The sequence below is a fragment of the Aplidium turbinatum genome, chromosome 3 (assembly GCF_918807975.1).
Source record: "Aplidium turbinatum chromosome 3, kaAplTurb1.1, whole genome shotgun sequence".
Classification (NCBI taxonomy): domain Eukaryota; kingdom Metazoa; phylum Chordata; class Ascidiacea; order Aplousobranchia; family Polyclinidae; genus Aplidium; species Aplidium turbinatum.
This window is the reverse complement of record NC_137474.1, coordinates 7,707,873-7,779,961: the sequence shown is the minus strand read 5'-3', so window position 1 is coordinate 7,779,961 and position 72,089 is coordinate 7,707,873. Positions and strand designations below refer to the sequence as shown.

Sequence of the window (72,089 nt, the reverse complement as noted above, 5' to 3'; positions counted from 1 at the left end):
TAATTATTTATCGCTGTACTCAGTTTGTTTATCACTGCCTTTGACTGCCGTGTTCCGCATAGAATTTATTTTCTTTGCCGTAATTTGTCACAACGCTACATTTGCAGGCTTTGCTCATCGCTCTTTCATCATTTCTAGTTTATAAATTTTATTTGATACGTAATTTACTTTACTGCCGGCTTGGTTTAGTTTTCATTCAGCATTTTTTCAATATTTACGCTTTTGCTTTTTCAATTTTTTACGCTCATGTTTTGGCATTATTGCGTCACTGTAATGTTGTTTAAAACATTACTTGTAGGTTTTAACTGCCCTTTATCAGAACTGACGATGCACTAAATAAGTGCGAAATATATTTTCTGTAACATCTACTGACAACTGATCCCTGTTACCTTAGCAATTGAGGTTTTAGCTTGTTATTATTAGGGCACAATGTTGCATTAAAACTTTTGTTTGTTCGTTCTGTAATTTAATAATATTTTTTCACTAACTGTCTGTTCTTATTGCATTTGTCGATGATTCTCTGTTCTTGATGCAGCAAAATTGCTGCTGTGCATGAGCCGTATTTACATAAAAATTGCTACATTTGGAAGATCTTAAAAATGACCCCTACTTCATGCTTGCCAAAACTTCACAACCTATAAATATGAACCATGACTAGAAAAAATTTCACCATCATTTTGTAGCATGGAAATTTGTAAATGTACTGTTACAACTTCTCATAACATTCTTGTCTTTTTATTTGTACATATGTTTCTTTTTGCAGAGCGTTGTATATCTATTTCAACAAAGAACAAATTGTGTAATCGTATCTTAAAATGTCATCTCCTGGATCAAGACGAACTCGAAGTCACCATGGCAATAGTGAACTTGACACAAGCAGTGATCTACCCATGCTACCTCCAACATCTCCAGCCAATCCCTCGGATACTCATTCCATAGCTGCTCCTCAGACACCAGCAAATATAAGTGAAATTGATTTGAGTTCACCATTGTTTTATGGAACTCCAAGCAGCAATGTACGGACTCCTGGAGGCTCAGCTCTGACGCCAGGCCGCACGCCTCGTGGAGCACAAACACCAGTGAGCATAAAATTAGATTGTGCGGATTTCATGTTTGAAAGTGATTTTGCAGGTTCTTGTTATTTTTGTTGCATTTTTAGGTGAGGCAAAGACCTGATCTTGGAAGCAACAGTCGAGTTCGCACTGTTAATTTGAACTCAGATCAGCCTAGTGGTGTACCAACTCCAATCCCTGAAGAGAACGAAGAAGATGTTTCTTCACAAGTTGATGCCGCTAGTCAATTAGTTATTTGGGGAACAGATGTGGTGGTTAGTCATTGCAAGGCAAGATTCACTCAATTTGTCAACAGGTAGGTGTAAGCTGAAGACATCAACATCACAAATGTGTGCTGCTTAAATTGTCTTTAAAATATGTCGGACTGTCGGAGGCATTTTAGTAATTACTTTATAACAAATACAAACAGTATTTTATTTTTTTACCTTCAACTCTTCAAAGGTTTACTCCAACGGATGCTGATGCTATGGAAACTGATGAAGGCATGGATGCTGATGCTCCATACTATTTGAAGAAGATGGAAGAGATTGGCACCACAGAGAATCCCTTTTTTGATGTTGATTGTGCTCACCTCAAATCGTTTGATGCCAATTTATACAGACAATTGATTTGCTACCCTCAGGTAAGTGCATTGTATTTCATTGTAATCTCGATTTACAACTAGTGTAGTTTCTGTTTACAGAGACTTATTTGCAAATACCACTCTTGATATTGAGGATGACAATTTGGAAGCGTTGTTTTCCGATCACTTTATTTTAAGAAATAATTACTGTTTTTTGTCAGATTTACCACACGCATAAAAGTTTAGAGAGGTATTTGTCACTCATTATAGAAGTTGATGTATTTAAATGTAATATTTCACAATGTTTATAAAGTTTTAACATATCAGCAACGTTTTCTTTCAGGAAGTCATACCTACTTTTGACATGGCCATTAACGAAATGTTCTTTGCAAGATACACTGACGTCGCATTGGAGCATCAGATACAAGTGAGTGATAATTTAACTATTTTTAACACTTTTTTGTGTAAGTTCTTGAGACGATAACTCAGAAAACAAGGCTAAGTACTTGTGTTAATCCACTGATGGCGTATGAGCGATCTTTCCAGGCTAGATTGGAGGGCAGGAAATCTTCAGCCACTCAGCAGTCTCGTCGTCCAGGACCCTCAGACCATGCGCACCGTGTGGAGGCCGGTGTGTGAGGCAGTGGTGGATGGCATGGTCTGCGGTCTGTTCCGTGGCACCACACTCGCATTCTGATGAAGGAGCCAGGCCCCACTTGTGCATGTCCGAACGAAAGCGGCCGACGCCAGTTCGCAGGCGGTTTAGCCTGACCCAGGCAAGCCTTGCGAGGGACATCCCTGGTGGACGGGGATCGGTGTCGGGTATGAAGTCACGGAGTGTGGAGGTGTGATTTTGCCACTCCGTGTTCCACATGTGGTTCGTCCAGTGTGCCGCACTTAAACCAAGTTCTTCTGCGTTCTTAAGGAGTTGTTGTGCGGCAGGCACAAAGGGGCGTCTTGATTTCAGCCGCTGCTTTATAGGTGGTGGTCTCTTGAATGTTGCATGGAGGAGATTTTCGGGGTCCAAAGCGCGGCGAGCGAGAGAAATCGTGGCTCCTTTACGGCGTAGTTCAGCGGGTTGGATGCCTGCTAGGATGGGTAGGCAGTCCGTTGGAGTGGGACGCAGGCATCCAGTCACAGTACGCAGTGCGTTGTTGATGGCGGTATCAATCTGGTGGGTGTGAGAACTACGACACCAGACCGGCGCGCAGTACTCAGCAGTGGAATGAACAAAGGCTAGGGTAGCTGTACGAAGAGTTTTAGCACCAGCTCCACAGCCGGAACCCGCCAATCGCCTCAAAAGTGCGACGCGTGTAGATATTTTTTTGCGCAGTGACTTCAAGTGCCGGCGGTACGTGAGTGACCTGTCCAGGGTTATGCCGAGGTATGTAGGTTCGGCACAGTAAGGCAGGCGTTCCCCATCAATCTTGATGTTTATCTCATGTTGTGCCTCCCTGTTGTTAAGGTGGAAGGCCGCCGACACTGTCTTTGACTTGCTGAGCTGTAGCTTCCATTTCTGGAGGTATGCTGATAGTGTTTGCATGTCTTGGCTGAGGTTCCTCTCCACTGACTGCCAGTTTCCTGCTGAGTGCAGGAGTGCCAGGTCGTCTGCGTAAGCATATTTCCTGGAGATGGTGGGGGGCAAGTCGTAGGTGTATATATTGAACAGGAGAGGAGCCAAGACTGAGCCCTGTGGGACGCCGTTTTTAAGCCGGCGTAGTCTGCTTTGACGACTGCTACCGGTTGTGAGGGTAAAACTGCGGTTTTGCACAAGTTCCATCATCATATGGACCATGTGTCTGTCAGGGAGCAGACGGAGTAACTTGCAGGTAAGGCCGCTATGCCATACGGTATCATAGGCAGCCGTGAGACCAACAAACACGGCGCCAGCCTTCTTCTTAGCCGAGAAGCTGTCCTCAATGTCTTGGGTCATAAGTGTGACCTGATCTACGGTTGATCGTCCGTGTCGGAAACCAGCTTGTTCACAGGGGAGCTGCTGATCTATGAATGGTTCGACACGTGCGTAGATGAGTCTCTCGAGGATCTTGAAGGGGATGCAGAGCAGTGAGATTGGACGGTAACTCTTTGGTTAAACCACTGAAACGGGTACTGTGCTTATTTCACTGGTACTTGTCTTAAACCACTGAAACGGGTACTGTGCTTATTTCACTCTATAAAAGCGACTTTGGACTATTCTAAAACGTATTTCACCGTTTCATCTTACAAACTAAATTATTTTTGTAAAAACAAATTTACTTTTTACTCATATAGGTCAAACCTTTCAATGCGGAGCGAACCAAAAACATGAGATCTCTCAATCCAGCCGAGATTGACCAGCTGATTACCATCAGTGGGATGGTGATACGATCCTCATCACTGATCCCAGAGATGAGAGAAGGGTTCTTCCGTTGCAATGTTTGCTATCATGAAGTTACGGTCGAAATTGAACGAGGGAGGATTACAGAGCCTTGTGTCTGTGACCGCTGCAAAACATCTCATTCCATGTCCTTGATTCACAATCAGTCTTTTTTCACTGACAGGTGAACTAGTCAGTGCATGTGATGGCGTTGTATATGCTTTTATTCCAATATGTGATTTTGGATTTTTTGTAAAGTTTACATGAAAGCTGTTTGTTGATGCATCTAAAGTAGCCGTTTACAATTAACAGTAATGTCGGTTTCAAAGTGTATACTTAATCTAAAAAGTTTGAAAATGATGCTGAGTAAAGCCATTTGGAACTGGTACAGTATCAGGTCTTTATCATGTTATCATATCTTTTGTATTGCTAAACAAACCAAACTAACGGCACGTCTCTAATTCTCAGGCAACTTGTGAAACTTCAAGAATCGCCTGACGACATGCCGGCCGGCCAAACCCCACATTCGGTCTCCTTACACGTTTATGGCGACCTTGTTGATACAGTGCAACCAGGGGACAGAGTTGTTGTCACTGGTGTCTACCGTGCCCAGCCTCTCCGTGCCAACCCTCGTATGAGAAACGTGAAGTCTGTCTACCGAACTCATGTGGATGTTCTGCATTTTCAAAAGGAAGACGGGAAAAGGCAGGAAATGAACGAATCAGCGGACGCAGATGAGACTCAGGTGAAAAATGAGTTTCGCAAAGCAACATTGTTTTGAAATTTCTGTAAAAAACGTGATCAGCCATTGGCTAATCTTGTTTATTTTTTACGATGTGTTGCACGACAATGTACGTTAAACGTTTTGCTTTGTCACCGCTAGCTCGGTATAAACGGGATGAAGACCACCAGGGTTCTTTGACACAAAAGGAATGATGATGCTGACAGAATTGATTTTTGAAATTCATCATAACTGGTTTCAGATACGGTTCAGCAAGGAACGAGTGGAAGCCATTCGTAAGCTGTCCACGCGGCCTGACGTCTACGACAGGCTGGCCAACGCCGTAGCACCGAGCGTGTATGAGCATGACGACATCAAGAAAGGAATTTTATTGCAGGTTGATCAAATTTGTGTGAATTTATTTCCCATTTTTTTCATGAAGTCAACACGTCAGAATTCAATTGACTGACCAAAGCACGGTCCAGAGCCCTGTTCCATGAATTAGTAGTTCAATATTGATGGGCCCCCTCATGAACGGAAAACGCGTTTAACCGTGTCAATTCTTGCTTCAATCAACTGTCCTGAAACAGCTAGAAGTATTAAATGCACCTGTGTTCTCTTTTTTTCTTTTTTAATTAAATCACGAAGCTTAAGTCTCAGAATTGTAAAGATCATTTTTTAACTTCAGCTTTTCGGTGGCACACGTAAACAGTTGAAGAAGGTCGGCTCGGATGGTGCCAAGGCAGGCATGAGAGCGGAACTGCATGTGCTGCTTTGTGGTGACCCTGGTACTAGCAAATCTCAGCTGTTGCGATATGTTCACGAGAAACTTGCCCCACGTGGACAATACACAAGCGGAAAGGTAATTAGCAGTATTTTTGATCTTAATATTCTAACGCTAATAATGTTAAGTAACGAACGAGGTATATTTAGCGCTAAAAATGTCATTTATAAGGTTTTCTTGAGACGCGTTTGCGTTGGAATCTTGTAAAACTATCATACTCCAACTTTTCCATTTAGAGTGTGTTTTTTGTAATGCTTTGTCATAATATGATATTATCCTACATCTAAACCTGACTTTTTTACAGGGATCCAGCGCAGTCGGCTTAACAGCTTACATCATTAAAGAGCAGGAAACACGACAGCTGATGATGCAGCCCGGTGCCTTGGTGCTGTCTGATAATGGCGTTTGCTGCATTGATGAGTTCGATAAAATGAACGATAGCACCAGGTACACGTTTCCCCGCGCTTTGCAACTAAACGTGTCTTTTTGTCAGTTAAAGTGAAATTCATGTTTGCATGTAAATTGCAACATAATTTTAGATTTAAATGGTATGCAGCGAAGTTTATGTTCCATTGATGGCCATAATGTGCCGTGTAAGTGCGAACATTGCTAGTATCTCATTTGAATTGTCTTTGAAGGTCCGTTCTTCACGAAGTTATGGAGCAGCAAACATTGTCGATAGCGAAAGCTGGGATCATTTGTCAGCTGAACGCACGTACATCAGTGTTGGCTGCCGCCAATCCATGCGAAAGTCAGTGGAATTCTAAGAAAACCATTATTGAAAACATCATGCTGCCACACACCCTCATGTCCAGATTTGATCTTATTTTTCTCATGCTTGACCCTCAGGTTAGTGGTGACAGATGTACCACCTCTGGTTGGGTTTTTCGGGCCAATTTTGGCTTAAATTAGAAGACTTTATGCTTGGATTTTGTACGTTTTATAGATTAGGGCTAGATTCATGAATATAGGCTTGCTTTTGTCGAATTCAGTTAATTTAACTTTTGGGCTAAAAATAAGTTTTATGCGTTGTTTTTAGTGGCGCGATTCACAGTTTAACTTCTCTACAAAGAGAGCACGATTGCAATGGGTAGCAATCGCTCACACAAAATTTTATCTTTCCCTTCCAAAAAATATGTTTTAATATTATTAAAACGTTTACGTTTTAATGGCATTATATTACATGTCGAATGGCGTTTCATAAATGTATGGCTGCATTCTACAGCTATATTTTTAAACACGTTCTATAATTTCAAGCGTTAGAATATTTTTCCGTCCCTCTCCCTAATTTTATTTCCTTAGCTATGTCACTGTCGCATATGCTAATATCAAATTGAAAGCAAGCTAAGTAAAAATCGCTCAGGAGCTTCAAATTGTATTACTGAGAGCAAGAAATGAGTAAAAATTTACTTTTGGAAAGCTTCATGAGCTTTTGAATATCTTGTAGTATGATATTAGTCTAAATGATCAAGAAAGGCCATGCCGTCTCGCCAACGATTGCGTTCTGTTTTCTCTAGTGTTTTGCAGTGTTGTTGAGGGATATTTTATGTTGTTTACAATCTTCTGTTTGTCTTGATATGAATGAGTGTCTGAAATTTAGAGATAGTGGTGTTGCACTGTTAAAACACACTTCAAGATATCTTATTAACGTGCAATGAGAGAATGTACGTGAAAACGTTTTCAATACTGCGGGTGACTTTGTTACTTGTTAAGCTTTGTTACTGATTTTTCTTTCAAAACATAAAAAACCTCCACTCATGGTAGCATGGGGAATGTTGTACCTGTCTGGATTGTCAGCCCGTGCAAGCGAATATGTACATTACTTACAGTTGCGAACCACAATGCGTCTGATCAACGGAACACCGAAATGTACCCCCCACACAATGGTTACCAACAATGTGCAATATTTCTCCACCACACATCCGAAGACTGGCATCAATTTTGAACTTGCATCAACAAATTCTCAACTCAGCAGAAAATCTTCCAGTAGTTCAATAAATAAACGGAGCACGAAAAACCTCGCGACTAAAATCTTAAAAGACACCCCTTCTACAAAACCGACCTATCCCAAATAAATATTACAACGGAGTGGCAGAACTTCTGGAATAACAAAATCCCTCCTGATGGAAAATTACTCACAGACCCAACAAAAGCTCTCCCAGGCTTTGACACGGCTACCAAAAAATTATGGTCGACTGCAAACCGCACAAGAAGAAAACAAACAAAAACAAATGACAACCTTCACCGATGGGGGATGACAACTCAACCAAACTGTCCAAAATGCAACGCTCCAAATCAGTCTTCAAACCATCTCATATTGGAGTGTCCAGTAACCAACATTCAAGGAGGATACCTCACTGCCCACCAATACAACAACGTCCTCATGGATTGGCTGAACGAAAACTGAAAACTGCCTGGACTTATAGCGTCATACGAAACAACAACAACATGAGGGATAAAAAAAATTCCAAAATTTTTTTTGCATACCGTACTGAGTAGCCTAGTTTTTAAATAATTGATCAATTCTTTTTAACGTTCATTATGTAAGCTGTCAAATCAACTGACCGGTCACGTATTTCCAGGACGAAGTATATGATCGTCGCTTGGCTAATCACTTGGTGTCGCTGTACCATCGTGCACAGCTCCAGACAGAATCTGATCTTCTTGACTCGGAATTGCTCAAAGATTACTTGGCGTATGCGAGAGCCTTTGTAAAACCAAAGCTATCTGAAGACGCTGGACAGGAACTAGTCTTGGTAATAATGCAAATTTATGTAGCATTCCATTTTGTAGTAAATTTTGTTAAGATGAATCATGATTTTCGTCTTATTTCTTCCCTGTTTTTAGTGTTAATTTTATAATTAAAGCAATTAATTTTGTACCATCAGCTCTTTAAATGTTATACTGGCAACAACAGTCCATTGTTTAAGTTACCGGTACGTATTAGCGTTTTTTTTTGTTTCTTTCTGACAGGTTCAAACAGTCGTAATGACTAAACTGGTTCGGCTTTACACCTTTCTTCTTTATGTATAGTTGTATACGGTCAGAACCAGGGATCCCTGGGTCAGAACATTGCACATCATGACCGTATACAACTATACGTATTACATATAGTACAAAGGTGTAAATCCGCACCAGTTTAGTCATTACGACTGTTTGAACCTGTCAGAGAGAATAAAAAAAAATACAAATTATCCGACTGAACATTGCACATCATTATCACATTTCTAAGCAAGCGCTTGGAGACCGCCATGTAAAAATGTACAATTAATGTACTTTTTCGATGTTGATGCAGTCAATGTGCACTTTGTTATCTGTGATCTCAGCGTTAGACGAAACTGACGTTACGGGCGTTTCAATATTTTCTTCATCTTCAAATGTAATGTATACTTTTCAAAATTCGCTTTCAGGCTTACGTTGAAATGCGAAAGGGTGGGGGAAGTGGAAATAAAGGCAGTGTTACCGCCTACCCCCGTCAACTGGAATCCCTTATTCGTCTGTCGGAAGCCCATGCCAAGGTTCGATTGGCGACAAGTGTAGAGCGTTCTGACGTCAGAGAAGCGCTGAGACTTTACAGGGAAGCGCTCAAACAGTCTGCTACTGACCCGAGAACAGGAATTGTCGATATTTCTATCCTAACAACTGGTAAGTGCTTTGTCGTAGCAATCAAAACGTTGCTTTTTCTCGCAATCTACTTTTAGGTGAAAATCTTCGTGTATTCCAGCCTTGGCTATAGTTCAAAATTTCGCCAAATAGGCCTACCGTGAAATTTACAAACATGTCGATATTCATTCCATTCTGCAAGTTTCATTTGCGAAAGTATTTATTCATCTAATTCTTACTTAAAAAGTAGGTTTCATTTTTATTAGATATTTGGCGTGCTAACACAAAACTTAATCGCAGGCATGAGTGCCACTGCACGTAAGCGTCAAGAAGAACTGAAGAATGCCTTGAAGCAGCTGATCGAGCAAGACAAAGGTCGTGGCCATTCTAGTAGTAAATCTGGGCCAACTCTTCGTTGTCGACCTTTGCTAGAAAGGTGGAATGCTCAAACAGAGCACCGTATCACCCAAGCAATGTTCGACGAAGCGGTGAAAGCTTTACAGGAAGATGAGTTTATTGTGCGTACTGGTGACGTCATTAGATTGTGCTGAAGCGCGCGAACATTTTGCATCGACTGCATGGTTGGCTTGGGTTGATCACGTGGATTGTTCTCTGAAGGACACTGTTTCGGTGATCATGCACATAGAAGTAGCTTTTAACTGAAGTCTTCTCTCTTCTGTATTTCAACTTTTGTGAATTCATCTTTTTGTCGTAAAGATCGAAAAAAAAGCTTAATAACCTCAACATCTAGGTTAGAAAGTCGCCATTGCTGTATTGAATGTTATTGTTTCTTTGTTCATCATGTTTTCCTATGTTAGTGGGTTGAAGGCATAACTACCGCACCCTTGTAATAATTGGTTGTTCACACGGCTCACAGTGATCACTCCGCCCTGGTCAAACTTTAGGCTGCTGTAACTTTTTGTTGATGTTCGACTTCTTTAATAAACCTATACTGCTGCTGAATTAGTCTGCATGGTTGCAGCAATATTTGTATGAATTTTTAATCTGTCTGATTTTCCGTTTCTTGTCTGCAAAGACTGAGCTTTGTTAGCAAAAAAAGGTTTCGGGGTGTGCATTTCGGAGACATCGCTCTCCTTCAGTTTCACAACTAGATGATGGAGTTAGTCTGTGAAGACTCTGTGTACAGCAACATATCGTTGATTTTGTCTTGTAACCCAATATTTTTCCACCTTATAGACCGGGGCTACTTAACTGGCGGACCGAGGTCCGAATCGGGACCTTCTGGTTGTTGATGGTGAACCTTGAGCTTTTAAAAGAAAAAAAAATCTAAAATCACACTCCCCTCAACACTGAACTGTTGACGTTGACCAGTATAATCGGTAAAGTAAATCATTACGCATGACCATACAATTAACAAGGAAGAAACAGAAGCATGAGCTGTAAGGGAAAAATAGTGTCTGTCTGGAAAAGAATCAGCGTTGCTAGATAGCCTATGAAAAGTATTTCCTAATAAAAAAATACTTTTGAAAAACAATGCAATCGATACCAAAAAAATTAATTTTCATTTGGTTGGTTTTGAATCTTTATTCTCGGACTGAAAAAGCCTTGATAGGTTATTCCTGGTAGTTTCGCAAACTTGTAGAGGTCAAGTCAATTTATTTTGCTTTAACAGGCTCTTGATGCAGGGCTGGTTACCGAGATTGGCATAATGAAGCTTTCCATTATTGTTGAAGTGTTGTTGCCGGGAAGCGCACACCCCGAGAGTCGAACCAGCGCCGCGTGATGTCGAGCAGGGCGCGTAACAACTGAGCTAACGGGTTGCTTGTTTATCTTAAAGACAGAGGAATGTGTTTCTCGGCAGTCGAGTGTAGCAGAAACTCAGCGATAGACACGTGTTTCGCCCATGAGGCTGGGCTCATCAGTACCGCACCACTAGTGTTCAACTGTTTTATTTGCATCAACAGCGCACGGGCACAAAGGATTGACACGGCGAGAGAGCACAAACAAACATAGCCAGGTCGAAGACTTTAGGAAACCGGCCTGCCACACCCCGCGGTGGCGTGGGGCGGCGTGATTTAGGGGTGACGATGCACCCGGAGGGGTAAGTCCATCAGCTTAGGTCGCGGGGGCCAGAATGGGGAGTCGAGGTACCTGTGGAGGGAGAGTGTGGATCGAAAACGTTACATGACCCGTCCGCAAATTTAGAATGGCGGAGCGGGCCAGGGAGACAGGCTCTTTCTGCATAGCCCAGAAGAATAGCCTGCGACGGGCCGGGCGACCCGTCGCGTGTGGACGCTGGAACCGGCAGTAATTGACCGCCAGGCGGCGCCCACGTCTCCTTCACGCGGTAGCCACTTTAACAAGTCCAAATTCTGATTTTGCAGAAGTTGCAAAATCATTTCAAAACTACTTTTCTAAACAAACATAATAGGGCCTATCCAGCATGGATACGTCAAACATTTGCTTATGATACTCAGTGTTGGGCGCGATAATTCATTTTTCAGTTAAGCGATAAACGAAAAATGCCTAAAGCGATAACGATAAACAATAAATCAAAAAAAAGTTAAGCGATAACGATAAACGATAAAATTATCGCCGATAATGTCCGATAACGACAATTTTTTTTCCTGATTAGCGCTGCCCCATCCCATGCAGCACGAACTGTTCTCATCAACATGACGAAAAATCGAACATATACTGTGAAGGAACAAAACTTTTTGTAAGTTATGCATGAATAGAATCGCAACAGCGGCAGTGAATATCGAATCTTCAACCTCTTGATCCAGAATCAAACCACTGAGGTAACCGCCGTGCTTATAATTATACCTTCAGATACCAGTTGGATGCTTTTATCAATTGAGTTACACTGCCGCTTACGTGCAGTAGGCAAAATAATTAAATCAAATGAAAATACAATAAAACATTCCAAACTTTGTATTTTGCTTTCTACGGGCTGTTTACAGCAAAGTCAGCAATAATTGAAAAAATTCCAAAAAACGCAAAATGCTTGAAAATTTATCAGTAATGTTACGCGTTATTGGTAGTAAAAATGTGCATACTGTGAAATCCATCAAGCTTGTCAAATTAGTCGAGTTTGTTTTAGAACAATAACATAATTATCGTAATTTACTGATAATTTCAGATAAATTTTTTTTTTTTCTTTGTGAACACTATCATTAAAGCAATGGCAGAACGGTGAGTTGTTGAGATAATAATTACAATATAGACACTTTATTGGTGCATGGGAATAAAAATATTTGATTGAGGTAGGCTATGTCGCATAGGTAAATGAGAAAGGTTATACTGTATTTAGATTCAATCTGTATTCAATTTTAGTTTCATTAACTAGGTGGTTAGTAAAAATATTACTTTTTATGGTTTTTCCACTTGTGTGTTGATCCGAAATAAAATTTATCGGCGATTATCAAATGTTGTCTTTGGCGATAACGATAAACGATAACTGAAAAAATAATTGAGCGATAACGATAAGTGATAAAAAATTATCGCCGATAATTATCGCTAGTAAATTATCGCCGATAATGCCCATCACTGATGATACTACAACAGCAGATATAAACAGTTCGTACTTAGGTGATATTATCAAGGTTCAAGAAAGCGAGGTGCAAAAAAGAAACTTCAATACAACAAATCTTCAAACGTTTTGGTGCCAAGAAATGGAAATTTATCCTCTGATTACAAAAGTTGCCCTTAAAGTTCTCATGCCATTTGTAACCACTTGTTTATGCGAGCATGTTTTTTCTATTCTGGTGGATGTTAAAGCAAAAAAAACGAAACCGGCTTACATGCAAAAATGACATGAGAATTGTTGTTTCCGAGACAAAGCCTCGAATCTCACTATTGGTCTCAGTCAGAAAAACAACAGCAGAAGTCTTATTGATAGGCCTAGAGTAAGATATTATTACGTGGTAGATTTTTGAACATTTTTTAATGTAGCCTATCTCCGAAACGAGGTACGTTTTAGACCGTAGCTTGAGAAGTGGTTGATACACATTTCCGCGATTGGTTTTCTTGATTACTTACCATTATTCTATTATTACCATATGGGTTAGGAATAAGTTGTCGCAATTTTTGGCATAAAAACGATGTTAAACAGTGTATTATTGTTATTGATTGTTTAAAGCCGATGTCGGCCTAAAACCGCGATTTACTTACTTTGGATACTTGATGATAGGCTACTTTAATCTTGCAAAAATAAGTCATCGTATTAATTAGTCAATTATTATTATCATTCTATATAATACCTCATGAAGGCAAGTTGGCCATGGTGGCCAACGTACCCACCCACGATATGAGCCAACTTCCCTGCATGGCAACCATATTGTAAAAATTGTGTCAAACTATCGAGCTTTTAACAACGGTTTTACCGTCAAAGTGAGCCTTAATAACCACTCTAGCGCTTAGGGATTGTAGATCATAGGGATGCAAAACTTCATCCGCTTTTGGCTTGTCCGCAACACTAGAAGGGTTACGTTTTTTTCTAATTTACAAAATACTTTACTTTTTATGGGTTATATAAGAAGAGTTAAGTTGGTTTTAAAGTAATTTAAGGTTTTTAGTTGAAAGCAAGCCTGCAGTAAAGCGTAAAAAAATGTCAAATGACCCTTCTAATGTTGAAGGAACAACGGAGTTGCGCGTCCCGCAATGTACCGTCCCTATCTAGCGCTGCACTCACTAAATAATAATCTTTCTTATATAGTAAGAGAAAACTCACTCGACATCTAAAAAATTCTAAATTCCAAAAATTTTAAAAATCATAATTTTTCATACAAAAATCGAGCTCACAAGTTCATACTGCTTGCTAGAGCCTCCCAACCTGGTGATAAGATAGTTTCAACAGCACTTTCTCAGTATGCGTACGAAACGTAGGCCTAACAATAACTATTGTAGTTAAGAAATTATTTAGAGTGGGCCAACTTGCCTATTGGGCCAACTTACCTGAGTCTCCCCTACTGCTCACGATATGAGTGATCACCATTTGGCGAACTTCTTCCGCTCGTATTTCAGGGAGCCATTCCAACCAACGCGAAAGCCGGTAATTCAGATGAGTCGCGCTGGCCAGTGGCCAGAATAGGCTACATTGTGAGACTCTCATTGTGAAACGAGATTTTCCATGAAAACAAAAAATTGACGCATAGCGCTTGACGCTTAAAATCGGCAAAATAGTTGACGGCGCTATCACTTCCGTCAACTAAAAAATAAACTGACGGTGCTAGCCTTAGCGTCAACAAAAAGTTGACGCCATTAAATGACGCCGTCAAATTGACGGCGTTAACGTACAACACTGCGTAGCAGTGGCGTAGCCAAGGGGGGGGAGGGGGGTTTGGGGGTTACAACTCCACCTTTGACACGCGTGTGACGTCACGATATTGAGAATGATGCTTTCAGTTTAAAAAATTTTAAACAAAATTGCGTTAAAAGAGCAAGTTTTGCCAATACCAAACATCTCAGTCAGGAATTAGCAACAAGAAAACATAGAGACTTAGCTGTATTTTCCGAAAAATGCAGAAGAAAACATGATCTTATCCTTTTGCTATGCCACCAGACACTACCATTTTACAGGAATATTCGTAACCACATTTTTGTTGAAAATGCTCTCAGAATGCACCAAATTCAAAGTAATTATTCAAAATTTTCTGGTGGAGGCCCCCCAGACCCCCAGCCGCTAGGTCGTCCAACCCCCCCGTTTCAAAATTTCTGGCTACGCTACTGCTGCGTAAGGGTTTGGCAGGTTGGTAAAGGTTAAGAACCACTACTCTACAACCTAGTAAGTAGTAACATCATCTTCTTCCCGCCGGTTATTACTTATAGGCCTAATGCGTTTGTATAGCGAGTGTTCTCTCTTGCTTCGGCTCAGTGGACCAAGGAAAGGAACAGAATTATTGAAACGAGAGTCAAATTCTTGATACAAGTAGCCTAAAGGCATGTGATATCAAAATATGGCATGTGATATCTCATGTGGGTCGTATAAATGCAAAGATTTGTTCAAACATGTTTGTTTCATTTCGTGTAAAAGTTTAATTTTTCAGTTGTCCTTATTCGGGTCCATGTCGATGGCAACCTTGTTTATGACCCTCAAGTTGGGTAGCCACTTTAACAAGTCGAAATTCTGCCACTAAACTTGACTAGTAGAATGAAACCGCCAACCAATTATAGCCTACGGTTTAAGTGACGTAAAAAATGGCGAAAAGAAGATGACAGAAAGCAAATTAAGTGATGGATTTTTTGTCAGCTGGTTGGCTTAGGGGTTAGGGCTAGAAAGTAGTCATTTCATTGACGCGGGTTCGATTCCCACCACTGCTATTGCTCTTTTTCTTCTGTAATTACCAAATAAAGTTCAAAACAAGTATTAACTCTCTGGATGAGTGCTAGAAGGGTCACAATTGGACGGTAGCCTCTTATAACATGTTCTGATTGGTTGACGGTTGCATTGTAGTCATTCGCAGTGGCAGAATTTCGACTTGTTAAAGTGGCTACCCTCAAGTTGTCCACCTTACTTTTGAGTGAGCAATCCCCTACTTCCACCATCCCTAGTTTATCTTTAGTTGAAAATTAAATTAACAAAATTTTTCTGCAAAAAAACAACATCTTATACAAATAAAGAAATATTTTTTAAACAAAAGCACGTTTTCAACCAAAGAACATCAACCTCTTGTTAAAACAATGAAAACTATTAATACTACAAAAAGTGCTCAATGCCAAGCAAAAAGGCAAAGCAGAACGAATTAAATCAACTATAGTAACTTATTACTATCTAATATTTGGTTCAACCTCTTGTTAGATGTTTGACTAGTAGGAATCTGGCAACACTGAATTCAGATGAAACACGGAAGAAAGCACAAAGCAAGTGCAATGGTTTTGCCTTGTCCTTTTGCATGTTTGTGTAGTTTTGGTTAATATTCACTGTATATATATATTATGTTAGGAAAAGGGAGGAAACAAAGATTTCGAAGGAGAAATAACTTTTTAGCACCCAAAATTTCTGTCTATCATGTAGAATGGGTGCAACCTAGTTCGTACCTTGAACCATTCGTACAGTCAGTTCGTACCCTGAAAAGATCGAGAAAAAATTTAAAAAAAGCCAAAGTCGCTGATCGCAATTTAATAGCACAAAGCCGAAGTCGCTGATCGGAGTTTCCCCAAACAATTTGAAACAAACTTGGGTTAGAGCATAGATTACTCTATGGTTAGAGTTAGGTTAAGCGGAAACAGCGGTTAGCGGAAACTGCGGAAAAATGTTTGCGGAAACTGCAATCAGCGAGGGTTAGAGCATTGCAATTGCATACTCTATGGTTAGGGTAAAGGTTAGCGGAAACTGCGGAAAAACGTTTGCGAAAACTGCGATCAGCGAGGGTTAGAGCAGAGATTACTCTATGGTTAGGGTAAAGGTTAGCGGAAGCTGCGGAAAAACTTTGCGAAAAAATGTTTGCGGAAACTGCGATCAGCGAGGGTTAGGGTTAGAGCATAGATTACTCTATGGTTAGAATTAGGGTAAGGGTTAACGGAAACTGCGGAAAAAATTTTGCGAAAACTGCGGTCAGCGAGGGTTAGGGTTAGAGCATAGATTACTCTATGGTTAGAGATAGCGGAAACTGCGGAAAAATGTTTGCGGAAACTGCGATCAGCAGACTTCGGTTTTGAGCTATTTTTTCTCTCGATCTTTTCAGGGGGAAATTTTAAAATGATTGCGGAAACTGCGATCAGCGACTTCGGCTTTTTTAAAAATTTTTTCTTGATCTTTTCAAGGTACGAACTGACGGTACGAACTGTTCATGGTACGAACTGGGTTGCATCCATGTAGAATAACTTATGCAAAGTATAGTACTCATCGAAAAACTTGATACTTCCCAACAGGTTTTTTTTAAGGTTTGGTTTGGGTGACCGTTCAGTAGTTTTAAGAGACCGCAAGTGTTTCATTTAAATACCAAAAAATAGCCATATTTGCTTAAGACATAGCGAGAAACAACCATTCCTTTTCTACTGTAGTTGCATGTCCAAATTTTGGGAAACCGCTGGAGAAATTTGGGGGACCGTTGCGGTCCCCAAAACACCTAAAAAAACACTGCTTCCCAATACACCCAATCTTAGCTTATGGGCTGGTTTAGGATGATGCAAGTTAAGCTACAACCTGTTTTACTTAATATCTACGTATTAGAAGTTTAGTCTTAGGCCATACAGTACGGTAGCCCACTTTGTTTATGATAGAAAAATTAAATACATTCACTTGCAAGTTGCAACATGTTAGTGTATGGGTGAAGGTAATGCAATTTGCTGTGATTTTAAACTCATTCATGTTATTTTTAGAGCAAAATAGCTTTGGTTTTATTATAATAATAATCAATTGCTTGGTAACTATGAGGATGTCACGATCTGTGCAGCTTCTTGCACCACTTTGCATCTTGGGTGCTGGTCTTATTTTCTGTGGCATTTTCGATGATGTCTACATGTCTGATGCAGAAATCCCTTCCAAAAAATTGGATGAAAATACAAGTTACACCTGGACTTATGTATTATGGTTTTTATTGGGCACTTGCGTTTATCGAATGATTGATGGTTGGCGATTACAAAATCAAAGAAAAATAACTACAATAGACTTGTATTTCATATCAGTGTGGAGCGGACTTGCACTATTGCAGCTGGTGTCTCACTATTTAATTTTTTCATCATGTGTGGATCTAAAAACAAATGATGTCTTCATACGAAGGTTGACTGCTTTGACTGATTGGAGTGTGCTTCCATTTTTTGGATGGGCTGTAGCATGGAGTCGACATGTCAGAAGAGGATGGTATGTCAGGCTAGTAGATTTACAGTGCCAGCAAAAAGTTTAGAAAGTTTTGGAAAAAACTTAAAAATCCGATTAATGTGTTTTTTTTCATATTTTTATAATTAAAACTTTGACAAACTTTATCATTTATCAAACACCTTCAATATACACCAAACTGTATCATATGTACTAATATTTAGTGTGATAAACTTTGTTTTTGAGAACATTTTGAATAGGGCGGGGCATTGAATTTGGGAGGTTTTTGCACACATTTTCGTCAATATCCATGCACCAAACCTCTGTAACAGTGTAACAGTTTGTTTTATTTCCTAGAGACACGAATTTTTGGATGAGTCAACCTTTTTGCAGTTTGCCTTCTATAAACCTTACGTCCGAAGACCTCTTTGCTCTTCACCAGTGAACCCTCGATACATCCAAGCAATTGTCAAGCACCCTCCGTCTGTCATGACTTGGGGGTGCTTTTTCAGTCAGGGCCGAGGGAGCCTTTATTTCTTGCATAAAGGTCAAATGATGAACGCCATACGCTAAATCAGTGTCCTAGATGCTCATCTTCTGACTTTTATGAACATTCAAGGATATACGACTTTCCAACAAGACTCTGCACCATGTCATAAAGCTAAGGGGAGCAAGTCTTATAGGCGTAGACAGTTAGGCGCCGGTCAAATAGGCGCGCACACTGTGGTGTCTGGATATTTAGGTGCGGAGCACTGGTCCACGGCATTAAGGCGCGAACAAAACGGCGCAGAAAAAACGGCGCAGAGGCAAAACGGCGCAGAGACAAAATGGCGTAGACAAAACGGCGCCAAAGTCAACGTAACAATTTTTTTTCTTTTGAAAATACTTAACTCAAGCGCTATAGTTGATCAATAATAGTTTTTATTCAAACGCGTTGCTCACTTCAAGTTCATTTGGGAAGCACGAAATAACATTATTGTAAAGAGAAACTACCGTGCAATAATATCTAATTTGTGATAATTAAATGAGTTCAATAACACTCAATGACATTCTTAATTCAAATGCGTTGCTCCTTATATTCGAAGTCAAGTTCATTCGGGAAGTAAAGACCACATTTGGTCGGGGCGCAATTTGAAACAGCGTAAATTTGTTTGCAATAAGTTCAAAGATTATGTCGCATCATTTTCAAGACAAAATACGGCGCGATTAATATTCCCGCATCACACTTTGCGTTCTGTCTCTCACACCATAGGCGTAGCCAGGGGGGGCGAAAGGGGCCATGGCCCCCCCAAATTTTCAAAGTTTGGATTCCGAAGTTGAACCCTTTGTTGAAAATATAATATAATTTGTATAAATTTATATTGTTTTCCAAGACATCTGGCTATTAACACCCCCCAGGACTTGTTTTAGACACACAGAAAGACATCAATAAATTTTGCAAATCGTAAATCGCGCAAAGTTTACGCGATTTACGCTTCTTTTAACTAATCTGTGGAAGCAATTTCAGAATCGCTTACTCTGTAGGGTTTTTGTGTAGCTGAGTTTTTTGTGTTCTCTAATTTTAGCCGCAGTTTTTGCCCGTTTGTGTGTAGATAAGAGCTACCTTTAATAAGTTAATAGCTGTTTATCTGCTAATAAGTTTCATACAAATATAACCCTGAAAGTGTTTCCAGAAAGCGTTATAATCCATTATTTAAGTGTAATTTTGCAAAAATTTTCCGGGGGAGCATGCCCCCGGACCCCCCTAGAATACGCGTGCCTTTGGCACGCTCTAACCCCCACCAGCTTTATTGCTTCCCTTGCTTAACCCACCAGGATGCGCCACTGCACATCAGGTGGCGATGTCTTAAATCAAACATTTTGTCGTTCTCTTCAATTCATCAAATATTTGGCCCCCCCCAAAATTTTTTTCTGGCTACGCCACTGTCTCACACTAACAACCGTGACGGCTTATCAATTGCTAAGAAACTATTTATTCTGTAATTATCCAGCTGGCAAAAGTGCGACCACGTGCTTAGACGTGAAAATTGTTTGTTTTGAAAGGTGCGAAGATCGGAAACAACTGTTTGCTTGAGATGTAGGCAGATTTGGCTACAAGCCGCAAAAAATATATTCTTACACAGCTAACAATTCCACTGTTTTTGCATTGATGTTGATTCAACGTCTGGCAACGTTGAATCAAAGTTATAATGGCGGCTATTGTTACCTGGATAATTGCTTTGTAGTACAGAATTAGCGCACGTGACAGTTCAGAGAGGTGGGATGCAAATCAATATCACAGTTGGACGGAATTTATGGCAAACCAGACGGGTTTTATTTTTACTTTTAGAGCTGGGTACAAATTGCAACGGTTTGCCCATGTTTAGAACGATTCAATTAGCGAAATCAGGAATTGTTTATTTACCACGTTTCTGCAGAAACAGATGCAAAACAAAACGTAGTGCAAAAATATATAGTTACAGACTTTTCGCAGTTTATACTCACGAATTACGTCATTTTACATTGATTCAACCATGATGATAATAAATTAAAGCTAAAACAACAATGTTCTGGTACGAGCTAAAAATAGCACGCTTGAATCAAAAACTTCAACGTCAAAGTTCGCGTTGTGACGTCACAGAGATCGGTGAGATTAAACGAAGTCCGATTGCAGCAGTTTGCAGAAAAATGCTTTGATCATACAATAAGCTCTCCCAATCAGCAAAGCTGGTCTTTTTTACATTGATTCAACGCCTGCAGACAATAAATCAATGTAAAAGGACCAGTTTTGCTGGCTGGAACATACTGTAGTGTTCTGTAACACAGAACTAGTAAACTCTTTAAAGTCTTATCGAAACTTTTCCTCTGCAAAATAAACAAACAAGATGAGGATAATCTCTCTCTTGTAGTCTCATGCCCGATTACGATAATAGCAAACCGAATAAAACAAAATCTATCAAGCTGTCTAGCTCTCAGTAAATGACATATGCTGGTCCGTATTTATACCATTAGCCAAACTGGATCGAACAGAAAAAATAAAACCCGTCTGGTTTGACACCTGTCTGGTTTGACACCCATCCGTCTGAACTGTCACGTGCGCTAATTCTGTAGCCAAATCTGCCTACATCTCAAGCAAACAGTTGTTTCCGAATTTTCACGTCTAAGCACTGTGGTCGCACTTCTGCCAGCTCGATAATTACTCATTTAATTATCACAAATTAGATATTATTGCAGGGTAGTTTCTCTTTACAATAATGTTATTTCGTGCTTCCCGATGACTTTGGCGCCGTTTTGTCTGCGCCGTTTTTTCTGCACCGTTTTGTTCGCGCCTTAATGTCCTGCTTCGGCGGAGCACTGTGGCGCCCGTTCATTTAGGTGCTATTCCTAGTAAAGTCTGCAGATTGTATCAGCTTGGCAGGTAGGGCAATGCTTTTCACACAAAATGTGGGTCTGCTACTATTCGGTGAGTCCAATTCGGTGAGTTCCTAACCTCTAACCCCTAACCCTAAAACAGCAATGATAATTAGGCTACGGTAGGCTACCCGTTAATTAAAAAAAAAAATTGAAAAAATCCCTCGTTAAGGAATCGGACTCACCGAAACGGGCCATTCCGCAAAATGTTGTATTGAACAGAATATGTCATGGCTTCCGTAAGTGAAGCTGCTTAAACCGCAATGCTTTCACACAAAATGTTGGCATTTATTTGTTGTTTGTCCAGGTTAGCGTCGGCGAAAGCTTTATCAATAAATTATTCAAGTTTCCGAACATGACTGAGTTCACTTTTAGTGAGTCAAATAATAACTACACTAAACATCAGTAAAAAATATACCGTAGACTATATTCAAGCGGGTGGTCGGCTTGAGTGAAGAGTAACTTAGTTTTCCGTCCAAACCCCGACTAGGTATAATAACAAGCGAAATTGCACCATTATGTTTGCAACTTGTAGCCAGGATTCGTATGCCCTATAGAAATGTATTCATGTACCGTACTGTAGTAGAGCGTTGTCTCATATTTACTCGCCACACGACCAATCCATCCCGAGTAAAAGTAATTGCGAAAGATAACAGATTAAGTAAAGTTCCATCTGGCTGCACCTGCAACCTGTGTTCAGGATGCATAGCAAATGTCCTGTGGAGATGTGCTAATATCAAGAGTAGTAGAGCGTGGTCTCGCACCTCATCTCCACAGAGTCCACACGCGCATTAACAAAACAACATATTTTTCTGTTCAATATAACATTTTGTATGAAAAGCGTTGCCGGTTTAAGCAGCTTCACTCACGAAAGCCATGACATATTTTTCATTTCAATATAACATTTTGTGTGAAAAGCATTGCCCTACCTGCCAAGCTGATACAATCATTCTACAGACTTTACTAGGAATAGCACCTAAACGAACGGGTGCCACACTGCTCCGCACCTAAATATCCAGACGCCACAGTGTGCACGCCTATTTGACCGGCGCCTAAAAGACTTGCTCCCCCAAGCTAAGGCGGCTATGAAGTGGTTTCAGACCAAAGGTGTAAATGTGCTGAAATGGCCAGGAAATTCTTCTGACCTGCATCCAATCGAGAATTTATAGACTGTGATAAAACAGAAAGTCTCTAGATCAAATCCAAGCCATTTGGAGCAATGAAAACGATTTGTTACAGAGGTTTGGTGCAGGGATATTGACGAAAATGTGTGCAAAAACCCCCAAATTCTAAGCCCCGCCTTATTCAAAATGTTAGCAAAAACAAAGGTTATCACACTAAATATTAGTACGTATGATACAATTTGGTGTGTATTGAAGGTGTTCGATATATGATAAAGTTTGTCGAAGTTTTAATAATAAAAATATGAAGAAAAAAAAATATTAATCTGATTTTTAAGTTTTTTCCAAAACTTTCTCAACTTTTTGCCGGCACTGTAGTTTGTAGATTAATATGTTTGAATTTTCATTTACATTGTCACAGTTCTTTAAAAATTTCTCTTGAATCTTGATTTCTTCATGCACCTTAATTATATACCACTCTATTGCACACGATTACACATTTTTGTTTTATTGGAGTGGAAGCTGACTTAGTGACTTCAGAAGGTCTTTACGCTAAGTACTGCAATTGCAAATGTTAAAGTTTTATTATTATAGGCTATCTACAAAGTATACGCACAGTCGCACATACATTTTGATTTTAGTTCCTTAAAGTTTTTGCAAGCATAAAACGTTTTAGGCTTAAAACTAATTACTTACTTTACGACTATGAGACTAATTCAGAAATGTAGTATTGGATTGTGTAGAAGTACTCCTTGCAGTTATTCAAAAAGCTTTTCAAATACACAAATGCAGTAATTTTATTTTTGTAATATATATAGTATGCAGGAAATTTGATTACAAAATGCAGTTCCCCAAAGCAAAACTTTATAAACTGCAGATTTTTAAATACAGTCAATTCAAAGAAAGTTTTGTCAGTATTAAATAAAAGTACAACAATTAATTACCTTTCGGTCTTTCAAATGCATTTGCCACAAATATTGTTTACAAATACTGCAACTATTGTTTTCACAGGTGGGCAGTAGTGCGCTACTTTTGTATCGCCTCTACTTTCATGGTAGCGGTGCTACATTTCTTTCAGTTGCACTCCAGCTACCTGCTACTTTTCAATTTAAAGTAAAAAAAATGACTCGTTTTTTGGAGATGTTTTTTTATGAAACAATGCATGAAAAAAATCAAAGCAGAAACCATTTGACTATTGCGGGTAAACATCAAGCCACGTTGATACCGACAAGAGTGACACCAACATTCCAACACCAGTCATGACTCCAATTTCAATTTTTTTTAGATCTGCTACTAGAATGCAGAAGTAGCATGAGTCGCTTTTAATTTACCAGTCTTTGTAACAGCAAATGACAGTTGGGTAAACCAGATTGTAATTAAGAAAAAAGGAGCCCCTGTAGGCATATGTTCTCTAATCTTGTGATAATTACAATCACCATGCTCATTAAACTTTTGAAAAACATGGGTCAAGATCACTGGTTCGAATTTTTGGCGCTTTCAGTCAGGCGTTATGAGATTTTTGTTCACTTTATTGCTGCGATACATTGTGAAATAAAACGGATAGTTTAAAAATGTTTTTGTTTCAACAGCCCTATTTGTTGAAACTAAAGTTATTAAATTTTCTCTATTTATCGTATTTTAATCCTTTAATGCTAATTTATTGTGTTGCAGGACATCTCGCCATAATTGGTTGGCCTTCCTAGTGCCATCTCTCAGTTACTTCTTATGCTTACTTCACCGGTCTTCTTTTTATTTTCTTCTCGGCATTGCTGTTGTTCTTAGTTGCATAGCAGCTTACGAAACATACAAGATCCATTTCTATCGACCTCAAATTAGCCCACTGTTTTTTTCTCTTGTAGTTTTACATACCATATTTCTTGTGACTCGATGTTTGGATTTTGTCTATCCAGACTTTGCGTGGATGCTTACGTACTGGCATGTAATTTCATTTTCTCTCATCACATCTTTGTCTAATCGAATGTATCTCCGAATTCTGATTGAAGTAAATGAGAACAAGCATTAATGACATCTCATTTTAGTAAATAAATAAGATGTTTTTCTACTCGGGCCAAAATTAAACGTAGTTTTCATAACGGAATGACCCGATTTGGCATGACCGATTCAGATACTCCGTTTCGGCGCGGCGTTTTTGAAGAATCCGTTTCGGTGCTGGTTCTATTTATGTAGATAAATTGCAGGGGTCTTTTAGATAGGCAGTGCACATGTGCATTAATTGCTCGATAATATGACACTGAAAAAAAGAGAGAAAATGAAAAAACACAACTTATTGTTAATGTGACACTTGGATATTGCTTTTTGGATATGAAGGAGAAGTTTGATAGGAGGCAAGCTCAAAGCCAATTTATGCTAAATACAGGCTGGCAGAGAGCCGGCTATCTTTATTGTGTCATAGATTTATACTACCTATGTTGGAATAGCCTGCTGCCGGTATGTTGGAAAGCGTTGCCGAAGATTATGCTGACCCATTCGTCACGATTCACGAGCAACTGAATTAGCTCCAGTCAATGCTTATTCTACCATGCTGTCTCGACAAAGAAGTCAGTAAGTGTCATGCGGTTTCAATTCAAAAGAAAAAACGTGTTGTGAAGCCTAGTAGCGAAAAGAAACAATAAGAAACAACAGTTTTAGCTTCCATTTAAAATTGAGGCTAGTAAACCTACCACGCCGTAACTCCTGCATGGACTAAGAGCATGGTCGTTTTCGAAAAATCGAACATTTTATTGGATACGTTGAATGAGCCCTATAATTTCCCTTAATACGCAGAAGCAACACCAAAACGGAATTTGCAAGAGCGTTTGCACTGATAGGTTGTGGTCGTTTCCGACGGTTAGTGCAAATCCAAACCCTTGTGGTCTCCCCCCTCCCTTTTAAAGCACTGGAAAGTCACTCTATTTACTGTGTATTTGCAAGATCGGATTAATGTAGATTGTAGACGTTATACATCATTGTGTTTTGTTAAAATCCTCCTCTCCCAGTCTACTTGCTGGATCCGCCCTTACCGACGGTTTTTAGGGATGAAGTCTTAGGCGCAGACAGTTAGGCGCTGGTAAAATAGGCGCGCACACTGTGGCGTCTGGATATTTAGGTGCGGAGCACTGTAGCAGTAGCGTTCATTTAGGTGCTATTCGTAGTAAAGTCTGCAGATTGTATCAGCTGGGCAGATAGGGCAATGTTTTTCACACAAAATGTTATACAGTATTGAATAGAATATTGTTTTGGTAATGGGCGTGCATTTATTTGTTGTTAGTCATGGCTTCAGTGAGTGGAGCTGCTTTATCTGGCAATGCTTTTCACACAAAATGTTGTATTGAACAGAAAATTATGTCATGCTTCGGTGAGTGAAGCTGCTTAAACCGGCAATGCTTTTCACAAAATCTTATATTGAACAGAAAAATATAGTGTTTTTTTAATGGGCGTGTTCGGCATTTATTTGTTGTTGGTGCAGGTTTGCGTTGGCGAGAGCTTTATCAATAAATTATTCAAGTTTTCGAACGTGACTGAGTTCACTGTTAGTTATAAGTCAAATAATAACTACACTAAACATTAGTAAAAAGTATGCCGTAGCCTATATTCAAGCGGGTGGTAGGCTTGAGTGAAGAGTAACTTAGTTTTCCATCAAAACCCCGACTAGGTTTTGCCACAGCTGAGCTGATACAATGTGCGGACTTTACTAGCAATAGCACCTAAATGAACTGGCGCCACAGTGCTTCGCACCTAAATATCCTGACGCCACAGTGTGCGCGCCTAACTGTTTGCGCCTAATAAACGTGGACCCGGTTTTTATTCATCGAGACACGTCAGTGTTAAGCATTGGCAGAAGCTTTACAGTTGCTTATTTTAATCTGTAATTGATTTTTGTGTGTTTCATTATGATCGTTCGTCATCAACCTTTAATTATTTGATACCAATTTTGTTGTTTGATATCCGTCTAATAGATAGGAATATTATCAATGGGTGTCACTTATATAGCAACATGTAAACTACATAGCCTACTAATAGCGCAAATAAACAATTTTGTTGTAAAGCTGTTGGGTCATTTTTAGATTTGTCATGAAATCGTATATAATGCAATCAAAGCTTTTGAAAAACGTCTCTACCAACTGCAGTACTATTGTTTCGCTTCATAATGTGTCATTAATTAAAATATAGATCACTTTTGCCTACACTGCTTCGTCTGAGAGTAGGCTATCGATGAAAGCAGGCATCGTTTGAGTTGAATATAGCACCTTGAACGAATAGATATGGGAAGCGTTGAAAGAAAAAAAAAACGATACAAAAAAGCAGTGATTGAGCATGCCCGAAAGAGCCACTGCCCGAAAGACACTTAGTGGCACGTCTCAAGGTACGAACGAAGATATTTGCTTTCCCATTCACTTCATCTAAGTTTTTAACTAACTCAGTGGGCCGCAAGCCTGGGCACGACAAAACGACGCTTTTTTATTTTCAAGTGGACATAGACTTATATCAATCAATTGCACCACTTTATATCGTAAGCTACAGTTTGAGAGTTTTTCAACATTGTTGTAGACTTCAATTTTGTGCATGGAAGTTGAAAATTGTTAGCCTAGGGCCTGGGCTATGTGTGGGTTGACAATGTTTTGCGTCTAAATTAAGTAAAACGACGTTCTTTCGGTGTTGTAGCTCACAGACGCCCCCTACTCTTATTTTAGTTTTGTATCCTCGGACTGACAAAGCCTTTGTAGAAGCCTTTTTCGAATAGCCTACTGTAGAAGCTTTTGACGCAGGGCCGGTTACCGAGGTTAATAGAGTGAAGTTTCCGATTAATTAATTGTTGAAGTGTTGATTCCTAGTGAATGATATCGACGACGCTTTCATTCACTAGATGCCGCTGAACTGTTTTGTTTAGGTTTGCATTTTTTGGAGGGAAGAGAGTGTAGCAGTCTACAGACAGATTTTTATCGGAAAGAGGGTAAGCTACATTTTCTGTCCACAATGATAAAAGCTAGGATCCTCTCTGGTTCAGCGTCAGATTCAAGATCAAGCAGCGCTGGTTCGGCTCTCGAGATGTGGGCTTAAGCAACACATTTTAAGACTGCTCTCTATTCAGACATGGATTTGTCTATTCACCACAGCATTTCTTTCAGGGGTTTTCTTTGCCTACCTTGCTTTACGTGATGAGCTAACGCATCAAGAGTGTTTCCCTCAAGACCATCAACACTTTTGATGACCCACCAAGGTCAATCAATATAGCTACCGGTAGGCTATTGCCTTTTTGTCTTGTTTTTTTTTTTCTTTTGACTCATATAAATTGTTAAAAAAAAATTTGCCTACTAGTCTTTTTTTCTCTCTTTTCTTAAAATTTATAAAAAAATTATTAAGGTGTTGTGACCATGCCATATTTTAAACTGATTGTTCTGCTTAAGTGTCATGCACGTTATAACGTCCGCGTTTTGTCGCTTCTACCTTTTTCTAGACCTCTGCTGCCATGTTTGTCATAACTTATATTGTTTTTTTCGTTGTGATGGTCAGAAGTAAAAACAAACTGAACTGAACCTAAGTTACAACTTTAACTGTTAAAACTTTGTTTAAGTGGCTACCAAGAACTGTGGTGGTGCAGGCAGAAAGCCAGAGCTGGCTTGACGCAGGCACCTTAATTTCGTTCTTTATGAAAGATGACTTTCTTTCCAAATAGGCTATGAGAAGGAGCTATAAGCGGTGCTTGCCAAAAGCCTGCGGCAGCACATATTTCTTGCAACATTCTCTTGCTCTGAAGATGAAATTAAGTCCTTGCTCTTAGAATTTAAGTCCTAGCTGGCGCTAGACCATCAGTCGCCGGTAAGTAGGCTACATCCATAAGGACATAACGTACGTGATCAAAGTATGGCGCACCATGCGACATGATTACTTATTCAGCGTCAAGCGAGTGGTAATAAGGTTTAATAAATGAATTTGCTTGTCAAGCAAAATGGGGTGATGTCTACCAAAGGTAGACATAAGCAGCACCACACCATCTGCAACGAGTTTCTGCATTTATACTTTCAGAACACTCACCTCGACAACATTCCAGAAAAAGTGCAGATGTTTGGTGAATGGATATCCATAACCAAGACTGGGCAGGAACATTTGCAACTCTGCTATAGCCTATAGATGTGCAAAGTCCGGGGCCACCAGACATCAAAGTCCCCAACCAAAAAACGACAAACCCAGGCCGATCCACCTCGAGAACGGGCGCCTAAGACGACCAGAGAGTCGAACATCTTTGAAAAATTTTAGACAGCAAAGGGTGTAACACCCATCTTTAGTCCGTCCCTCTTACTCATCTGAGACGGCCTGATACCAGAAAAGTGATTGTAGCCGGGAAATCTTTAACCGTCCCTCTCCCTTGTCCCACTCAACCTGGGATGACAGGATTGCAGCGGCTCAAAGAAGACTCGGGGGTCTGTGAAAGCTACTCTCCCTCCGGCCGCCCACTGTGGCATCTCCGCCAATTGAAATGTCAGATTGCAGTGGCCCTTTTTCACACACCGGTGCTTTTCTTCAAACGAGCACCAAGAAGAAACCCACACACACACAAATCATCAAAAAATAAATACTTTATCAAAACGAGCTAGTTCTCGAGCAGTTTGTTGTTTCATATTCTTTGTCAATCTTGTCTCTTCATTGTCTCATTTTTGGCCTTCCTCGTTTGTTTTCGTTTGCTCCGGTGTCCAAGTTGCTAATTTTTTAGTCCATCTGTTGTCCTGATGTCTTGTCCTGTGTGTTTCACTTTTTTCTAAAATCTTTTTATTGCCTTACAGAAGCAGTAAAATGAGGAAAAGTAGCCTGAGTTAAAAAAAAATTAATCAAACTGTGAAAAAAAAGAGCGCTCTTCCCGGCTATCAGCACAAGGCTGGGCACTCACTAGTAGGCTATAGCGAGCAATTGTGATTCGCTAACCATAAAGGTGTAGCATCCACCCTAGCCATTTAAACCATCCAATTAATTATATGTTTCCCGGCAGCCGATTGTAGCAAGAATTTGACAGCAAAAGACACCGTGTTTCTCCCATGAGGCTGGGCTCGTCAGTATCGCACTACTAATTCTTGCCACAAGGGTATTCGACCGCCGCTTTAACTGACTGGTAAAATGGTGAAAGCACCAGTAAGTGCCAACTTAGACCCACTACTAGGCTACCCTACTTTTAAAGATACGTCCTGCTTAGCTTGTCAAAACCTTTATGGAATGCTTTTGATTTATTAAATTTCCACAAGACAAATTCCATATATTTCTTCGGTTTTTGCTTAGGGGGCACCCGACCAAGTGCTCCCCTGTGTCTGCTACTATCTACCATACATCTTTTTTTTGCGCAAGACACTGCAGACCGAGTCTTAACACAGTTTCTGGTTTTGTCGCAATAAACTCATTGAGGATGCCAACTGATTCAAGTCACTGCAAAATACGCTTTTGGAATAAATTGGGAGTTGTTTGTTTCGAAATACGCTTTTGGCAACCTAAGTGACAGTAATGCACTTCAATCCTGTCAAAAGAAAATATTACCGTTGTGGATATAACAAAAGAACCATTAAGTCAGGTTTTTATCAATTAACGTTAAGAACGCAGCGTAGGGGAGACCCAGGAGAGTTCAGCCGATTTTTCTACTTTAGTAAATATCTATCGAACTTTTTAGGTTACACAAATAATTTGTTTGGTAAACTGAAGGGTAACCATTCACCTTCATACACAAAAAAGGAAATTAAGCCAACATCATTGCATAGGCTATATGTGTATTTTGTCGATGAAATAAAAAAGTCAGTTGGCTCAACTCTCCCGCCGATGGAGGAGAGTTGATCATAGTCTCAAGGTGAGTTGAGCCATTGCCTACCAAAACCATATAAACACAAAAGATCTAATTCAAAAAAAAATTATCCAATATTATTCAGTACACAGTGTTACAATGTCACTTGTTAGATTTATTTTTTTCACTATTTAATTCAAAATGGTGGTGTTGCGGTAACATTATCCGCCATCAATGACGGGCCCCAATAATTTTTTGGTCTAAAAAGTAATTTAACCCATTTCAAATTGCAACCCAAGCGATTTTCCATCCGTTTGCGGTCACTTCAAGCGATAGGCTATAGTGTAGAAGAGGAAGTGCCCTTTTGGAAATTGTTTGACAGCAAAATAATTGAATCAATAATCATAATAAATACTGTTAGCCTATTAGGCGGGTCAATATATGAAAAATATGGGGGCAACCCCAAAAAAATTTATACAAAAGGTTTTTTTGTTCCAAGTGTATGATTAGGTTGTAGGCTACTATACCCCAGAAAAAAAGTCTACAAAAATCTGACCCCGGGAAAGTGGTCAATTTACATAATTTGGAAATGGTGACCCCCCAAATTTTTCAATGTACACACATTTTTTTTTTAGTTCAATTAACACACTATAAATGTATTAAACACCTATAAACATGGTATCTATGCACCAAATGAACATACCAGAAACCGTCTGTGATGTCATGGAAGACATAGGCGTCGATTTTTTAACATTTAAGAAAAAATCTGAGGGGGCAAGATGATAAAAAGTGTGAAATATGTACCCAAATTTGAACAGTTCCATAAAATTACAGTGTCAAAGCTACAAAAAAGAACAGAAAAGCAGGGTGGCTACCCCCCAAACAATTTCTACTGGGGGGGCGCGCCCCCCTGCCTCCTGGGAATCGACGCCTATGATGGAAGAGTATTATATGCACTAAACGTCAGAGAATGTCAGAGATGAAGTACCATTTTTCAAGTTATGATTGTTACATACTAGTAGTCGTCACAATTATCATCGGTACTGTCTGTGTCGTCTTGATCCAATAGAAGGACATTGTTTGGGTTTTCACAGGACACAAGTTGGCATTGTCCACAAGGGTCAGGTCTGATGGACATTCTCAAAACTCTTTATGGGGACAATGCAGTAAAGCATATGATGGGTAGCAAAGCTGTGCAGAGAGCTTTGCGAGACCACCTCTTGATAGAAAAATGCTTGAATGGGATGCTGGTCTCTGAAATGATGGATAGTGATCCCGAGTTAGCTGGTTCAGTGAAGTCGTGTGAGGACATGTACACCTTGTTGATAGAAGGAAAGACCACATTGGAAACAGTAGCTACTTTGGAGACAAATGCTAAACTTCAGCAGCAGCAAGCACTTGACAAGAAGAAACTTGGCTTGTCTGGTAAATCCAGGACAAGTAAGCTTTGGATTTCTTACATGAACATGGTCAAATGTACACGAATGCTGCTGATGGCAGATCGAATTGGTTCCTGGGATAGACATCTTAGTGCTGTTGCCGAGTGCTTACAAATATTTGCTGCTGCAGGGCACCACAACTACTTAAAATCAGCATACTTGTACTTGCAAAACATCAAAATGAAGGACCCTGCTGTCTTCAAGAAATTTCAGGATGGATTACATGTCATCAGGCGAACCGACAAAGTCTGGGCTGGCCTTGGTTCGGACCATGCAATTGAACAGACATTGATGAGATCGCTAAAGACAACCGGTGGCTTGACAAGGGGTGGTGGAATGAGCGAGGAGCAGCGAGCCTTGTGGGTGTTATCCTCACCAGCTTGTTCAAAGTAGCCTACAATCATGCGATAGAGGACTTCAACAAGCATGCATTTACAACGAGTGCACAGCATAAGGAAATGAGTGGGGCAAGGATGAAGAGAGATCAGGCCGACCTCGCAAAAATCAAAGAAAAACTCCAATCATTCAGTCTATTTTGTGCGTATCCAACGCTGAGGAACATCATCACTGGAGTGATTGCGAAAAATGGCGTAAATGTTGATGACTATCGAGCAGTCGGAAGGAAAATCTTAGAAAAAATGGAGGGTCAGCCAGTTTTTACATATGCAAGTAAACGGAAGGACAAAGTGAAAACTTTACGTGATTCATGTTGCATCAAAGTTTCCCAAGATAGATCCATCGATCCCGCCCTACTTTTTCAGAGACTTTTGGTCATATCGAATGCAGGTGACTTTTCTCTAAAGGAGGTTTTAGAATACGAACTGAGCCCATTCCCACCTGCCCTGTTTGAGACAAGCAACATTATGAGGAAGCCAGAGAAAACACAGCTTGCTAAAGCAATCGATGAGTACGCAAGCAGCCTATCTGATGAGGCTGTTACCAACGAAGTACCACAGACCGAGAAGTATGTCCTTGATGGTGGTTTTCTCATGCATCGCGTACAATGGACGAAGGGAAGCACATACGGTGCCATTGCGGATGGCTATGTCGACTTTACCCTACGCAATTACGAGATGGCGACAGTGGTTTTTGACGGTTATCGTGATCAACCATCAGTGAAGGACTGCATCCACCAACGCCGTCAGCAGAAAAATCATCCTAAAGTGAGCTTCACTCCAGCAACAGTCTTCACTGGAAACAAGGATGAATTCCTGTCACAGGGCTGCAATAAGCAAGGGCTGATCAATATGATAAGCAACAAACTGCAAGAGAAAGGTCCCACAGTTATAAACGCTGAAGGAGATGCCGACTATGATATTGTTCAGGCAGCTATTGCAGCTTCTGAATACCACACTACAACCCTGGTTGGAGAAGACACAGATCTCTTGATCCTTCTCCTCTATCATATGGACAGTCGGAAGAAGACAATGTATTTTCATTCGGACAAAAGGTCAAAAGATCAGAGGGTGTACAATATTATTACCCTAAAGGAATGTCTCGGACAACAGCTATGTTCTCAGTTACTCTTCATCCATGCGTTTACAGGATGCGATACCACCTCACGAATCTTCGGAATAGGAAAGAGAACACTCTTTCAGAAAGCCACCAAAGGCGACAATAAGCTAGAATCCTTGGCACTTGCACTTACAAAACCTGGCCAGAGGGTGGATGCAATTGAAGAGTATGGCAAACAGTTAATGGTTCTACTGTATGCTGGAAAGCAAAGCGATTCGCTGGCATCTTTGCGACATTCTGTGTTGAAAAAGAAAGTAGTTTCAGTGTCATCCTTCGTTGCGCCAGCCCGACTCCCACCAACTGCATCTTCTACAATATTCCATTTCCTGCGTGCTTACTATCAAATAATGATATGGATACGACTATAGAAAGCAATTTGGACCCTACTGGCTGGGGTTGGAAGATTGAGGACAAACAATTCGCACCAGTAATGACTCTGAAAAACCCTGCACCGGACAATCTGTTAAAGATTGTGCATTGTAATTGCACGATCGCTTGCACAACACGGCGATGTACATGTAGGAGGTACGGATTTCCGTGTACTTCTACTTGTGGACAATGCCAACTTGTGTCCTGTGAAAACCCAAACAATGTCCTTCCATTGGATCAAGACGACACAGACAGTACCGATGATAATTGTGACGACTACTAGTATGTAACAATCATAACTTGAAAAATGGTACTTCATCTCTGACATTCTCTGACGTTTAGTGCATATACTCTTCCATCATAGGCGTCGATTCCCGGGAGGCAGGGGGGCGCGCCCCCCCAGTAGAAATTGTTTGGGGGGGCAGCCACCCTGCTTTTCTGTTCTTTTTTGTAGCTTTGACACTGTAATTTTATGGAACTGTTCAAATTTGGGTACATATTTCACACTTTTTATCATCTTGCCCCCTCAGATTTTTTCTTAAATGTTAAAAAATTGACGCCTATGTCTTCCATGAGATCATAATGACATCACAGACGGTTTCTGGTATGTTCATTTGGTGCATAGATACCATGTTTATATGTGTTTAATACATTTATAGTGTGTTAATTGAACTAAAAAAAAATTTGTGTACATTGAAAAATTTGGGGGTCACCATTTCCAAATTATGTAAATTGACCACTTTCCCGGGGTCAGATTTTTGTAGACTTTTTTTCTGGGGTATAGTACAACCTAATCATACACTTGGAACAAAAAAACCTTTTGTATAAATTTTTTTGGGGTCAAACCTTATATTGACCCGCCTATATCATTAATATCCAATTATCATGACGTCACACACGTTTCAAAAGGGAAATTTTGAGTTCACAATTGCTCTCTGGCCCCCTGCTGTGAGCAAGACTTTTATCATTCACGTTATTCTGGTCAATTGCAAGCTTTTAATAAAATAAATCTAATACCAAAAAACTGATTTTGATAATAAGTAAACCAATAGTAGGCCTATTGAGGCCATGGCTTTTACATAGTTTAGGTAGGCAATGGCTCAACTCTCCTAGACACCAATGGCTCAACTCTCCTTATGTCACCTTGTTCGGTAAAACTTGAGTGTTTTATTAAAACAGCGCTGCAAAGTTGATAATACTTATCATGATAAAAAGCCTTCACATTGATAATATACCGGTACAGTATTACACATCTTACAAAGAAACTATCTGCTACTACTTTGTGGCTATAAGATGAAAGACTTGTAGGCTAACTCAGCAATCCACCTTTAGATTTGATTTTCACATTGTACTACTTCAACAAGCTATAGGCTACTAAATATGACTACAAAATTGATTGAGTCAAAATGGCAGTAATGTTGCATATGTCACGCAGAGGAACCCAAATATTATATTCAATACTATAAATTGCATTTTTTGGAGGTGGATCAACCCTCCTTGTGGCTCAACTCTCCCGGGTCTCCCCTATAGTTGCTTGATCAAACAATAAAAGTAATTATTTAGCCTATTGGGAAAATTTTGAAACAAAGTCATTTTGAACTTCGGTAGGCTACATTAGCTGACTGAAATTTTAATATCTTGATCAATATGGTTTCTAGCTACCTGCAGTGATGTACGCGCATAACTTACAAAAAATTTTGACTCCGTCAGCGTAAACGCAAACGTTCGAAAAACCGTACGCCGTATGCGTCAATGTAACTTGTAAAAAAAGTTGGCGGCGTCAGCGTTAGCACATACACTAGCGTAAACTCATTTTGTTTACTAGGTGCCAAACATTCACACGGTATAAACCACTCGAAACAAACAAGTTTTATTTTGAATTTCCACGAAGAAACACAAGCATCTGAAAGTGCTCATCTAACATTTTGCTGCGTTTTGGTTTCAATATGTCTTTGCCTATTGAAAACATTCTTTCAACTGCAGCGCTGGAAGGTATTGGCGTGTTGTAGCGAAAAAAAAACTTTAAAAAGTATGCGTTGACGCTATGCGCTAAAAAACCGCGAGAACTTTACGGCGTAGCCTCAAGCGACAACTATCCAAAAAAATGTGGCCCTAAGCGTTAGCGCAAACAAAAAGTGTAGGCTACGCCGCAAGTCTACGACGTAGAATTTGCGGTGTATACGTACATCTCTGGCTACCTGTCAGGGTGCTATAGGCCAACGGTTCTCAACCTGTGGTCCGCGAACCACTAGTGGTCCTCGGGCATTTGCCTGGTGGTCCGCGAGCAAAGTCTGAAATCGTTGTTTTTTAACCCTTTGCATAAAAGTTGTTAATTTTATCAAGGCTCATCTACTAAATTGTGATCTCTTTGCTTCATTATGTTTGAATAAAGATCTTGATCTTGAATAGCTACTGGTGCATACTCAAGTTCGCTGGTTATCAAGGGGGAAAGTGTTTAACAGACTGCTTGAGTTAAGTGATGTTGCGAGAGTGTTTCTTGGAAAAAAAAATCCAAGCTTGTTGCTCATTTCAACGATAGCGTTTGCGTTGCTGTTCTGGCTTACTTGGCTGACATTTTTGAACAACTGAATAAGCTTAATTCATTGCTGCAAGGAAAGCAGATAAATTTAATTACGGTACCCTCAGTGATAAAGTGTCTGCTTTTACGAAAAAAAAATCTTTGGAAGACCAGATTATTGCAGGGCAACTGAACCGACCAGTGACACTACTTTGAATATGTTGCATCCATCAGAGAGTAAGCTTATTAAAATTTTAGATACAAGCTTCACATGAGTATCCACAACTGTCTCAGAAAGCTTTGAAAATAATTTTACCTTTTGCGACATCTTATCTTTGTGAATGTGGATATTCTGCATTGGTTACAATAAAAACAAAGTAGGCTATTGTTCTTGACTTGAAGTCGAAGATGAACTCCGATTGAGTCTTTCAAGTATTACACCTCGTTTGGACATAGCCTACTGTGCTCAAATGTGCAAGATCAAGGCTCACACTAAGTGTAGCAATCTTTCTAAAACCAACCACTGTTTATAACTTAGCAAGCAACAAGTAACATTTGTTCGTTACAAAAGGAGGAGGAAGGGGAGGGAAGTAAGTGATCCGTGACTGAGACACAATTTTTTAAAGTGGTCTTTGAATCTCAAAAGGTTGAGAACCTCTGCTATAACCTACTCATTTAAAATATATGTCGCATGTTTCCAAGTGAAAAATTTTAATAGGCGATTTGTTTTGAAATCATTTTCTTTCCGAAATATTAAAACACGATCAAATTTTCAAGCATAGGCCTACTCCTCATACACAGCATAAGTGATAAACGCATAGTGATCTTTGACTAGCCAACATATTATGTTTAATATTAACTGTTATTATATGGTTGGTTTTTGAAATTACGTTTTTGTGTTAAACATTAAACAAGTTTTTTAATACTTTCTTAATTTGTATAAGCTTAAAAGTCACAACGCTCCTTATGGTCATTTTATTAGTAGGCTACATAGGTAGGCTATAGCTGATGTCTTTTCAAACATTTTCTTTGCAAAAATGAATTATTTCATTTTGTAAAACTGCAACCCAAAAAGTGATTCACTGGTGTAAGCAAGTATATCAATGTACCGGCACCCAAGAATTTTTACGTTTTGGAAAATCCAGCACAGCTACTTTGCCCTCCGGTGAATAATTTGCAAATTATTTTGAAAAGCAGTTACGAATCTTGACATTTTGATTTCCATAGAGCAACGCTTTTACTTAAAAGATTAAAAATATAGGTAATATTTGAGCGACGAAATGTTTTTTAAAGCACCATAAAAACAACACAATCGTTCGAAGTCCTGAAAGGTCACTTCAAACATAACTACTCGTCATACGTAACGCCCGACCTTATCAAGACGTGTTTGCACGAGAAACAGGATTTTCTACCCGATCCAATCCGATAAGCAAATAAACTGGAGTTTAGCTTATTTTTCTGCATTAGTGGAATGTTGTAGCCTATATCTTGCGTACTTGTGTTCATTAGAACAAAGCTTGATTGCTTGGTCGCATGAACAAAAACTGTCAAATCGGCAAGACTTTAAAAAGTTGTTTGCAATCAGCCGGAAAGTGTCGGTATTTTTTTAGCACTGCACCTTAGCGTGACGGAAGATTTTCAACAAGCATTCACATGAAACATCTTTAACCGGCCAAAAAATTTTTCTCTGAAAATATTCAAAATGGTGGGCAAAAGGTCAATGATAAATTGCAAAACAACTTAGGTTTACAAGTTTCTAAATCAAGCTGTTTGCTCAGGGCGCTTTCTTAAAGGTCAAATTAAATTTATCGAATGATTGCGAAAAGTCTTTTCCTTTGGCTCAAAGTTTCTGAGTAGGGTTTTTTCAAAACGTCATGCCTCGATTTTTGATGTCATTATTACATCGGCCTCAGTTGTATATAAAGCGTCGGGCAGTGCATTCAAACATCATTCTCAACACGCTTTGAGATTACTCTCCACAAAACATGGAAACGTTTCGGAAGTCAACGATTTGTGTTTCTTTTCTGTTTGGATTGTTGTCATGTTTGCATCTTTCTCAAGGTAATATGGCGTTTGTAAGTGCTTGGAGAGATCTTCATGATTTCGATAAAGTATTCCATGCAAGTTGCAGACGCTTTTTGTCTTCTTTGCAGTTATTAATTTGTAGCCTACTGGTGTTTGGTTTGGTTTTGAATCTTCATCCTTGGACTGACAAAGCCTTGATAGGTTATCCCTGGTAGTTTCGCATACTTGCAGAGGCTCTTGACGCAGGGCCGGTTACCGAGATTGGCAGAGTGAAGTTTTCCGATTGTTGAAGTGTTGTTGGCGGGGCATAATTCCATTTACATGGTACCGCTGAATGGAGAGCAGTCCTGAAATGCGTTGCTCAAGCGCACACCCGAGAGTTGAACCAGCGCCGCGTGATCTTGATCCGGGCGTGTATCCACTGAGCTAACGGGGCGGACTGTTATTGCTTAGAGGTGTTCCGGCCGTGCCAATTTATAACTGGGAATTCTATTTCGGTCCCAACCCGTTATAACGTTCGCAATTATTCGCTTAGGTCTATATCTTTTACTACACCTCTGCTATGCTTGGCATTTACAGTATTGTCAGAAATAAAAATAAACTGAACTGAGCTGTAGGCCTATTACATAAAAAATAAATCTGATTTCTGAGATCGACTGCTGTGATGCAGTGGTGAGACCGTCTGACCTGCGTTGGATGAGACCATGGTTCTACACCGTTCAAAAGCTCGTAGCTGTGTTTTGGAATGCTACGTAATGCCATGCTTGAGTGCGGATACAGATTCACTTCCAGGGCCGTTGAGAAGATAATTTAGGCCCAATGAGATGTTTAGGTCTCAAATCAAGATGTTTATAAGAAAAATCACTGCATCCAAAGAATACGCTGTGGTTTTGTCACGTTTCCAGGCCCCTTGAAAAGACTCCCGGCCCCTAAAATTATCCCGGGCCCGGGTCCAAAAGTACTTCCCAGACCCTCTGTCAACGCTACTGTTCACTTTTCATACGTTCTAATCTTCTCCCCTTCTTCAACTTTGAGTGATCGGAAAAATATTTACACGTAAATTGTTTGTGAGTGCTACACTTCAGTTAATAACACTTTTCACATAGCCTATTGGTAAATTTAAAAACGATTTTAGTCTTTGCAGAGTTACCGATGTTTAAACTTCGACCAGATAACTTCTTACCAATGCTATACAACCTGCGTTCATTACAAAAGCGTTTATGATTAGGAGTGACTTTTAAATAACCTAAAAAATGAAAAGTACATTTTGGCTAAGTGATATTTCGCTACAGCGGCATCTGTAGCAAAGTCCCATTTTTAAACTACAGGTAGAATTTGGCTAGGGTGACGCTTCACTGCGGTAACACTTTTTGGAAAGTCTCTTTAGGTGTCACAATTCAATTTTATTTTTTATAGGCGAGTTAGCCTATAATACTTTATTTAAAACCAACATTAAATCAAAATTTTAAAGGCTATAAGTATTTGCTTATATTCCAGCAAGTAGGCTATTGATTTTAGAAAAATTGAAATATTGTAAATTTTGTTGGAATTTGTATTTTCTGTTTAGCTGAATATTTTGTTTTTTTCAGGCGAAACTGAATCTCTGATCCCGGGCGCCACCACTCAGACAGTGCGGTCTCCAGGCTATCCAAACAACTATGCCAACAACTTGGATTGCACTTGGGATATTCAGGCTCTTTCTGGAACAAAAGTTTTAATCATTGTCACTGAGTTGGATACAGAAGAATGCTGTGATTACGTTGAAGTAAGGCTCCTTTTACTATCCTATAATTAATCTACTTACTGTGGATATCGATGTTTGCTATTCTCGTTTTTCCTTATTGCAGTAGAACCTGCAATAAAGAAATTATTATAATGAACAATAAAACCTGTGTATTTTATAAAATAAATTTTTTAGTTTAAAAGACACATTTAGTTTGAAGAATTATTAGGGTGAGAAACCATTTTGACAAACAATTTGTTAAATGTAAAAACAACGAAAAGCATTGAAAAAGCGTTCAAGTTTAGAATAGATTACAGTGCAATGAACTTTCAATCAGTAAAAATTCACTGAACGTTGCGCAAATGTATAATGTAGGCTACAAAAAACATTTTAAATAGAACTTTAGGATCCATCGTTAAGAGCTACAATAATTGAAGACCTTCACTTTGTGCTACGTTTAGGCGTAATTAGTTTTTTTTTAATTTTACTTTTCAATCACAAAATTATCTCTTTGTAAACACACGTTCGGCTTGTCGAACAGATTCATGAAAACGGGGTTTCTGTAGCAAAATTTCAAGGTTCAAGTCAAGTTGGTATTCCTTTTATATCGTCGACATCGCACGTTACTTTGAAATTCAAAAGCGATCATTCTCAGTCAGCAAAAGGATTTGCGGCCACCTACAAACAAGGTTGGAATTATATTTTATTTGCTTACCAAAGTTTTTTTTTAAATTATTGTGCTTTGGCTAACAAAATTATCAAAATCCCTTCTGTTCTATCTGGTTTCAAATAGATTTAGCTTATACGTTGCGCACACACATAAGTTTCAATTGTGTGAATGAATGGTAATTGATTTTTGATTCAGATGCGAAAAAAATTGCTGTAACTTACACAAGAAAAAATAACAAAAACATGCAGTGTGCATCCAATGAGAGAATGCCAAAGACTATAGCCCAGTGTAGGCGCGGAAGGTCGTCGAGTGCACTCTCTCAAGGGTGAAATGTATCCCATTAAAAACAAAACTGTTTGCTTGCAAATATCTTGAGAAGGATATCTGTCTATAAATAATTATCTATAATGTAATAAAGATTTCCATTTTGCTACCGGTACAGAGAAAAAGCTTGAAGCTTAGTTTATTACCACATATGAACAAACAACTTTGAAAAGGCTTTGAATTTGCTTAGTTTTTAGAGTAGGAACAGCCAAGCTTATTGGTGCCGGACTATGAAAAAAGGACACTTTTGTTGCTGAAAGGCCAATTTTTTTAATAGTTTTAAGTCAAGATATAGCGTGAATGCCGAGCAGTTCGTTAATCGTTTTCCCTCTATTAGCCATATAAGTCGAAATGTGAGACAGATGCAGATAAATGAATGAAATATAATAAAATAGCTTGAACAACAAGAAACGAAAGACAAACCTCACATTTATAGCATCCCAATCTGCTGCAAAGTATAAAATGTGTCCACGGGATAATTTGTGTACTAAAATTACGCTAAAAGCGAATAGCAGAAATCGTTATATTGCAAAATGTGCAGTAGCTTACATGACCTTAAAAGGGCACCATTGCCCCCATCCAGAAAAAATTTTAGGGCAGGGGGCATCCACCCCCTTCCTCCCACTTCCGGCGCCCCTGAGACGGACACAAGTGCATTGTTTTAGAGCTAACTAACAATCTATAGGCTACCTGATATTACAAAACCATTTGTAGCATTTGTCATACAATTAAATAAACTGCATTTTCTTTGCCAGAAGAACGGATTAAAGTTTATGGAAACTTGATAGTAGCCTACGCTTAAAAAATAAAATAGTTGTCGTCTATTGGTTGCGTAATTCCTGACTACTAAAATGCTTAAATTATTTACAGTACAAAGTTGCGGTGCAAAACTGACTGCAGTCCCTCAGTCTCGAACCTTCTCTTCGCCCAATCATCCTGCGGCGTATCCAGCGAACTCAGATTGTTACTGGGAAATAACAACAACAACTTCAACGAAGCATGTGGAACTAAAGATAGAACAAGGAGCAACGTTTGGTGCAAATGATTATGTTTCGGTGAGAAAGTTATTTTACGTGAGAAAAGCTTAACAGTAGGCTAGGCTACTGTGCAGTATTTTGGTATTGAAGCTCAGTATTGCATTGAAGCTGATGGAACTCGATATTTCATCAGATATAATTAACTTTCTTGCCATTTATGTTCTTTGGTGTCGTTGACAAATTTAGGCTACTCTGAGACTATTTTGTTGTAAGTTACATCATTTTTAAACTAAGAATTATTCTGGGAAATGTAAGCTGGTAGTCAAAGTCAAAATGACTCAAATGTAGCCTTTTATAGCCTATGTAAGTATTAGATATGTAGCAAACCCAAATTTTTTATCCGCACACCGCACCGCAACTGAATCACCTATCCGCACACCGCTCCGCACACCGCAATTTATCTGGACCTTTGTCACTGCACCGCACACCGCAAATTACAAAATTACGCAAATTACAAATTACAAAATGTTGCGGCTTCAAACGCGTTATTTTTTAGAAAGTCAATTGTGGCAAAAAAACACTCATGGCGTATAACTGGTAACCTACCAGTACAGTTGTGCACTAATTAACTAGGTTAACCAGATCATATTGTCTTTTCAACAATGCATCTAAGTTCAAAGAAATCATGCTTTTTCAAATAGAATGTTCCTGGATCCAGTATCAGGACTTTTAAACACTTTTTTAAAGCAATAATGTAATTTTAATGTCAGTGGTTGTATGAACTACACAGACAGACAAGACGTCAAGAGTAAAACTTATAGCTTGAACTCACTGGGCTAACTGTTATAGTAGCTAATGCGGTAGTTGCCAGAGGCCTATAGCCTGCTGGTAACTGGGAGCTGAGCTTATCAGCTAGGTTATTAACCAAAAACACTCGTACAGCTTCCCTCACAAGCCAGCCCCCAAAACCCTGTCAACTGCAAGCCATTTGCATAGCTTTCCAGCTTAGAGTTTCCGTTAAAAGGGAAAGAAACTAATCAGTGTTTCCAATTTAATTTGGAAGTTTCATAACTGATATTTCTTGAAAGTATACGCGACAAGCGTCGCGGCGCGGCACGCGGCGAAAAAGTCAAAAGCGGCCACGTACGCGGCGCGGCGCGGTTTGCATCACTAGTAAGTATATCGTGCTGAACTGTATCTTTTTAAAAAAAAAGTTAACGCTAGGTTAAGCTAGTGAAGAAAGAGAAAAGGGCGCCCAAACACGAGATGACTCGACACAGTTCAATTCAATTTATTTTTTTGTGTCGGAAAGCAACAGCAATGATAAAGTTACCAACAGTTTACGGGAATAAAACCAACAAAAGGAAACGGCGGCAGCACAATTGATGACAGCGGAAGATTCATGGCTGAGTTCAAGGCGGTTTCGTGGGATCGAGAATTGTGAAAAAGAATGAATCATGGAGTGAGCAAGAGTAGAATCGGATTGAACGGATGGAGACAGAGATATCGAATTAATACTGATCTTTTTTGCTTCAGATTTATGAAGGCCAACAAAGAGTCGCTTATGTTGAAGGTGGATTGAATGTTTTACAAACGTTCTCATCCAGTGACCAGAAATTAATAGCATATTTCCATTCTGATGCTGCAGCTAATTCTGGAGGATTTAGAGCCACCTATAAAGAGAGTGAGTTAAATTTATATCTTTACCTAAATAACATAGGCCGTACACTTGCAAACCTTTAAAATGGCTTTTTTTCATTTACTAATGTCAATGTTATATTGCATTATCAGTTTATCACTTAATTGTCTGCTTAATCGTGATTTTTTATCAAAAGCGTGATAGAAAGAGTTGTAAAAAAGCAGCAAAGTATCAAATACTTATCAGGAATAAAACATAGTTATACCATAGGCTACTTTTTTGACACAATTGATTGGTTGACAACATGCTTTAACATGACGACATGCACTCCAGTTTCTGTTTCCCGAATGTCACATCAAGTTTTTTGTTTTCTGTGGTGTTCCAACTTTCAAAAGCATCAATCTACTTTGAATGTCTAGTTTCTTGCGGGGGAACGTTTCCGATCACGAATTTTATGCCAGCCATTGTGACGTCACCTGGCTATCCATTCTTTTCGTCGGACAATCTACAATGCACTTACGTCATACAAGCTGAAACTGGCAACACTGTGGAAGTTGTTCTCGACATTGACACGGAGGCTTGCTGTGATTACGTTGAGGTAAAATAATTATCACCCTTTGGAGGTAGCGCTGCGGCGTCGGGCAAAACATATACGACTCCGACTCCTCGGTTTATAACTGATCTACTCCGGACACGCCAAAATTCCACCACTCCGACTCCACAGTTCTGATTGGAGCAACAGTTATGCTTTGGCTACTTTAGCATGATTCCAATGTCTGATGGTTGGATTTTAATATAGCGATTGGTTGAGCAAAAAAAACAATTTTTAATTTCACGTGACATGTTAAAACACACTTTGGTTAGGTGTGTCGCAATATATGTCATGAAAAAAAATCATTTTTTTAGTTTAAACTCTATGGCCCTTGTATTGTCAAGGAATCAAAGACTGGGTTTCTAAACGATTGTGGAGTCAAAGCACGATGTGTTCCATGCGAAATTCACAATACGTGTAGCATAGGCTATAGCACAGCACAAGTGCCATGAATAAGATAACCAAATTTAAACATGAACGCTACATAAAACAAGTTATGGTTAGCAGACTCTAATGCAAACCACAGTAGGCCTCCTGCATTGTCTTCATTTTATTCTTGAAAATGTGAGAGAGTTTATTCTTTGATAAAATTTGTAAACCCAATCCATTCACCCAAATCTTTCTGCATAATTTAATTGTTTAAGGTCTTTGATGGGCAAACAAGTCTTGGAACAATCAGAGGAAATAGCACTGACAGAATCTTTCGATCAACTGGACAAACTCTCAGATTGCGCTACGTAACCGATGAAAGTTTTACCGAACCAGGATTCCGAGCAAGATACCGGCAGATTGGTAAGCTACGGAAACGCTTAAACGTTTAGTTTACGAGTTTTAAACGCTCTTTTTCGTCTTTTCTTTTTCCGTGTTTGGCGGCACATGAAAAAACAGAAACTGCTCGTCATGTAGAACTATGCAACCTATTACATGTTATTTGACCAAACGAATTACTTTCCAGGAAAACCGGTGGTTATAAACCCAACTGGTGTCAGTACTTGCTCTGCCACTGGTGACCCTCACTACACAACATTCGATGGAGCAACTTTTGATTTCCACGGCATTTGTTCCTACACTTTGATTGACTATAAACCGAAGGGTAAAAAGCCAACTGGTAAAAACTCCCAATCCTTCAGCGTAGAGGTATGTTAAGTAGATACCACCTGTTCTTACTATAATGACGATGTGTCGTAGGCTATTTATAGTTCTTTGGAGGTCATACTAAGTTGAGATATTTTTAACAAACATGAACGTGAAGCCATTCTTCCCTTCATTATATTGCGTAATTTATAACTTGCAGCATTGTTTTTGACAAGACATGAAAAAAGTTAGACATTCTCTATAGCCTACTCTCAAGTACTTACAGGCTTTGCAACAAACGACCAACAATGCCTAACCTCTCTCTAAGTTAAATTGATACATAGGTTGATGCAACAATAGTCTGCTGCCTATGGGCCACGTTTCTACGGTTGGCCTATTTGCATTTTTTGTAGATTGCGGCCTACTATTTAATATACAGTAGCTACTGCCATTTACATGATCAACAATGTCTTACCTCTTTCCAAGTTAAATTGATACCTAAGTTAATGCAACAATATAGGCTAGTCTGCTGCCTGTGGGCCACGTATCCACCAGTGGCCTATTTGCATTTTTTTGTAGATTGCGGCCTACTTAATATACAATAGCTACTGCCATTTCAGTTTGATGAAATAATTTAAGCAAAAAGATAATAATAGCAATCTATGTTGTATTATTCAAAACACTTCTTGTGGGAAGCTCAACCTTGAAGGTTTCGCACGTTTGTAGTGGCTTTCAACAGCTAATGTTTTTGTGAAGAAAGGAGCATTCTTCCCGGCTATCAGCACAAGGCTTAGCACTCACTAGTACAGCAGGCAGTTGCGATTCGTTAACCATAACGGTGTAGCTTCCACGCTAGCCATTTAGAGTTAGACCATCCAATCAACTAAATGTTTCTCGGTAGCCGATTGTAGCAAGAATTGACAGCGATAAACACCGTGTTTCGCCCACGAGGCTGGGCTCGTCAGTATCGCACCGTATTCTTGCCACAAGGGTATTCGACCGCCGCTTTAACAGTCAGCATTTAATCGATTGGATGGTCTAAATGGCTAGCGTGGAAGCTACACCGTTATGGTTAGCGAATCGCAACTGCCTGCTGTGCTAGTGAGTGCTCAGCCTTGTGCTGACAGCCGGGAAGAACGCTCTTTTTTTCACAATGTCCTCCCCTGGCGCTTGCTGGTTTTGTTGGCTCTTTTCTTTCCACAAAGATAGGAGTTAAACTGACTACTAGTAAAGCGGCGGTTGAATGCCCTTGTGACAAGAATACGGTGCGATACTGACGAGTCCAGCCTTATAGGCAAAACACGGTGTTTATCGCTGATTTCATTGTACAATCCGCTGCCGAGAAACAGCTAATGTTTTTACTCAAGAATTAATTGATTTATCGTATTGGCTTTAACTGCAGTGTGCATTCGGCAGCTATTTAGTTTGAATCACGATGCAAGGAAGTGTCCGGCAGTGCTTCAAATAGATTAATATACATTATTAGTAATGCACAGATTTTTAGGTTGTGTTTGTCTATATTTTTACTGGATGACTTATTATGTCTGTCAGCAGGATTCAATAAGGTTGCATCATCTTCATGCAGCAAAATCTTTATTGCATTTTTATCTCTAGGTATTTCAAGAGCATCGCACTGGTCCTACTGTTGCATATATTCACAAAGTGCAAATAACTGTCGGGAAAATCACCTTGCAGCTTTGTAAGAATAAAATGCTAAAGGTAAAAGAAATAACTTAATAGGCATAGCAATTGTTCCTTGCGCCGTGCTAATGTGTTACCACCAGCTCAATGAATGAGTTGTGAGCATGGTAGGCTACGTGACGTAATGTATGTACGAATATAGGCTATATGTGAATATATGTAAATATACAGCAAATTGTATGTAGAGTATGTGCCTATACAACATGCTTAAGCTTAGGTTTATTTTGTATACCTACAACTTATTTTTTGCAGTATGTGGCGTGTAGCGTTTATATTTATTCTTGATGTTTACAATGGATTTATTTTCATTTATTGTAAGTTACTTTTTCGCTAGATTGTAGTGTAAACCTTACTTATACAAAATTGCTATTAAATTCATCACCAAGTATGTAAATAAATTAATACTGTTTTAGTGGAGCCTTAGCTATGCACAAAATCAACGTTTTCTGAACGAAAAAATAATACGAAAAAGTTTATAAATCTACTGCAAACGTGCTATGCAAGTCCTTTAGTAACAATTATACGGTAAAGACCAATAATAAATCACTTTCAACAGGCTCGATATAGTGCGACTGCTCCCTTTGTAACTAAAGCTACACCGTTCAGTTATGGTAACGGCGCTATGAAAGTTTGGACGAGTGGAAGTGCCATCAAATTTAAAAGCAACTTCGGGCTTGAAGTACAATACGACACCCCCTCAAATGTGTGGGCAATATTATCTAATTCATACTCTGGAAAAATAACAGGTTGTTATGTTTTTGTTTAACTAGTTTTCAGATGGCAGACTATAAAAGTTCAGTTCAGTTGTTTTTATTTCTGACCATCATAGCAAAAACGATAGACGTCAGCATAGCACAAATCGAGAAAAAGGTAGAAGCGACAAAACGCGAACGTTAAAACGTGCTTGTGACCGAAGTAAGTTATTGAGTTGAAAGAAATTTGGCACGGTCGTAACACCTTCAGAAAAATTTAAGATATAAAGGGAAAAGAAAAAAAAAAAAATGTTGCAAAAAACAACAACATACCGTACCCTATATTTAGGCTATAGCTTTATTAGCCCACATAGCTTTAGCTGGTACTTTTAAGATTTGTATGGGCAGTTGCTATAAAGATCGGCCATGGTGGTTTGTATCAAGAGTGCTGATGGTCGTGAGGGAAACACATCTTGATGCGTTTAGCTCATAGCAAAAAAGAGCAAGGCAGACAAAGAAAATCCCACAAAGAAAGCCTACAACCGACAAAGCCATATCAAGCGCAACGCACCAGGCCTTGCACGACTCACGAAATAGTTAAGCTATATCTTGACGACACGAAAACAATCACAAAACAAATAAAACAACTGCAAACTTGCAAATATCAAGCGTGCTTTGATAGGCTGAAGTTGTGTCCATAAAGTGATAATTATAAGACCCCAGCCAGCTAAACTCGTCACCTCCACACCGATTCAACGTCAGCAAATGTTAAATAAATGCAAAATGACAGGCCCCACTAGCTGGGATGTAGTAGTGGCATGTCACAGTAATATGAGAAATTTGGGTTACCGTATCTTTTACACGTTAAAGTTAAACCATAATAAAAATAAAAAATCCAATTCGGTATATTACGTTGAAAAAATTAGTTGATAAACAAACAGACAATGGCATGACGATCCAGTCCAAGATAACGATATAAAACAACTGGTTGGAGCACAAGTTTATTTAAACCCAAAAAATACCAAGCTTATTCAAACCCATGGTTATTATTGTCCAAGTCAATGCAATAACAATAATCATGTAGGCCTACTTACAGCTCAATAACAAATTTAAAACATGTTTGCAATTTCGATCCATTTCTTTGTGTCGTATATTTATTAGATGTAGCCTACAGTTGTTGGTGTAACTAGATATTTGTACAAAGGGTCTAGAGTAGCAGCTAGGGTCAAACTGGCCTCAATTATTGTAATGTAAACTATACCTACCTATTCAGTTGGGAGCAGTTTCGACATGTACTTGGGAGTAGTTTTCCTCTCTACTTTCTGCCATTGTTATTTGCCTACTTGTACACAAATCTGTTCAGTATGTACAGTAAAAAACTGATTTCCATCATACATCAGGATTGTGTGGCGATTTGAACGGAGTGAGCAATGATGACTTTCCACTCAACCCTTATGTTCAAAGCAAGAGAAGATATTTCTTGGCCAAAACCTATGCAGATGCCTTGAAGACAGAAAGCAAAAAACCGTGAGTTATATTGTCTTGAAGGTTCTGTTCATGAATATTCCAAATACTGCAAGTGTTAACTCTTTTACTCTGCGATTCGCATTGTTTCATATCTACTTAAAATTTTATATGGGTAATGAAAAATCTAATTCACGCGATTGTAGAAAAGAACGAGCCAGCACATGCAGCAATTGTTAGAATAAAATTAACTTAATAATCAAACATGAAAGTTTTGTATCAACGTAATTAAGCAAAATTTCGTCTTATTGTGTATTTTTTACATCATGAATTCTTGTTGATACGTTGATAGTAGATACGTTGATAGTAGATACGTTGATAGTAGATACGTTGATACAACGAAAATTGTTATAACTTAATGAATTTTGTTTTCAAGAAACATGAATTGCAACCACATAGTGGACACTGGAGAATGTTCCACTCAAGATAAAGCCAAATACTCGGTGGAGTGTTCGCTTCTAACAAACACAAACGACCCAATCTTTTCTGATTGTAACCAAGGTCCGAACCCTGCTGTGGATCCAACCCAATACTTTGAGGTGGGTAAAGTTTGATGTTAATATTGCTATTCTATTGTTTAATTGCAATCAAAATTACTTTTCATCATTTGACACTGAGAGTGGTCCATTACAGCATTGCGGTGACGTTAATTTATTTGCCACATCTTCATTGTAAAACTAAGATAATAATTAGTTTGGTTTTGGTTTTTGAATCTTTATCCTTGGACTGACAAAGCCTTTGATAAGTTATTCCGGGTAGTTTCGCATAGGCTTACTTGTAGAGGCTCTTGACGCAGAGCCGGTTACCGAGATTGGCAGAGTGAAGTATTCCGATTGTTGAAGTGTTTTTGCCGGGGAATAATTCCATTCACTAGCTGCCGCTGAATGGAGAGCAGTCCAGAAATGCGGTGCTCAAGCGCACACCCCGAGAGTCGAACCACCACCGCGCGATGGCAGAAGTTAAGTTGATATAAAGCCATATAGCTTACAGTGCAATAAATTATTTTTCTTGCCGCTTGTGTCAAGTTATACAAAATGTCATTACGTCTTAACAAGTTCAAGTAACTTTTGCCCCAGGATTGTGTGTTCGACGCTTGTGCCAGTGCCAACGCTTACCAAGCCATTGCTGACAACTTTTACGAATACACAAAGAAATGCAAGGCCAAGCCAGGGATCACAATAGGAAACTGGAAGAAACGATTAAATTTAGGTAAAAGATACTTAGATACTTTCTGTGTTTGCTTTGTTTGAGTATAAAACTTTCTGTCATTGCAGTAAGATTGATCAGAAGTTAAAGAAAAGGGTTACAAACATTCTACAAGCATTATCTTGTACTTTGTAACAAGGTCTAAGATTTTTTTTTTTTTTTTACAGAACCTGTCTGCAAAGCAAATTCCCACTTTGAACTCTGTGGACCAAGTTGCCCCGCTACTTGCACGGAACAAAATCCCAATCCTTGCCCCGGTACTGATGAAGGATGTTTTTGTGACGATGGATTTGTTTTATCAAACGACAACTGTGTCAAGGTCGCAGATTGTGGGTGTGAGCTTGATGGAGAATATTACACGGTAAATATTTGTTATCGATTTTAAAGTGATGAAGTTGAACTCAGTTACTCACATACAATAGAATCAAAGTAATTGCTAGTTAATTTTTCTGTATTATGCTTCAGAACAATCAAGTTTTCTACACCACCATGACCTGCACAACCAAATGCACTTGCAGTCAAGGCACATTAACATGCGTATCAGCACCTTGTTCTGCAGAGGAAATGTGCGGGATTTCTGCTCAAACTGGAGAGATTGCTTGTGTGCCAACTTGTAAGTAAAGTTTTGGAGAATTTTTTTCGTAGATTTCTAATGTTATTGTGTCTTGCTGTATGACGATGCCAGTTAAAAAGCTTCTAACAGAAATATTTGAGTTAAACAGTTTTACAATAATATTATAATAATATAATAATAATAATCGTGTTTTTATTTGCGCCCATTGCGATAACATACTGTACAGTAGCCTACACTGCGATCACACATGCGATACAACAGACGACAGAAGGCAGCGAAGTGACATATAGTCTTCGAATCAGCTACTGTTCTTATTTTTGGCTTGCCATTAAGTGTCTTTGCCGAGACACAGCCGCGTGCTCTAGAACGGTGTCGAACCCACGTCCTTTCGAACGTCGCGCAGACGTTCTCACCACTCGGCTACGCAGCCGACAAATTACAGTATACTTGTGAGTAGGTTGTCGGACTACATAGCATGCCACAATTCAGCAAGTGCTTCAAGTGCTCAGCAACTGCATTTCAGCTACTGTTTAAGTCAGCAAATAAGATTTTCAGCTAGCATCGAACTTGCTTGGTCATCGCTTGCTAAACTGGATTTGCTGACTTGTGTTATGCCAATTTTCGGCTTGCTCGGTTTCATTATTTGCAAACTTCAGCCACTTGCTGAAATGTTGCTAGCTCAGTTGTCACTTGTTCAACTGCCATTTTCTCAGTTCACAACTGCTGACTTGTAGGAGACTCTGTGAGTTTACTGCTGAAAACGCCGAAGTCTTTATTGTTTTTAGCATTTTCTTTGTGCACGACTGGCTGCTCGTGCCGTTAACCATGGAAATATCACATAAGTGATTTTTAACCTTTTTCCATCTTTGCACTACGTTCCTTGAAATCACCTAATTTTCGCATCCTCTGCTAAAATGGCTGAAAAGTAATAATCGTCTGCAATTCAAAATGTTTGATTATAAGCCTAGCTTCTTCTGATATTTTATAACTGACCCTAATGATCCAGCATTCACGCACCTCTTGGGAATAGGTCTCATAGCACTTGGTAGTGCGTGCACCCCTGGCTTAAAACCCCTGTATTACACTAAACATATAATTACTTTTTCATTTTTTGTACCTGCAAATTGTTCGTTATATGACAATGTTCCTTTAAAAAGTCCATAACTAGCCAGCAATCCTTCACAGCATCAAGTACAGCAACCGGGTCAGGAGATCCTCACTACACATCTTTCGACAAGCGAAGATTTGATTTCATGGGAGTTGGTACTTTCACTATGGTTCAGACAGACTCTATTCCCAACACAAACGATAGATGGCTGGTGATTGAGGCAGAAAACGAGAGAAGATATGGAAGTACAAGAGTTTCTTACATCAAAGCTGTAACTGTGAAACTTCTAAACGGACAGTTTCTTGTACAAATGGAAAAAAATAACGTTGTAAAGGTACAAAACATTTATTGTGATGTTTTTACTGGTTTATAATAATGTAGTCTGTACACAACATTGTCAATTATTTCAACAGATTATTCCAATAACTTGTTAAATAGTAGGCTAATCAATGAGACTTGCAGAAAAAGTTTATGACTAATAATAATTGACTTGAAAATTTTTTGAAGATTCCTGCAAAAGCTTAATCCAAACAGTTCAAACTGCTATCAAAGAAAAGCAAGCCATACTTTTAAATATTAAGCCATGCAAAAATATCATCATAAACATTTACGTAGTTCAATTTTAAAATGTGCTTATCTCATTTTTTCGCACTTTATTGCTATAAAAGCGTAAACCTAATACCACGTTAAAATATTATCATTACAAAATCACGTTGTAAACAAGCTTATATTTTTTAGGTAAATGGAGCTGTTGTTGAAGAATATGAATCGGATTTATTCAAAGTTCGTACAGCTGGAAGAACCACTGTCCTTACAACAAAATACTTTGTCACTGTTAAATACGCCTACGACCATTTTATATCCGTGACTCTTCCAAGCAGCTATTCATCAAAGGTGATTTTTCATCAGTAGCCTATAATAGGCTCCATAAGTGACTGCTTGGCGTTTGGAAAGCTTACTGAGTTACGTGGCAGATTGATAGCTCACGCAGGAGTCATGTTGAATCAACAAATGTGTTTGGTTGATTCAAATCATCCAAGATTCCAATCACTCATCAATGCATGACTGACGTTTAATCAACAATCGTTTCGATGACCTGTTTTTCGACTAACAGTCTAGTCGCAGTGCTGACGACGAGACGATTTCAGTTTCATACTAACTATGCTAATGGATAGTTAGAACATCTCGGGAAAGCTTTTCGTAACTTTATTAGTGTTCTTACTCACTCACTTTCACTCACTCTCTCAATCCGTTCATCACTCAACCTCTCACTCCGCTCTAACTCTTTCACTTATTTGTGTTGCTTGAGAAAACAACTTATCTTTATCATCTGTCTCATTTAATGCTCTAGATAAGCGGATTGTTCGGCAACTACAATGGAAACCCAGCAGATGATATTCCTTCACAATTTGTTAGAAATATTAATAATTTTGGAAGAAGATTTCAAGTCGGGGAACGGGCAGAATATCCATCAGCGCAGGCTGTTGCAAGATGCTCTCCTGCAAACGATCGTCGATGGTAAGCATTAATTCACACGTTGTTGATTTTAATATAGGCTACAGTTAACTTAAATCGCTATGCAAATGATAGTTTGCTTGTCTACTAAACAGAAATAATCTTGACAATAGTGTCTGAAATTACTTCTTCCTTTGTTTTTGCTTCATGCCAAGGGTTGAGCAAAAGCAGTGACAAGTAACATGAAAAATCTCTGGATTGCAGGAGAGGCGCAAGCTACTGTGGTCGTTTACTAGGAAGTGCTTTTACTCAATGTCGCCAAATGGTTAGCGTTGGAAATTACCTCAACGATTGCGTGTTTGATGTCTGCGAGAACAATGGAAACAGGGCTATTCTAGAAAAAGTAAGTAAAATAAATAAAACAGAAAAACTTTGAGTTTGACCATCAACAAAAACTTGATCATTTAGTTGTCGGTGAAGCAATTTACCTGGTGAACTTTCATTCTATATTTGTTCTCAAAGTGCCTTTGTAAATTAAAAATACCGTCGCTTTTCCTGACGCAATTGACGTTATTTGACAAGTTTTTTCGTTTTAGCTATTGTATATCTTTGCCTCATGTGCAGTTTCGTAATTTAATGCCTATATGGAAAATACTGGATACTTATAATATGATGAACCACATTTTGAGAAGAGTTAAAGATAGGGTGTTCTTTGTTTGATCAATTTTTTGCACTAACGAGAACATAGAGGCGTTAGCTTTTTTTGTTTAATTTCTGAGACGTGCTTGTCAAATCAAATTACTGCGAACAAGTGGCAAAATTTTATCAATTGCCTACTGCCATAACATCATTGTTTTAACGCTGGATTTTCATTTGCACAACCAAGCTTCTGTTTATTCAACTCTTCTTTGAAATCGCAGTCTTTAGAAGATTACGCTTTGGCATGCCAAGCTGAAGGCGTAAAGTTATGCAACTGGAGACACAGTACAGGCTTCCGTGCCTTCACCTGCCCGGCAAACAGTCACTATGAAGGATGTGCTACTCCATGTCCTGACACTTGCTTGGATCCTTATGCCTCGGACGAGTAAGTTCTCTTTGTATAAAAAGGATACTATTTGTGGTACACCTAATCTTGAAAACACAGAAGACTTACCAACAATACAGCATAACTTATACCACAGAATTAGTTTCAACCTAAGCTCGGCATTGAGTTTCAGCAAATTTTAAGAAAGGCGTGTACAGTTGTGTGCTATAAAAACAATGTTCTCTTTTGCAGTTGCGATATCCAAGGGACAGTGGAGGCTTGTGTATGCAATGCTGGTTTTGTAAAGGAAGGAAACAATTGTGTTCGTCTATCAGAGTGTAAGAAAACTACCGCTGAAGGTCTACCACCACCTCCGCCTGAAGAAGAAGAAGAAGAAGGTAGCCAAATCTATTATTGTTAAAAATATAATAAGTGTTTTCCTTAACGCAGGATTAATACTGACACTAATCAGGGTTGCCAGGTAATCCTAAAAGATTTCGGACAGTATTAATCTGAAATTTTAACATTTCAGAACACTAAAAAATTGTTTTATTTGTGGTCCAGCGCTTCATTGATGTCATATAGGAACTTAAACGTTAGCACAAATAAATGTCCGAATGATTTCCTAGCCGTTGGACACAGGGTATGAAGTTAGGCCAATTTATTGGTTTCTTGTCCAAATTTTAGACCTCCTGGCAACCTTGACAAATAACATTAAATTTGTATGCCGTTACACCCATAATAAAATCACGCTCTGAAGTGGTATATTTTCTTCAAGCGCGTAACTATAAAACCAACTTAAATTTTTTTTATTGGTATTGTGTAGTCTAATCTAGGGACGGTACATTACGGGACGCGCAACTCCGTTGTTCCTTCAACATTAGAAGGGTCAATTGCCAATTTGACATTTTTTTTACGCTTTACTGCAGGCTTGCTTTCAACTAAAAACTTTAAATTACTTTAAAACCAACTTAACTCTTCTTATATAACCCACAAAAAGTAAAATATTTTGTAAATTAGAAAAAAACGTAACCCTTCTAGTGTTGCAGATAAGCCAAAAGCAGATGAAATTTCGCATCCCTATGATCTACAATCCCTAAGTCTAATCACGCAGAAGAGTTAACAGTGAAATTTGTTACAGATTTGCAACATGGGGCTTTAAGTTTAAAGGATCACTTTTGTAATTTTATAAGCCATTTACTTAAAAAACGTTTGTCCCACTCCCTAAAATCCGCCTACTCCCTGAAAATCTAAGTTATACTGTATGTATGCAACATATTGTGCTAGTAATGACTTTACATGTGCACATCGTCTTATTCATGATAAAATCCACGCTCCAAAGAGATGTAGGCTACATAACAATGACAAATTGTATTTTTTTGATCAACTTTCTATGTGCTGCACAGTGCTGCACTGCACACTTTAAATTTCCAATGCATTTAATTGAGTGAAGCAGAACATACATCTATTTGTAATATTATTCTTTTTGCATTATGCAGGTGATTCGTGCATATACACCGTGGACAATGTTGGCGCTCGTCTGTCAACGTTTACCCATAACATACTAGGTCTTCGCCTTGTGTCTGGTGCCTTGCAAGTTGAGCTTAAGCAAATTGCAGAAGGAAGGGGTTTCGGGCCAATCCGTGTCAGACGGCCAATCACTGGACCATCCCGGACACGATTAAATCGAGAGTTGCTAATTGCCTTACCGCGACAACAACGCAGGAAGAGAAATACAGCGCTGGAACCACGTCGAATTGAAGACGAGGGAGGTTCTGGGCCAATCCGTATCAGACGGCCAATCACTCGTCCACTAACGTTGGAACCAAACCTAATTTCAGAAGAAAGAGGTTCCGGGCCAATCCGTGTCAGACGGCCAACCACTGGCCCACTAACTAAAGCACCACCACGAGAAGTCAGACAAATCTGCTCAATTGATTTAGTCGCTTATCGTAAAGGGGATGTTACGTTTAGAGTCTCGGTATGTGGTTTTACTCAGCTGTTTTTGTCTGATATTTAAAGATAAACAATGCGCATTCCTGTTAAGTGCAATGCATCATAACAATACAAACTATTTTATATTCATTTGTACAGTTATACATCATGTATAGAGCATTCCATAGTTAAATTTAAAGCTATAATGCAGAAAAAAGATTTTTTGGCAGTTTGTCACACTTCCAGAGGTTTTGAACTTCTAACGTAGGTCAGCATATTCAAGTTGACGAATGTTTGTTGTTGAAGTGTTGTACCCTGTAAAGTATTCTGTCCGCCAGTTGCCGCAGAATGGAGACATATCTTTAAAACACGGTGCTTAGGGGAACCAACGTAGCTTAAACGAGTTGTTTCATTGTATGTTGAAAGACCTGTAGGCCTACTGATCTATCGGGGAGAGGGGAATACCAATTGTAAGAAAGTTATATTTTTTTAATTTTCAAGGAATTACAATGTTGGTTTAATTTTACAGCGGTATTCAAGTTACCTTTATCACTTATCGATCTTTTGTTTCACGCAGGTTGAAAGTGAAGGAGCTCCCAGATCTTACCATGTGGTTAAAAAGTTGATTGTAAACTACAAAGGCACTGACGTACAAATTTACCGTGGTCGCACAGATGCAATGGTAAGATACACACTTTGCATGCAAGCTACACAAACGTTTCAAGGCAGTGGCAGATCCAGGGTAGGGAGATTGGGGCGATCGCCCTCCTTAAAACGCAGAAAAAAAGCTTTGTTCACATTGTATTTGCAAGGTCAGATTAATTTGTTTGTCGTATCCAGGCTTACACCCGGTGGTTACACCCCCCTCAAGGCTACTTGCTAGATCGGCTCCTGTTTCCAGATTTTATGTCTTGTTTGAATAATATTTGTGGGTTACTTTTGTAGTAAACGTCTGCAGTCTACACTTCCACTTTTAATTGCCTTGTTTTCTTGTTTTAAAGCTTTGGTAGAGAGTTTGCTTTGTTGAACCATAGAGAAATAAAACATAGTAACTTTAGCAGGTTTAGCATACTTTATTTCACACAAAATATAACATAATTAAATAAAATAAACTCAAACGTTTTCGACACGTACGTGTGTCCTCATCAGGAATTAAATCTGCAATACATAAAATGAAAAATCGTAAGATAAATTTGACTATGCACTGTAACTGTAACGACACTCTGGACTGATTGATTGATTGTTATGGTTTGTTTTATGTCGCTTTACAACATCTAAGGTCTTTTAGCGACATTCATTATTATAATAGCTATTTAGCACAGTTAGAGCACAACAGGGCATAGTGAAGGGTGCAATACGACACAACACAACATAATACGATACAGTAGTTTAAATACATCATTAGTGGAAAAGAAATTCTTGTAGGAGGTTAGGCCCACGAAAGGCAGGTACTTCTTTGGAATTGCACGCTTGGTGTTACAAACTGAAACAAAATAAGGAAAGCCCAGCCAGCAAATCAATCGCTTTCCACACCGATTCAATGTCCAAAGACGCTGAATCAATGTAAAAAACGATCGATCTCTGGCTGGGAGCAGACACGACACGGGTGCACTACAGTACAACATGGACGATTACAGTGATTAAAATAATAATTTAAATAAGCTTATTGCAGGAGTTTATAAAAGCCAGCAGATGTGTAGTAGTTGGACGATTTTCAGCAAAATTTTTCACCGATATGTTTATTCCATACGTGCTCAGATTTTGTTCAAGACACTTCCTTTGAGTTGCATATTTACTGCAATGAGATAGAAAATGATTCACAGTCTCAGGGCTCATACATGTGTCGCATAGTCCAGAAGTGTGGCATCCGATCTTGAAGAGGTGTTGGTTTAAACGGCAGTGACCGGTGATGAGTCTAAAGACGGTTGGATGGTCAGGTACTTTGTTTGTTCCTGCACTTTTGATGTCAGGATATATAGATTTGTAGAGTTGGCCTGTGGTACTGTTTATATAGTGATTATTCCATTTTTGCAGAGCTAGATCTTTGGTGAGGTTTTTGACTTCACTTAGGCTGAGTTTTGTGTTTGCGGAGATGGGGGTAATGGCTGATGTTGGTATTGCTGGTATGGCTCCTGAAGCAAGTTTTGCTAAGAAATCAGCAGTTTCGTTTCCAGGAATGCCTACATGACTAGGAACCCATAAAAACTTTACTTTTGTTGTATTTGATATAATGCTGGAATGAAGCAGAAGTATGTCATTGATTAAGCTGTGTTTTGTCCAGGTTGGATTTGAAATCGTCCGTAGTGCACTTAAGCAGTCGCTAATGATGACCGACTTACTTTGTTTGGTCTCTTTTATCCAAATAAGTGCAGCCTTTATTGCAAACAGTTCGGCACTGAACACAGATGCGGATCTATTAATTGTGAAACAGCGTTTTATTCCATAGCGGTTTACAAAAAAGGAAGATCCGGTTTTCGTGTTGGTCTTGGATCCGTCTGTATATATGTTGAGAAATTCTGAGTAATTTTTTGTGAGGTGCTCAGCGACTATTCCAGAGATGGCATTTGGATGGTCAAGCTGGGAGGTTTCAGTTACAAGGGTGTAGTCAGTTATGGGTATATAGACTTCCCAGGGTGGGATAGATGGTTCTTGGATGAGGTTTACGGTAATATTCGTGTCTATTGTCTCGGTGAGGGAATGGAATGGTTGGTAGTTACTTGTGCTGATCAAATTTCTTGGCAAACTTTCCTCGAGGATGTCATGTGCTGGGTGGCGTAAAAATGTCAGAATGTGGGCTTTGTAGTTTAGACAAAGTTGCTCGTATCTAAGTGACAAGGGTAATTCATTGCAGTAGTGTTGTAGGTTTGAAATTGGGGTACTTTTCATTGCTCTGGAGCATATTCTTAGAGCTTCATTTTGTAATGTCAGAATTGGTTGGAGTGTGGTTTTGTTTGTGGCAAAATATGCTTCCATACCATATTCAATAACCGATCGTATTATGGCTCTGTAGATGCAAAGCAGTGCTGATTTTCCTGCTCCCCAGTTTGTGCCCTTCAGTACACGGAGGACATTTAGTCTTGATTTGGATTTTTCTGCAACATGTTTAGCATGGATGCTATACTTTCCATTTGACTGAAATGTGATTCCAAGGTATTTGTAGTCTTTTTTGATGGGGATTAACGAATTTTTTATTTCGAGTGTACACGGATCATATTTACGTTTGTTTGTAAACAGCACAACCGCTGATTTGTTTGCGGAGATCTTGAAGCCCCATTTATCACACCAGTCTTTGGTTTTTGAAAAGTCAGATTTGATTATATTAGTCAGAGTTGAGATGTCTTCTCCAGTTTTCCAAAAACAGAAGTCATCTGCAAAAAGTGCTGTAGAAGAGGTAATTAAGTTTGGTAGATCGTTGATCGCTACGTTGAATAGTAATGGACTAATAACGCTGCCTTGAGGAATTCCGTTTTCTAGTTTTCTTGTGGTAGATAAAGCTTTGACAACCTTGACTTGAAAAGTACGATTTGACAGGAAAGATTTGATCCAAGATAGCATGGCTCCTTTGATCCCTAGGTCATATAGTTTTAGGAGGACTGCGTCGTGATAGACCATATCATAAGCTTTCTCAAGGTCAAGAAATACAGTTTGTACTGATTCACCGTAAGATAAGGATTTTTGGATGGTGTCGTGGAGTCTGATAATATGATCTGTCGTTCGACGTCTTTTTCTGAATCCAGACTGTTGAAGATGAAGTAGATTGTTTTGTTCTAGATACCATCTGAGGCGATTAGTTACTATTTTCTCCATAGTTTTGCAAAGGGTGCTGGTTAAAGAAATTGGTCTGTAGGAGGAGGGTATACCCGTTGGTTTGTTTGGCTTATGAATTGGAATGATGATTGAATGTTTCCATTTGAGTGGCAGTGTACCTGTCGACCAGACGTAGTTAAACAAGTCGAGGAGGATATTCAAACTGCAAGGGGGTAGATGACATAACATTTGATAATAAATGCCGTCCGCACCTGCAGCAGTGTTTTTATTACCTTTAAGGACTGTCTTCAACTCGTTCATTTGCAGGGGTGAATTGTAAGATTTATTGTAGAAATGGGTTGCCAGTTTTGATTGTAGATTGTTCGAAATTGAAAGACTGGAATTTTCACGGAATTTTTTTGAATAGTTGGTTGAGCTGCTAACTGAGAGAAATTGATCTGCAAGGATGTTGGCTTTGTTGATATCACTTTCTGCTTTAGTGGCAAGAGTGGGAATTCTTTTGGTTTCCTTTATGCCTGAAAATTTTTTAATAATTTTCCACACTTTGTCAAGCTTTGTTTTACTATCGAGGGAACAGCAGAAATTGTTCCAGCTTTCTTTTTTTGCTTGGATGATGGTTTTTCTGGCAATTGCCCGGAGGCGCTTAAAGGCTTGGATGTCTGTTGGGTGTCTGGTACGATGAAGACGTTGTAGTGCTATTTTTTTGTTCCTTACTGCTCGTTTACAATTGTCATTCCACCATGGAACTCCACTTGATTTGAATGGTTTGGTTTTAGGAATTGCTATAGACGCGCAGAGTTGGATAGTTTCGGAGAGGTTTTGGTTAAATGTATTTATATCATTTGAGACAACAGAAGAATTTAGCTTTTCTTGGCATAATTTGGAATACTTTGCCCAATCAGCTCTTTGGAATGCCCATGATGGTACAAACTCTGCATTTTCTGGGGAAGAAACATTGACTGTAGTAGCGACTATGCAGTGGTCACTACCCAAAAATTCATTGGTGACATCGGTGATGCATTTGTGACCAAGGGAAGTAGAAGCAATAGTGAGGTCTAGCGTGTTCCATCGGATTTCCGGCTTATTTAAAGACATGTGGGTGGGAACAGTGGTGTTGAGGATTACTGCGTCATGATTTTCAACTACTTCAAGTAGAGCATTCCCTCTATTATTATTGTTGTTGCACCCCCACATGACATGGTGGGCATTGAAATCACCGCAAATTAATAATTTATTATGGTTAGTGAAAATACAGTTTATTTGGTCACCTGCAAATGAGTTTGTGGGTGGGTTATATATACTGCATACAGTTAGGTGTTCGATTTTAATTGCAATAATTTCCAGCCGTGGGTCTGCATCCGGGATGGGTAGCTCTGTAAAGGAGATATTTCTTTTAATGCAGATTCCGACACCACCTCCTTTTCCCAAGTGAGCAGGTCTGTCTTTTCTGTAGAGATGATATCCATTAATATTAGGGGAGTATTTAGGAGTTAGGTGTGTTTCTTGTAAGCAAATGATATCCGGTGGGGTTTGTGAGCTTGCTATTAGTTGATTCAATTCCGGGATTTTCCTATAAATTGACCGACAGTTCCACTGCCACACTGTGAAGAACATTAAATTATTAGTGATTTTAGCATGTCCGAGTTTGTTAGAAATCCCATTCTAGAACCTGCTGCATCGGCGATAATTTGAAAAATGTCAATTTCTTTATTTTGGCTTTGAGCGAACGTTGTCTTTGTAATCACTTCTGCTAAAAATGCAAGAAATAGGATTGGGTTATTTATAAAGTGGCCGCTCTCGTCTCCTACGTTGGTTGGTTTCGAGGGTCCGGGTTTTTCCATTGTGACTGGAGTTATATTTATATTGTCATTAGTTTGGTTAGAGGATAGATTTTTATTCAATTGGCTTGTTTGAGTTGTGCTTGCTACAAGAGGAGGGAAGTCCAGATCGTAACTTGGCATTTCTGTATTTACAGCTCTTTGCTGCTTGCAGGCTTCAGCATATGTTAGGTTCTTAGTGGTTTTCATTTTCTGAATGGCTTTTTCTTTCAAGTACTTGGGGCAGTTTTTAGAAATAGCGACGTGATTTCCACCACAATTTGAGCATTTTACTGCTATACTTGGGCATTCGTCATGCTTGTGTTGATCACCGCATCGGAGACATTTGGTTTTAGATCTGCAGAATTTTGCTATGTGTCCAAATCGATTGCAGTTGTAACATCTTAAGGGTTTTGGAATGTATTGCGAGACTCTAAATCGTTGATAACCTATTTTTATTGAGTCTGGTAGTGATTTGCTATTGAAGATTAATAATACAGTAGTAGATGCAATTAGTTCAGCCGATTCAGAATTTCTTTTATTAAACCTTTTAACCGACCTTATGTTCGCATCCTTCAGCGCCGCAAGAATATCTCCGTCCTCCATGCCGAGAGGAACATTGTATATTACTCCACTTGCTCCAGGTGGTCTTTTGGCGTAGGCGGTGATCGGAATGTTGATGGTGTTTCCATCCGTCAGTGTCTTTGTTTTGAGGATAACCTCTATCTGGCTTGGGTTTGCATTTATCTGAAGTCCTCCATCTTGTCTTGCTGAGCAGGATTTGTATTCGCCTATTAGATATTGCAGACATCGGTCGATCAGTATCGGCGAATACATTTTTAATGTTTTTTTTTGCTCTCCCGGCTGGTTCAATTTCAATATGACTGTAGTAGTATTGTTGCCATTTTCGTCTGGGTTGTTTTCCGTTTGGTACTCCTCTTCGGAATGCATTCGTTTTCTTTTTAGAGACGGCGTCTCCTTCTTGTTTTCTGGGTCGTCTGTCTCCAGTTTGGTTGAGTTGTTTAAAATTGAGAGCTCAAATTTGTATTTCAAACTGCACCTTCCTTCTTGTTCTGCACCGCGCAAAACACTTGCTTCTCTGGGCAATTCGCAAGCAAAAAATCGGCTATGCTTACTAGAAGAAATCTCACAACCTTCCTCTAGCTTGAAAACTCTAGAATCTTCACTCTGGACTGAAAGCACAAACTGAACAAATGATACGAGAATGATTGCGAGTAAATTATGCGGTGGGAAACAGATCACGTGAGGTGTAGACTACAGGCATTGGACAAAACAATTAGAACACACACAAAAGGAACGATGAGCCACAGGCGAATAACTGCCGGTTGAGAGATGGATTGTTACGTTTGATTTTTGAGGCTTCCATGATCTTAGTCTGAAATGTCTCGATCGACCAATTTAAAATCATCTCTCGAGGCAGATCTGATTTTCAGACTAAGATCATGGAAGCCTTTAGAATCAAACGTAACAATCCATCTCTCAACCGGCAGTTATTCGCCTGTGGCTCATCGTTCCTTTTGTGTGTGTTCTAATTGTTTTGTCCAATGCCTGTAGTCTACACCTCACGTGATCTTTTTCCCACAGCATAATTTACTCGCAATCATTCTCGTATCATTTGTTCAGTTTGTGCTTTCAGTCCAGAGTGTCGTTACAGTTACAGTGCATAGTCAAATTTATCTTACGATTTTTCATTTTATGTATTGCAGATTTAATTCCTGATGAGGACACACGTACGTGTCGAAAACGTTTGAGTTTATTTTATTTAATTATGTTACATTTTGTGTGAAATAAAGTATGCTAAACCCGCTAAAGTTACTATGTTTTATTTTCTTGTTTTAAAGCTGAATGTTTTATGGCCATGATTTCATGTCAGGTGTCTTGTGTAAATGTGGAGTGGTGGTAAAAAGAATTCTTTTGTTTAAAATGTCTTTTCAAAAATCATAACATCAACTGCACAAATGCTGAAGATACGTTGAATTATTATTAATAAACGCGTTTTATGCAAAAATTTTATGCAAATAAAATGAAAATATCTTCTGAATTCCACTATCATTTACGTATAGATGTACTAGCTAAGAATAATATTTATTTATATTTGCTGAAAGTTGTGAATGCTTCATTTTCTGTACTTATTTGAAAGAAACAGAACACTGACAAATTATTATCAACTAACGAGCAACTACAAAAATACTTATCGAGAAATTTACTTTTGCCTATACTGTAGCTTACTTCCATTTTGGGTCTAAAAATCTGTCATCATAACTCCTTATCCATTTTACAATCAACATGTTGCTTACCATTGCATGAACGTTATTTACTGCAGGTAAACTCAAGAACTGTGCAACTCCCTTACGCAAGTACTGCGCAAGGAATACGCATTGCGAGAGATCCTACTCGCGTGACTGTGAGAACCGATGCTGGGATGACTGTTTCTTATGATTTGAATGAAGCAGAGGTTGTTACCACTCTTCCTCGTGCCAAGGCTAAAAAAATTTCTGGTAAGTTTACAAAGTAAGGCAACTTTACACTATATATTGATTGTTTTTCAGTACAATGCGATATCTAAGGTGTTGCGATCGTGACAAAATCCTTGTATTTAGTAAATCATTTTTCTCGCACACGCTTAAACGTTCGCATTTTGTCGCTTCTACCTTTTTCCAGACCCTTGCTATGTTATTGCAAGCGATATTTTTTTGATTTGATGATTGGAAATCAAAAAACATGATGATGATGATCATATAGGCCTAATAATATTATCATCAACAAGAAGTCCCTTTCCTCCACTATCATATTGAGGATGTGAATTTGACGTTTATATTCCATTGCACTTCAGTAGAATAATTACTCACTAATGTAAAATCAAGAAACATTCGACTTATTCATTTTATCATTTTGTTCAATCTTGACAAACTATTTCTTAAGGTTTTACGACGTCTTCCTGAACTGAACTGAAAGGTTTAGGTGTTCATCGGGATTAATATCTTTTCTAACAGTAGTTGCAATATTCATCTGATGAATGCGAAAGTATAAGCAGAAACATATAAGTTGTTTAATTCTATTTTTTCTATTTATTCATTTTTAAATGCTATGGATGCACTTGGAATATAGTGATGAAACAACTTTAAACAAAATTAAAGTTTGTTACTTAATTTAAAATTTACAGAATGATGTCATTTTCAGGTTGGTGCGTCACTGGAGACAGACTGGCTCAAAACATCAACGCAGGCAATAGCCAGTTGCCTAGCCTACTTTGCATCATATAGCATCATAGTCTCAACTAAACTAGAGTCTTAAGAGTATGCACTTGCTCAAGTTATTTGGTGATTTTTGGAAATCATCCAGTTTTGACACGTCATATTGTGCAACATTGTGGTTTTTCATCCACTTTTTTATAATATGTCTGTACTATTAAACCTCGCTAAGCGAGAAAGCTTAATTTGTGACTATTGTTGTATTTACAGTATCCTATATGGAATTATGAGCGTTACAAAACTATTTTAGTGAGATTTTTGAAAGAATCAAATTTATGTGACAATATTTGAGAAATAATCGCATTGTATGTTTAAAGCATTCATCATTGCTTTAAAAAAATTACGAAAATAAAAAAGCAAAAACGCGAGACGTGTTACAAATGTGTAATTGTGTATTGCTTTCTTGTAAATTTGGCCTAAACGGGACGCGTACGGTATTTGTGATCTGCAAGTCGCTGCAGCAGATAAGACTTAGTTTTGACAAAGCAAAAAAAGGCAAGATTTAAATCAGCTGACTTCAGTCTTGCGACTCATGGCGTTGCTCATGAGCGTTAGAAAGCAAATTAAATGAACGTTTTGCCATCGCTGCGTGGCCTAGAGCAGTAGTTTCCAACCTATGGATCGCGAGCTTGTTATTTTTCAAATACAAAAATGTTTAGTATAGAGTAGCTCTTTGTATAATATATCGCAATAAAGCAAAATCTTACAACGTCTTACAACTTATAATGTCAAACCGAAGACTTTGAAAACGGTACCGATTGTGTTCTTCATTGCATAAAGCAGTGAGAATAAGTCGGATAATAATGTGATGAACAGACATAACTTAGCAACAACACTACATTTAACATTATAAAAACAAAAAACAATAAGCGAACGTTTTCAGCTAGTCATACAGCCCTTTTCAAGCCTATAAGAAAAATATGTTTTAAAGAAATACTCAAAAATCATACAATATCACAGTAACAAATATGGTCAAATCTAAACATTTGAGAAACACAAAATGACAACTAAAAAGTACGCAGCACAACGGGTCAATTATTTGAGAGGTAAAATTAATTAATTGTTCAGAAAAGGACTCAAGCAGATTACGCAAGATGGATATAAGCACAACACGAGATAGTGGCACAAACAAAGCAAAATTGCAAGAAACACAAGACGTGAAAATTCAATCAAAAACTGTTAAAAGAGGCTCCGCCAGCAAATAATTGCCTGTTCAGCCCTGGGTTCAAAGATTTGATGATCAATGCCTTGTGGATCTTGGTGTTGAACTCGGACAAACACTTATGAACAATTTCAAAGGACTGTAATGACGGTGTATTGTTTGAACATGATTGGCAGTTTCTACTATGGTTTTTAATTACACTATTTTTATTAAAATTAGCTAAATTCAAATGCTCACCCTTGGCAAAAAGCAAATTAGCCGAAAACGTTCGCTTATTGTTTTTTTTTGTTTTTATAATGTTAAATGTAGCGTTGTTGCGAAGTTATGTCTGTTTATGGTTTAAAAAAGTTACTTCTCGACCCAAATTGTATTATAATATGATGACATCGTAAACCTGATATGAAATTAAGAATGAGCTCTGACCTTGCAAGACCTTAGCAATTGTAGAGCGACAATAAATAAAACCATACCATTACTATTATTATTATTACTCGTCACTGCACATGACTAGGGAACTGTGTTCCGAAAGCTTGCGAAAAGCAAATGTTATCACAGCGAACCCGCAGCATTAGTCTGAAATAGGCGTGTTATCTGTAGTACACTTATGGAATAAGTTACGATTATGCTGTTAAAAGCAAAACTCAATCTATTATATTTAGATTTGCCAATCCGCAGAAGAAACGTGAGTTTCTTAAAAAAGTCTTTTATTTTCAAAAAGAACCATATTGGCAGACACCAAATTTCGAAAACTTTGACTTGCAAAGTTAGATTTGCTAGCAAAACTACAAAAAAACTAATATTTTATTAAAAAATTGTTTCATTTTCAAACAAGCTATTAAATTATTAGCGAACGCTGTTAATGGAACTGCACTTGCTAACTGACCATTAATGCATCCTATGCAATTGCATTTTTATAGCTCTTCGGCTCTTCCAAACGTTACCATTCTCTGGCAGCAGATCAAAATTTGACATATTTTCAAGACATTATCTTATGCTGGCTATTATTAACAAACGGGCGTTGTTCTAAAAAAAAAGATAGAAGTATCTTCTCTAAGAAAGTCCTGTGCACGTAATTGGGCAGATTCTTATTGGTTCAAAGGCCGCGCTCTGCAAAAAGTTTAGACGTTTTTATGCATTGAATGTGGTTCAGGCTTTCATGTAGAAACAAATAGGCCACGTTATGCATGCTATCTCTAGTTTGCTTCATAACCTTGCATTCCTGGGGAGGGGGCCTCGGGGGAGCTCAGACCCCCAAAATATGAAAAAGCTTGATGTACGGGGGGCTCCGGGGGGGCTCCTTTAAGCTTCGACTTTTAAGCTCTTCTGGCTGAACAACAACTTATCAATTCAACAAGTAACACTTTAACAGCTTTCTCACAACATAACTGCAAAAATACACGAACATAAGTTGGTAGCAATCACTGTTTTCCGTGATTAGGTCCCGTAAAGTTAATTTAATTCTATCATGCAATTTATATGTATAGTAAATCAAACTTTTTGCAAATAGGGCAATAAAGAACGACATAAAGTTTTGTGGCTCTTTTGACATTCTAGATGTCTGCGTGTGATGTGATTATTGCATTGAATAGCCTTTCCCACCCATGTGCCTTAAAATTTAGGAAAGTGCTGGGTAAAGTTTTCAGTGTGCGTTGTGTTGCGTCCTCACATCGTGGTATCAATGCTCTGTGGAATAGCCTAGTTCCCAGCATTGTATAAACACTTCACAGCCCTCGCAGAAAGGAAAAATATTAGAGAAACAGATCGGGCCATGTTCAGAGCCTCAGAGGTCTCTGCATCAAAATGACCACCAAGGAATTCGTAAAAGATCTGGCGCTTTTAAAAGATTGTCTTCGACAATTATCGCTTTTGTCAGAAACTCTCCAGACTGAGAATATCAACTTCGTAGTAGCTAATCGTCACGTCGAATGGACTGTTAATTCTCTATTTCAAATTTTAAAAAAAGCTGTTCAAGAAGGAAAGTATTCGTTTGATGAAGTTGTTAACTTGAGTCCTGGAAGTACAAAAACTACTCCTTTAAAGGCATAACGTTGGACCAGTTCAAAGCTCGACGTAGAGACTACGCTTCTTTTGTTAGGTTTATTCAAGCTTCAGTTGACAACATTGGAAGCAGGATGGTGGACACCAACAATAAAAATTCTGTGAAAAGTTTGGAAATTATTGTAGCCTACCAGAGTTATGGCCCGCTGTAATCAAAGTTCCATAGCAAAAAAGTGCGCAGATATCACGGAAAATAGAGTAGAGATTTCATGTCACCACTCCTATTTTCGATTGTACGTTGACAATCTTTGCCATACACCAGATACGATAAAGTTGCTCAAGAATGTAGGCTAGAACTAAACATGATTGCTATAAGTTCTGCTGAAGCCGAACGTGGATTTTCGCAAATGAACTTGGTCTTCACACCGCTACGATCACGGCTGACCAAATCACTTGTTTCAGTAATGTTGTTCATCAGCATCAATGGACCACCTCCTCATATATGGAATAGCACTGCGGCAACTCAGAAGTGGTTGCGGACTCATCGATCGGCTGTGGATACTCAGGTTAAGCATTCTATGCTGCCCACGTTGAATGTACTCAGATGTGTTCAAAAACTGTTTGCTGGCTAAAATCAAAGACTGTCGTATGGAATATGCTTTTGCTGTACTTAGAGTTGTAGCCTACTGTTCGTTAATAGCTAAATGAGATTTTAGTGTAACTGTCACATTGGCAGCTTATTGGTTCTTACTCGCAAAGCTGCAAGCACAAGCGCTTATTTCAGGAGATGCATTTTCTGACTTTCCTACAGTCATTTTTTTTGCAAGTTTGCTTAGAATTGGCTCATTCAAATAAGTAGCCTACGATTGAGTTAAGAGATTGGAATTAGCTCATGCAAAGCGAGTTTTAAGTGTAAGCCTACGCAGTAAAGAAAAAGCAAAGGAGATTGCAGTGTAGCAACTAAGCCAAATTTCAAACTTATAATTTTATTTCGGATTCAACCACGTTTTCACGTTTTGCTGCTTCACCAACTCAATAATAAACAAACTCTTGAATGAAGTGCGTAGTGCCAAATATTTCTCAATCGTCGTAAATGTCACTCCAGATGCTTCTCATCAAGAACAAACCAAAAAACAACAAACCCAGGCCGATCCACCTCGAGAACGGGCGCCCAAGACAACCAGAGAGTCGAACATCTTTGAAACATTTTAGACAGCAAAGGGTGTAACAACCCATCTTTAGCCCGTCCCTCTCACTCATCTGAGACGGCCTGATACCAGAAAAGTGATTGTAGCCGGGAAATCTTTAACCGTCCCTCTCCCTCGTCCCACTCAGTCTAGGATGACAGGATTGCAGCTGCTCAAAGAAGACTCTGGGGTCAGTGAAAGCTACTCTCCCTCTGGCCGCCCTCTGTGGCATCTCAGCCAAATGAGATGTCAGACTGAAGCGGCCTTTTTTCCACACACCAGTACTTTTCTTCAAACGAGCACCAAGAAGAAACCTACATACACACAAATCATCAAAAAATAAAAACTTTATCGAAACGTGTTAGTTCTCGAGCTTGACCCATCACCTACTACTCTGCTCCAGCACCAGCTAGAGGAAAGTTGAGACAGGTAGATAAGCTTGAGTCAGCCAATAACCTTTTTTTTCATATAGCCTACCTACAGATTACCATCTACCGCGGTGGTTTCCTTCGGCCAGAGTAAAGTCTCTCGCATCACTGATAGGTATTTTCCATGTAAGTATGGGTTCCTGTTGAGTGTTTAGGTGTGTGGACGGCTTCCGGAGCGGACGCATTAATGATGAGTAAGGTAACAAATTTATTTTATATGGAAAAATGTAAACCTGCAAGGTGTAGTGGTATCCATCTTGAAATCAGCGTTGCGTGAAAAAAAAGTGCCCAACCTCATGGGCAAAACAAGTGTCTATACCGCTGATAACTCTTGCTACATTCGACTGCCGAGAAACAGTTGTTGAAATGTTGTTGCCGGGGAATTATTCCATGCACTAGGTGCCGCTTAATAAAGAGCAGTCTAAAAATATGCGAAGGCCTTTCCCTTTTCTTGCCAATCCACTCGATCGTGTATTTTGATGTACCAGTTTGTTGTTTCATATTCTTTGTCAATCTTGTCTCTTCGTCTCATTTTTGGCTTTCCTCGTTTGCGTTTGTGTCCCAGGGTGTCCAAGTTGCTAATTTGTTAGTCCATTTGTTGTCCTGATGTCTTTTCCTGTGTTTTTCGTTTTTTTCTAAAATCTTTTTATTGCCTTAGAGAAGCAGTAAAAATGTGGAAATGCAACCTAAGTTCAAAAAAACGTTTAATCAGACTGTGAAGAAAGAAGCGTTTTTCCGGCTATCAGCATAAGGCTGAGTACTTACTAGTACAGCGAGCAGTTGCGATTCGCTAACCATAACGGTGTAACTTCCACGCTAGTCATTTAGACTATCCAATCAACTATATGTTTCTCGGCAGGCGATTGTAGCAAGAATTGACAGCGATAGACACCGTATTTCGCCCATGAAGCTGGGCTCGTCAGTATCGCATCACTAATTCTTGCCTCAAGGGTATTGGACCGCCGCTTTAACAGGCTGGATTAACGACCGCAATTTTTTATTAGTCTGGCTTGGGTTGGTTTTGAATCTTTATCCTCGGACTGACAAAGCCTTGATAGGTTTTTTCTGGTAGTTTTGCATTCTTGCAGACTTGTAGAGGTTCTTTACGCAGGGCTGGTTACCGAGATTGGCAGAATGAAGTTTTCCGATTGTTGAAGTGTTGTTGCCGGGGAACTATTCCATTCACTAGGTTCCGCTGAATGGAGAGCAGTCCTGAAATGCGTTGCTCAAGCGCACACCCCGTGAGTCGAACCAGCTCCGCGTGATCTTGAGCCGGGCGCGCAACCACTGAGTTAACGGGGACGACAAGTCTGACCGCGATTTTCTGACCTCTATAACAGTCTGATGTTAAAAATCATGGTATCACCTGGGTTAAAGAGCAAAAAATATTTAAAAATATTATTTTTTAAAATTTCATTTAGACAGTTATCAAAAATTAGTAATAGTCTTGCAAAGTGTAAAAAAATCAAGCCGTTAGGGCATTGTAAAATATTCATTGGTCAAATCTGACTAATAAATTTGTCTGGTTTTTTTTTGTGTCTGTTTCTTTCCTGCATAGATCTATAATCTCAAAAAATATGTACAAGACTTTTCAAACGTGAAATTTTACTTGCATTTTAATTTTCGGCGAAACTCGTCCTCATAAAAATAAGCTATTGATTTCGTTTAAAAAAAACTTGCTGTCAAACCAAAACCTTTTGCTATTTCCTTGGTATTCACCATTTCTAACAGCAGGCTAAACATTGATAGCCTGACATCAAAAGTTTCAAAAGTAGGCTACGTCATTAAGTTTCGAATCGTTTGTAACCGAACTGTAGCCTAATGACTAAATGAAATGAAAGTTAAGATTTGATTTTGCCGATATTTCCGTTTTAGTACAAAAATAGTACGTAGACTAATTAAATTAAAACGCTTGCTGTGAACTGTTGCTAAACACGATTAAAATGATGAGGAAGTAATTAGTGTTTTCACTTTGAGGGATTTCTACCAACGCTTAGAGTACGGCAGGTTAAACTAATGCAAAATAGGCTACTTTTGTAATGAGATATTTTAATAGGCCTAGTAGCCTAAAATGTTTACAGTATGGCCACGATCACCATACGACCGCAGCAGATACATAAAAAATTGGACCTATATAATTCCGACAAAACACAGAGACAATTATGATAGACAATATGAATAATCTGGTCTGAAAAAGCTTGAAGATCAATAACGATTGGGGAGATGTTGCCCTTGACAATTCTGACACATTTTACTTTGCATTGGTCGCTTTTTGCATAATTTGATGA

At 38.9% G+C, this 72,089-nt stretch overlaps 3 protein-coding genes across 3 annotated transcripts in view; all 3 read left to right on the top strand.

Moving 5' to 3' along the window:
* Positions 1–10,062, top strand: part of LOC145765913 (DNA replication licensing factor mcm4-A-like) — a 24,459-nt gene extending 14,397 nt beyond the window's left edge. The window contains exons 3-15 of the mRNA XM_082577579.1: positions 1–1,079; positions 1,160–1,368; positions 1,515–1,695; positions 1,979–2,062; positions 3,907–4,175; positions 4,460–4,736; positions 4,975–5,109; positions 5,401–5,574; positions 5,801–5,943; positions 6,135–6,345; positions 8,079–8,252; positions 8,907–9,141; positions 9,400–10,062. The exon at positions 1–1,079 is cut by the window's left edge and continues 878 nt beyond it. Of these exons, the coding sequence (XP_082433705.1) occupies positions 816–1,079; positions 1,160–1,368; positions 1,515–1,695; positions 1,979–2,062; positions 3,907–4,175; positions 4,460–4,736; positions 4,975–5,109; positions 5,401–5,574; positions 5,801–5,943; positions 6,135–6,345; positions 8,079–8,252; positions 8,907–9,141; positions 9,400–9,650 (2,607 nt within the window). The 5' untranslated portion in view covers positions 1–815 and the 3' untranslated portion in view covers positions 9,651–10,062. The remainder of the gene's footprint in view (positions 1,080–1,159; positions 1,369–1,514; positions 1,696–1,978; positions 2,063–3,906; positions 4,176–4,459; positions 4,737–4,974; positions 5,110–5,400; positions 5,575–5,800; positions 5,944–6,134; positions 6,346–8,078; positions 8,253–8,906; positions 9,142–9,399) is intronic.
* Positions 10,063–17,326: 7,264 nt separating this feature from the next.
* Positions 17,327–26,506, top strand: LOC145766499 (uncharacterized). The gene is made up of 3 exons (XM_082578224.1): positions 17,327–17,336; positions 17,383–17,863; positions 24,001–26,506. The coding sequence occupies exons 1-3, from the start codon at positions 17,327–17,329 to the stop codon at positions 24,350–24,352; spliced, it is 843 nt and encodes a 280-aa protein (XP_082434350.1). The 3' UTR covers positions 24,353–26,506.
* An 11,377-nt stretch (positions 26,507–37,883) lies between these two features.
* Positions 37,884–65,389, top strand: LOC145766900 (IgGFc-binding protein-like). Its single transcript, XM_082578607.1, has 25 exons — positions 37,884–37,987; positions 39,541–39,716; positions 40,216–40,363; positions 41,539–41,723; positions 43,182–43,329; positions 43,704–43,882; positions 44,521–44,668; positions 44,832–45,013; positions 46,565–46,669; positions 47,208–47,397; positions 48,744–48,870; positions 49,244–49,406; positions 49,944–50,076; positions 50,241–50,434; positions 50,539–50,686; positions 51,833–52,089; positions 52,494–52,649; positions 53,107–53,273; positions 53,475–53,613; positions 54,131–54,294; positions 54,487–54,632; positions 55,734–56,215; positions 56,747–56,851; positions 64,099–64,273; positions 64,956–65,389. Exons 1-25 carry the CDS (start codon positions 37,912–37,914, stop codon positions 65,036–65,038), a joined length of 4,176 nt encoding a protein of 1,391 aa, XP_082434733.1. The 5' UTR covers positions 37,884–37,911; the 3' UTR covers positions 65,039–65,389.
* The last annotated feature ends 6,700 nt before the right edge of the window (positions 65,390–72,089 follow it).

Excerpts from the sequence above, each read along its gene's own strand:
- LOC145766499 (XM_082578224.1), top strand. Across the intron at positions 17,864-24,000 it reads CGACATGTCAGAAGAGGATG|GACATCTCGCCATAATTGGT; the intron begins GTATGTCAGGCT and ends ATTGTGTTGCAG.
- LOC145766900 (XM_082578607.1), top strand. The coding sequence starts at position 37,912 with ATGGAAACGTTTCGGAAGTCAACGATTTGTGTTTCTTTTCTGTTTGGA. Across the intron at positions 44,669-44,831 it reads AGCAAGATACCGGCAGATTG|GAAAACCGGTGGTTATAAAC; the intron begins GTAAGCTACGGA and ends ATTACTTTCCAG. Across the intron at positions 49,407-49,943 it reads ATCCAACCCAATACTTTGAG|GATTGTGTGTTCGACGCTTG; the intron begins GTGGGTAAAGTT and ends CTTTTGCCCCAG.